The 71458-nt window shown below is 36.8% G+C and overlaps 1 long non-coding RNA gene across 1 annotated transcript; it reads left to right on the forward strand.

Moving 5' to 3' along the window:
- Positions 1–16713: 16713 nt before the first annotated feature.
- On the forward strand, positions 16714–17616 carry LOC108287934. Its single transcript, XR_001818514.1, has 2 exons — positions 16714–16881; positions 17226–17616. It is a non-coding gene; the product is annotated as an uncharacterized LOC108287934 (long non-coding RNA).
- Positions 17617–71458: the final 53842 nt, after the last annotated feature.

Raw genomic sequence — 71458 nt, forward strand, 5'->3', positions numbered from 1 at the left:
CTCCAGATCATAGAATTATTGATGTCATTAATTTTCCTTTTTAACTTCTCCATGAATTTTTAAAAATTGAGCTGTAATTCACATATCATAAAATTCACATTTTTAAAGTGTAAAATTCAGTGATTTTTGGTATATCCATAAAAGTATTCAACCATCACCTCTGTCTAATGCCAAAACACTATCATCATAACCAAAATAAACTATCATTTAGCAGTCACTCCCTATTCCTCCTTGTCCCCAGCCCCTGGCAACTACTAAGTTACCTTCTGTCTCTGTGGAGTTTCCTGGTCTAGATATTTCCTGTAAATGGATACAATATGTAGTATTTTGGGTCTGTTTTATTTCACTTAGCATAATGTTTCCAAGGTTTCTCTATGTTGTATCATGTATCAGTATTTCATTACTGTTTATGGCTGAATAGTGTTCCATTTGAATATAACATAATTTGTTTATCCACTCATCAGTTGATGAATATTTGGGTTGTTTTTACTTATTGGCTATTATGAGTAATGCTGCTATGAGCGTGCATGCATAAGTTTTTGTATGAGCATAAGCTTTCAATTCTCTTGGGTATATGTTTAGGAGTAGAAATGCTGGATCTTATTATAACTCTATGCTTCGTTTTTGAGGACCTGCCAAGTTGTTTTCCATAGTATTTATGCCATTTTTATATTCCCACCAGTAATTTATGATGGTTCCAATTTTTTCATATCTTCCATAGCACTTGTATTTGTATATTTTTCTTGATTCTAGACCTCTTAGTGGGTGCGAAGTTGTATGATATTGTGGTTTGATTTGCATTTCCCCTAGGCATAATGATATTAAGCATCTTTTCATGTGCTCATTGGCCATCTGTATAACTTTTGTGGAGAAATGTCTATTCAGATCCTTTGCCCATTTTAAAACTGGATTATTTATCTTCTTGTTATTGAGTTATACGAGTTCTCTAATATTCTAAATATAAGTACCTCTTAGCTCTATGGTTTGCAAGTGTTTTCACTTTCTCAAAGGTGTCCTTTGAGCACAAAAATTTGTTTTGAAAAAATCTAATTTACCTATTTAAAAAAATTATTCCTTGTGCTTTTGGAGTAATAACTAAAAATCATTGTCTAATCTCAGGTCATAAAGACTTATGCCTATGGTTTATTTGAAGAGTTTTACAGCTTTGGCTTTTAAGTATAGAGCTTTGAATAGATCTTTTTATGATGTGAAGTAAGAGCCCAAATTCATTATTTTTATGTATGGATATCTAATTGTCTCAGCACAATTTGTTGAAACAAATTACTCTTTTCTAAATCAATTGTCTTGGCACCTCTTGTTAAAAAATTAGCAGTAAATGTAGCAGGTTTTTTTCTTTCTTTCTTTTTGATTCTCAATTCTATTCCATTGACCTATACGTCTATCCTGGACCAGTACCACACAGCCTCAATTGGAAATAGAGAATTATCCAATTTTTTTCTTCTTTTTCAAGGTTATTTTGGCTTTTCTGAGTCCCTTAAGTTTCTGAGTTTTAGGATCAGTTTGTCAATTTCTCAAAAAAAAGAAATCTGGGATTGTGAGAGTGATTGCATTAAATCTGTAGATCAACTTGGAGAGTATTGCCACTTTTACCATATTAAGTCTTCCAGATTATAAATATAGAATGCCTTTCCATTTATTTATGTCTTTTTAAAATTTCCTTCAATGATTTTTTTTTCAGTATAGAAGACAAAAACCTTTTTGTTAACTGTATTACTATTTTATTATTTTGATAGTATTATAGATGTAATAGCTTTCTTAATTTTTTCTCAGATTATTCATTGGTAGTGTGTGAAAAAACAATTGATTTTGTATACTGATCTTATATCCTGCCACCTTGCTGAACTAATTTATTAGTTCTAACAGTTTTTTTGTGGATTTTTTTTTAGAATTTTTCTATATGCAAGATCATATCATCTGGAAATATAGTTTTACTTCTTTCTTTCCAGTCTATATTCCTTTCATTACTTCTTCTTGCCTAATTACTCTGGCTAGAATGTTAAATTCAATGTTGAATAGACACGAGAGGGGATATACCTGTCCTGTTTCTGATCTTAAGGGGAAGGCTTTCATTCCTTCACCATTAAGTATAATGTTAATGGTGGGTTTTTAGAGATTCTGTTTATTAAGTTAAGAAAGTACTCTTAGAAGTATTCTTAGATTATTGTGTGGTTTTGTCATAAAAATAAAATACTCTTAGGTGTTTGTCAAATGTCTTTTCTGTGCCCATTGAGATGATCATGTGGATTTTGTTCTTTATTGTATTACTATGGTTATATAATGTATTACTATATCAAGAACTGAACTCAAGAGAGCTGAGCTGCCAGGGTCAAGGTGGTCAAAATAACAAGCCAAAGTGAAAGTAACAGTCAAACCTTTAATCACTTATGGTGATAATATAAGCAAGAGGCTAAACAAGAAAAAGTACTGGCTCTGTGTGTTCCATTTTCTCCCATGAAATAGTGTTGGGAGAACCAGATGTTTCATTGCAGACATGGGGATTATCTCACTGTTAAAGGATTTTCCCCAAAAAGGCTCCTGTTGTTTATTGACTCAAGGGATGGAGGGGAAGAGACAGAAGCTCTAGGAGTGGGGAAGTACTTAACATTAAGTCAGAGTGAAGGAAAGTGTCTTCAAGGTCCCCCAGGTATGGTGGACTTAGTAGATGGACCTGAAAAGGCCTTGGCCAAGTGCCCCCAATAACAATGCCTTCAAAGGGAGGATCCTGAGCTAGGAATGCAAGAAGAGCCTGAGTCTTTGACTGCAGCTTTCATTGGAACCTGCAGTGCAGTAGCTGTACACCATGTCTTGTGTAGGGAAGGCCTGTCAGGAAAAGCCTTTGAAATTGCCTATAGTCAGACCTGAAAAATTGCACAGAATATTTTGAAAGACTACTCAGTATTACATTGATTTTGGTATGCTGAACTAATATTTTATTACTGAAATAAATCTCATTTAATGGTCATGATGTGTAATTCTTGACAAATGTTGCTAGATTTAGTTTGCTAGTTTTGTTTTCTAGGATTTTTATATTCATATTCTTAAGGGATATTAGTTTGCACTTTTTCTCTTCTGTCACATATACTATTGGCTAGTTTTGGTATCAGAATTATCTTAACCTCATAGAATGAGTTCTGAAGTGTTTTCTATTTTTTATGTAAGTTTTTGAAAATTTGATGTTAATTCTTTAAACATTTGATTGAATTCACCAATGAAGCCAATTGGTCCTGGAATTTTCTTTATGAGAAACTTTTTGATGATTAATTCAATCCCTTTTCTTGCTGTATGTCTATTCAGATATTTTATTTCTTCTTGAGTCAGTTTTGATAGTTTATGTCTTTCTAAGAATGTGTTCATTTTGTTTAAATTATTTAATTTGGTACTATACATTTGTTCATAGTAGTATTCCTTTTGGGGCCCAACAAGCAACAAATTGTCTGGTTCTTTATATGGGGAATGTCTTAATTTCTCTTTCATTTTTAAGAAATGGTTTTACTTAGTAGACAGTTTTTTTTTCTTTTGTCACTCTGAATAAGTGATTGGCACCATGGTTTCTAAGTAAAAAAATAAACTTTTAGAGGATCCCTTGTATGTATGCGATGAGTTGCTTTTCTCTTGTGGCTTTCAAGATTTTTTCATCTTTTTCAACAGTTTTATTATGAGTTTTGGTGTGAATCTTTTTGTTTGTCTACTTGAATTCATTCAGCTTCTTGGATGTTTAATGAATTTTAAACTATTTTTGAAAAATTTTGGGCATGATTTTTTCAAATATTCCTTTTTTTTCTTCTGCTTTCTTTTTCTTTTGGAACTCTTATTACATTTATGTTGGACTTAGTATCTTGCAGCTTTCTGAGACTGTATTTTTTTTTTCCATTCTTTTTTCTTTCTACTCTTCAGAATGGGTACATTTGATTAATCTGTCTTCAAGTTTGCTCAGTCTCTTTTGCCAGTTCAAATCTGCTGCTGAATGTCTCTACTAAAGTTTTCATTTAAGTTATTATACTTTTCAATGTCAGACTTTCTGTTTGACTCTTTTTTATAATTTATATCTATTGATAATCTCTGTTTGATGAGATGTTGTATTTACACTTTCCTTTAGTTCTTCAGATACTAGTTATTTGAACATATTTAAAATAACTGATTTAAAGTCTTTGCCTATAAATTCAACATTTAGGGCTTCCTCAAAGGCAGTTTTCAGTGATTGCTTTCATCCTTGCATGTGGATCATATGTTCTTATTTGTTTGTATGTCACAATTTTTTGTTGAAAGCTGGACAGTTTGAAACATATATTTCAACCCTAGAAATAATCTTCCCTCTCTCTGTAAGAGAAGTCATGGTAATTTAAATCTCTATGAATATGCTTACTTGGATATTGGCATGATCCTTTTGGAAAGTTGCAAAAGAAAGTAGAGAAGTGAAGTCTTCTATTGATCATATATGACCTTCACAAAACCCTTTTTAGTTTGTATTGCATTCTTGAAAACTTGTTAGCATATTAGACAACTTTACATGCAGACAGAAAAGCAAGAATAAATCAAATGCAAATTTAGTAGAAGGAAAGAAACGAATATTAGAGTAGAAATGAATAAAATTGAGACTAAAAATAATACAGAAGATCAACAAAATGACAAGTTGGCTTTTTGAAAAGAAAAACAAAATTGACAATTTTTCAGTTAGACTAAGAAAATGAGAAAGACTCAAATATATAAAATCAGAAACAAAAAAAAAAGACATACCAACGAAGACCACAGAAGTACAATGAATCATTAGAAAATATGATGAACAACTATATGTCAACAAATTGGAAAACCTAGAAGAAATGGATAAATTCCTGGACACACATAACCTACCAAGATTGAACCATGAAAACAGAAAACCTCAGCATACCAATGGGTAATAAGATGGAAGCTCCACCAAACATTTAAAGAAAAACTAACACAATTTCTACACAAAGCCTTCCAGAAAATTGAAGAGGATGGAATACTTCCAAACTTATTCTATGAGACCAGCATTCCCCTGTTACCAAAATCATAGAAGCACACAACAACAAAAACAAAAACAAAAACAAAAAACTACAAGACAATGTCACTGTTCAATATATATGCCAAAAAACCTGAACAAAATACTAGCAATTTGAATTCTACAATACATTAAAGAGATCATTTACTATAATCAAATGAGATTTATCCCAGGGATGCAAGAATGGTTTAATACATGCAAATCAGTGAAAATAATACATCACATTAACAGAACCAAGAACAAAAATTATATGATCATTCCAGTAGATGCTGAAAAGCACTTAATAAATTTCAACATTCCTTTATGGTACAAACGCGCAACAAATAGAGTATAGAAAAAACATACATCAAAATAATGAAGACCATGTATAACAAACCTATAGCTAACATCATACTGAGTAGGAGAAACATTGAAAGCTTTTCCTCTAAGATCTAGAACAAGACAAGGATGCCTGCTTACACCACTTTTATTCAATATAATCCTGAAATTTCTTGTCACAGAAATTGGGCAAGAGAAAGAAGTAAAGGTCATACAAATTGGAAAGGAACAAGTCAAATTAGCCTTGTTTCCAGATGACACAGTCTCACACTTAGAAAAGTCTGAAAACTCCACCAAAAAATTGTTATAATAGGTAAACAAATTCAGTAAAGTTGCAGGTACAAAATTTACATACAGATATCAGTAGCATTTATATATGTCTACTATTGGAACAATCTGAAAAAGAAATCAAGAAAGCAATCTCATTTATAGTCTTTACAAATAATATAAAATACTTAGGAATTCATCCCACGAAAGTGAAAATTCTATCCAAAGAAAACAATAAAAAACTGATGAAAGAAATTGAAGAGGACACCAAAAAAAAAAAAAAAGAAATATATTCTATGCTCATAGATTGAAATAATTAACATTGTTAAAATGACAATTCTACCTAAAACAATTTACAGATTCAATGCAATCCCTATCAAACTACAAATGGCATTCTTCACAAAACTAGAAAGAAGTTCTAAAATTTATATGGAATTACACAACCCTGAACAGCCAAAGCTGGAGGCATCATACTACCTGACTTCAAAATATACTACAAAGCTGTAATAACCAAACCAGAATGGTACTGGAATAAAGCAGACACATAGAACAATGGAACAGAATAGAAAACCCAGATATAAATTTGCACATCTAAAGCCAAACTCATTTTTGAAAAGGTACCAAGAACATAAAATAGGGAAAGGAGTCTCTGGGAAATGGTGCTGGGAAAACAAGATGACAATATGCAGAAGAATAAAATTAGAATTCTGTCTCTCACCAGATAAAAAAATCAACTCAAAATAGATTAAAGAGTTAAACTAAGACCTGAAACTATAGAACTACTGGAAGAAAACATTGGGGAAATGTCCAGGACCTTGATCTGGGCAAAGATTTTTCTTGTGTAAGACTTGTGTAAAAGCACAGACAATCAAAACAAAAATGAGAAATGGGACCACATTAAGCTCTAAAGCTTCTGCACAGCAAAGGAGACTATCAATAAAGTGAAGAGACAACCTGTAGAATGGTAGAAAATATTCACAAACTCTCTATCTGACAACAAATTTATAACTGAAATATATAAGGAACTTAAGCAACTCTGTAACTAAAAAAATCCAATTAAAAATTGGGCAAAAGATCTGAAAAGATATTTCTCAAATTAAGACATACAAATGGCCAATGTGTATATGAAAGATAGTTTGGCATCACTAATTGTCAGAGAAATGCAAATCAAAACTATAGTGAAATATCTCACTCCAGTTAAAATGGCAGTTATCAAAAAACAGAATAATGAATGCTGGTGAGGATATGGAGAAAGGGGAATTCTCTTACACTGTTGGTGGGGATGTAAATTAGCACTACTATGGAAAGCTATATTGAGGCTTATCAAAATACTAAAACTAGAAGAACCATGTGCTCCAGCAGTTCCACCACTGGGTATATATATCCAGAAGAAATCAATATGCTGAAGAGATATCTGCACTCTCACATTTATTGCAAGACTATTTACAGTAGACAAAATATGAAATCAGACTAAGTACCTATCAATGAATGAATGGATAAAGGAAATGTAGCATATATACACAATGGAATATTATTCATTCATAAAAAAGAATAAAATCCTGTAGTTATGGCAACATGGAAGGAACTTGAGGACATTACATTAAATAAAGTAAGCCAGAAAGACATATATCACATATTCTCACTCATATGTGGGAGCTAAACAAAATGGATCTCGTGAAGATAGGGAGGAGATTTGTGGTTAGCAGAGGCCAAGAAAGGTAGAGGGGAGTGGGGAAAATAAAAAATACATAAATGTAAAAAAAAAAAAAATAATAATAATAATAATAAAGCTCAGACAAAGGTATACTATTTAAATCAATTCTATCCTGAATCCTGTTGCAAAGTGATAAATCATACCTATAATGATTTTACATAAATTCAAAAATTTCACACAGTGGTTCTGATTAAATAGAATAACATCTTCACCTCTTTCTGAAATCAAGTTTAAAAGGTCAAGTGTGCTTTTGGGTAAAGTATTATGGAGGTTTTATTTACAGGGCTGCTGTAAACCATTATTTACTTTTCAAAGTAAACTTAAACCAGACTTAAAATTGTTCCAGAGAAGTGAGCTGCCTGTTGTCTATCACCTTCATTTCCATGGGAGTTGCAAAGTACTCACCTAAGTCCATTTTTGCAGGGCAGTATTTACAGGGATCAGAAGCAACTCTAATTCTAGTGACCCAGGTACTTTATAACCTTCATGCAGGGACCTCAGATCCAGACACTTGCTTGTCCCCAGTTGAGTTCTCCCTCTCTCATAGGCATTTCTCAGTGAATAGAGAATGTATTAGATAGGCAGCACATGAAACTTTGTCAATGACTGCACTTTTTGGGATGACCAAGCATTTACTGCATGCTTCCTTAATGCCAACTACTTTTCATGTATTATTCCTTTTCATCCCACAAGCCTATAAAATAGGAACCACTATTATCATCATCTGTTAAATGAGGAAAATTAGGCTTGAGGAAGTTAAATAATTTGTCCAAGGTCACTTGGGAACTGGTGCAAACAGAAGTCAAATCATTATTCCTCCTACTATGATATTCTTCTGTTAAAAATTTAGCATCCAGGGTAGAGAAAGCCACAAGCCAAGAAGAGGCTTGACTATGACCTGGATTTTGGAGATGAGGAAATTGTGACAGAACTGATTGCAGCTCTATAGTGCTTCTATGTTACAGTAATGGCTCCACATTTCTTCTTGGACATTAGGTACCATGTGGCACTTCCTGGCTAGTGTTTTTAATTGCTGGTAGAAGACCTCCAGCAACATTGTCTTCTCTGGTAACGTTATCAGCAATTTTGAAAATATATGTTGAAATGGAAGTAAAACAATATCAAAAAGCCTATCCTGGACAATCACCTGGACTAGCAGTATACACTGTGAGAGGCAGAAATAAGATTTCATTAAGCTAAGACTGTGGTTTTTGGAGTTATTTAATAGTACATCACGGTCATTCTTATCCAGCCTAATATGAGGAAGGTAACTGCTCCTTTTGCATACTGTTTCTTAATTTTGCAACATAAAGCTTACAGAGCAAGCTTGTGGTAACATACAGAAGAATGTGAAAATTAGGGCCCACACCCATTGAAATTTAATGAAAACACAGTTTTCATCTCCATTTTGATGCTTAGGTGTGTGCAAATGTATCTAGAATAGAACTGGGATTTCTTCTTTTCTAGATCAATAAAACCCAAATTAGTTGACTTTTCTGGTCTACTTCAAAACATTGTTTTTGTGTCATATCATTTGTTTATTTTTTATTTTCATTTGCTTTTCATTTGCCCAAATATTGTAGCAGAGGAAGCTTGCCATATGTTTTATGAATTAACTGATAAACTCATTCATCAGAATTATTATTTGTTCATTATAGACAATCCTCATGGACCCATTAGGACAAGACCAAGAGAAAAATAAGCACAAATCCCAATTATTCTGCCTTGGTCCAACTGCCTTCTGTGTTCAGATAGTTTAGTGTCAACAGGTTATTGTTTGTGTGTGTGTGTATGTATATGTTTTCTTTTTAATAAGTCCCTTTCTTTGAAATGGCTGACTGTTTTCATGATCAAGTTGGGAAGTTTTATTTTCTGTGAAAAGAAACTGAAACTTCTCTACCAGTTATTCAAATGGATTATTTATGCCTCATTAGCACCACTTATCTCTAGAAGGAAGTATGATCGGACTTTAAATGGGTTACTGAACTGCAGCTAACGGCTGGAAACAAACTATACTTCAAGCAAACAAATGAAATAGCAAAGAGACTTTAACCTGGGAGTTTACAGAAGGAGACTGATGAAGGGAGGTTGAATAGGCAAAGTGTGGAGCAATGGAGGCAGTTTTGGTTCTCAGCAGAGTCTAACATGTACACTTGATAGAAATGCTTGGCATCTGGTAACGAGTTTTGTCCATTAAGGCTGATAAGAAATGCTAACACATTTTATAGAAGGCGCAGCCAAGAATACCGCATGAAAGGGAAAAGTCAGTATCTTTTTGTTTTAGACTATTTTCTGTTGTTGTAACAGAATACCACAGACTGAGTATTTTATAAAGAAAAGATATTTACTTGGCTAATTGTTCTGGAGACTGGAAAGTCCATGATAATGGTGCTGGACATCTGGCAAGACTTTTTCCATGGTGGAAAGTGAAAGGAAGAATAAGCCAGCTTGTGAGACTCAGGGAGAATAGGGGCTGAACCCTTATGATAGCAAACCCACTCCTGTGATTAATCCATTCATGAGGGCAAAGTCTTTATGACTGTATCACCTTTTAAAGGTCCCACCTATTAATACTGTCACAATGGCAATTAAATTTCAGCGTAAGTTTTGGAGGGCACACTCAAATCATAGCCCTTATAAAATGACTTGTTTCTGAACTAGGACCATGAAGAGCCAGATAAAGAATTTGCTTTCTCCAGAGAAAGTTAATTTTTTCTATAAATATCTCATTTACTCATTTACTTCACAAGCATTTATTGACTATCTACTATGTGCCAGGAGCTCTGCTGAATGCTCGGGATAAACAAGACACATTTTTACCCTGGAAAGTCATTACTGTCTGTTGGTTATATCTATAACCTTTATGGTCTGCAGGGGTGATATAGAGTGGTAAGATATTTATCAATTGATAGCAATTTGTGATCAGGGATATAGTCACAGGTAGAGGGTACATCACAGAGAAACTAGTAATGAGGCATGAGTAAAGTGGAACACAGATCAATGCCACCTCCTCCACCAAGCTTTCTGCTCTTAGCCTAACTCCTTGGTCCATTTGTGCAGACTGAACAGGAGATTCTAGGGAGAGAGCAAAATGACCTGAGATTTTCACATACTATTTTGGATAGTAAAAATAGTATGATATTTTTAACAATGTTCAGGAATACTGGAGGAGGAGCAGATGATGGATTAGTAACAGACATGTTGAGTTGGAGGTTCCTGTGGGATACCTAGGAGATATTTGGTAGGCGGTGTGTTTTTAAAAAACTTGAACAGTGATTTTTTTTTTGAGGCAGGGTTTTTCACTGTCACCCAGATTGGAGTGCAATGGTACAATCTCAGTTCATTCCAACCTCTACCTCCTAGGCTCAAGACATCCTCCCACCTCAGCCTCCCAAGTAGCTTGGACTACAGATGTGCACCACCACACCCAGCTAATTTTTTAATGTTTTTTATAGAGGTGGGTTTCACCATGTTGCCCAGGCTGGTCTCTAGCTCCTGGACTCAAGTGATTCACCTTCCCAAAATGCTAAGATTACGGGTGTGAGCTACCATGTTGAACCCACGGTTTTTTTTTTTTTTTCCCCTCAAGTGCTTGACACTGCCAGTTGCTAGAGATATAGGGACAAATAAGCACATAGGGGAAAGATGTGTGTTGTAACTTCACAAAGTACTCTGATGTACATTCTGTCAATTGGGTGTCAAACAGGAAGCAGTTAGCATGTTCACATCAAGTAGAGTTCAAGAAAGAAACTATTTACAGGGGAGTCACCACAGTGAAGCAAAATCAAGATAATATAATATCCCAGAGCTAGTAATAGTAGGACGTCACTACCAAGAGGAGGGTGTGGTTACCCATCCCCAGACAGTAGATACAGTGAGTTGGGCATCCCGTGGAGAGAGTCATTTGACAGGAGCCATGGAGCTTCCCAGGGAGGGGGCACATCTCCTGCTAGTGCCTCCGTTTGCCCAAACAGAAGCCCAAGGATGAAGGAGCTTTGTTGGAGGCCCTCCAGCTGAGCTTCATGGGGTCGGAGTTAGGGAAGAAGGTTGGGGGAGAGTGGATATAGAGGGACAAACAGAGGCTGTCCAGGACATGGACATTAGCTCATGGGTATTTACAATGGCCCCATAATAATGATTGTAATAACTGACATGAATTGACAGCTTCCTATGTGCCTGGCAGTGTGTCAGGCTTTTACATCTCATCAAATCTGCACAGCCACCCTATGAAGTGGGCCTCATTATTCACACTTTCATCAAGGAAGACTTCAGGGCTTGGAGACATTAATTTGCCCTTTCACCTAGCTAAAAGTAGCAGAGCTTTGCTATGACCCAAGGAGTCCATTGCTAGAGCCAGGATGCCTGGCTGCCAGCCCATTTTTCACTTAGAGAAACAGAAGCTTATACAGTTTAAAGGACTGATTCAAGTTAACATGATTGTGAAATGATGATCCTGTGATAGATTCAGTTTTTCCTCTAAGATGTCCCATGACATCTTGTAGTAATGACGGATGTGGGTGAGATGGGATCATAAGAACACAAAGGCAGTTTGAGCTGAACAGAGGGCAGACTTGAATTTGCACTGTCTGTTTTCTTTAGGCTATGAGAGTAGCGTGAGTGAAATCAGGAAGGTGAAAAGTGTGGTTCCATCAGGCTATAGTCAGAAGAGAGTGATAGAAAGGCTGCTAGGCACAGCCTTTAAGAAATCAAGGGAATAAAAGACGCCACAGAAGCCAGCTGCCTAAAAGGGGAAGAATTCAATGAAAGGAGAACCAAGAGAAGCTTAGAGGGATTAAATTATATACCCAAGAAAGTAACAAGAGGAGCAGCAACAATGTTTATCTCACTTCAAAGTATTGTTCTTTTTAGGAAAGCACACAGCCTTTCTTTATATAAGCCCCTATTCCACATCAGAAGTGCTGGAGTTTTCTAAAATTCCACACCCTTCACTGACTCTTTGCAAGAAACCCAAAGAGGCTAGGTTCTGAGTTGACCAATTGAAATGCTCCATTTTCCAGCGATTCCCCTAACTCCCTTCTCCCTAACTCCTCTCCCATCCTATCCCTCCTCCCTAATTGTATTTGAAATAACTTAATTTCCTATGGGTGGGTATCTATTGCTCCAGCTGATAGTTGAGATCCGCCATGCTAGGCATTGTTTCTAGGTGCTGAAATACAGCAGTGAACAAAACAGATATCAATTGATAGCAATTTGTGACCAGGGATATAGTCACAGGTAATATCTCTACCTCAGGAAAGCTTAACTTCTTCCAGGAAGAGGAAAAGTAAAATGTATAGTCTTTTAGCTAGTGATAAGTACAATGGATAAGAAAGCAAAAGAGGATTTTGATAGAGGTTACAATTCTGAATAGACAGGTGAAAAGATGACATTCAGAAAAGGCTTAGTGGATGGGAAAGGGAGCCATGAGAATATCTGGGGAAAGAACATTTCCAGCAAATGATTCCAGGAGAATCAAAGGCCTGAGGACTCTGGCTTTTTCTCTAAGTGAATAGCGAGACATTGAGGTCTTTCCCCAGAGAAAATACATGACTGGGATTAAGCTGTAAAAGGCTCATGGTAGCTGTTGTGATAATGGGCAGTAGGTGGGCAAGGCCAGAAACAGAGACCAGCTAGGATGCTATTGCAATAATGAAGGGGAGAGATTATGAAAGCCATGTTGGATGTGGTGAAAAGGTCAGATTCTGGTTGTATTTTGGAGGCAGATATGACAAGATTTGCCATCAGATAGGGTGTGGGACAGAGAAAAAGAGGAGTCAAAGATGAGGCCACAACTCTTGACCAGGAAACTGAAAGGATAGAGTAGCTGTTTTCTGAGTTGGTGAACACAGAGGCAAGGGCAGTTCACACTTGAGCATGTTAGGTTTGAGATGCCTGTTAAACATTCAAGGAGAGATGCTGAGTAGGCAGAAGCTAGATAGGGAAGTCTCCAGTTCAGGGGAAGGGCACAGCAGCATGTAGATGTCACTTAAAGTCATGAGGCTTCCTGAAGGGTTGCACTTGGCTAAGTGCTGATTTAAAAGCACTCCTGCCTTCAGAAGCAATGTAAATGAATGCAACAAGTCGTGGAAAGAGGCAATGGGGAGAGGATTGAATAGTTGTAAATCAGAGTTCACAGATCTTACCCAAAGGTGGCAGCTACGTGTCAGATTCAGCTGATTTCTGCTATGCCAAATGCACAAGCTGGCCCAGTGGCATCAGAACTCCCCAACAAAAGACACTTTTCAGCCCACTAATTGGTAACCTCTGCCCTACGGGCCAGAATGTTGTGGGCTTGGGTTCTGCTTTCATTCATAAATCTGGGCTTCACTTTCCAGAGGACCAGTGGTGTGTTGAAACTGGCTACTATGGCTCATGTGAGCCAATCTTAGATTTTCAGGAATTTTGTAAAGATGGATGATAAACACAACCATTTAAAAAATTATATAAACTTACAGTTACATAAATTGTATTAAAAACAAGGTAAGAATGCTCAAAGCTTATCACTTACTAATTATTTTACTATATTTTGTTATTGTATATACTCCTGGAGTTTTTTCCTTCAATTGGATCTGTGTTCTGGAAATACTACATAATGGTGTATTTCTTCCCAACTTTGCTTCCAAGAACTTCATGTTGATAGCCTGAAATAAGCCATGTGGGAGTATTTACACCAAGGAAATTGTCAAACAATACAAATGAGTCCTATTTTTCCTGGAGAGCCAGTTTTAAATCTTTACCAGCATACCACTGTACAAATGTCATCTTTGGGACTGCACCACAGCTGGCTGATAAAAACTAGATGACAGTGGTAGACAGACACAGAGAGATTAAGTTCAGACACACAATTCCTAATTCCTGACAGAATATTTACCTGATAATTAAACAAAAATAGGACTAAGAAATTGTTACATACATCTCCAGAGACTGGCTTTGAAGCAGCCACATCTACAGTCTGTACCTCCTGCTTTTCCAGTAGCGATGACAGAGATTAATGGGATAAACAACAGAAGGTCAACAGAGCCATGCCCCAGGGAATTCCCTGGAGAAGAGCTTGACATTTTGAGTCAGTGTTTTCTGACTTCCACCCAATGATGTACGCTAATATAAAAATGCAATGGAAGAGCACGTTGTTTTTCCTCAGCATTCAAGGAACACATAGAGATAAGGTATAAGCAGGACAGTGGAGAAATCATTCTTTAGGAAACAAAACATATATATTGCCTGTAAAAAAACTCTTCCTTTGTAATTAATTTGTCTCCAACCATCTTTGAAGGCTTCAGGTTGGGCATAAGACAGCTCTCATGTAGGTAAAACCAAATGAGGCTCACTTTCTCCTTCCAGATTTCCTGAAGCGAACCTTTTTCCTTCCTTTTTACATGCCCTCTCCACAAATAGAGTTGGTAAAAAGTATCTGTTACAATGACCCGGACTTTACCATCCATGGCAAATCTCTCTAAATTATAGGCTTTTCCTCATAGAGACCATTTACGGTGGGCATAATACAAGGCTGTGTTCAACCATGCCACTCTTTGAACTAGCTGTACCGTGTTATTACCACACTAAACTGGAGTGGCCAGTTTTTCTATAAATAAATATTCTTGCTGGGTAGATGAAAATCCTTAGTAGCAGTTCCTACATTATTGATTTGCTGGTTTCTAGCCTCTCTGCTGGGAATGCCTTTTGAGTTGTTTTGAAAAGAGAAGTCTTGTAAACACTTGACTGTTGCTGGACTCAAGAAAAATCCGATTAGCGGGGAATCAACAACATTATTACTCAGCTGGGTTCCCTGTAATTCTTCCATCTTTGGGCCAGGTGGGTGGATGGGGGTGAGGAGGTTTCAAAGAGATTGTGTGCTCTTCCTGGATTCCACTTGTTTCTTTGCAACAGTCCTTTAATTTCTGTGGTGTTGGAAATGGAGCTAATAATGACAATTTGAACACAATTCACTTCTTCTCTGTGAAGGAGAACAAAGCAGAGATTATTGGCTTTGACAAGACAAAAGTGGTTAGAAGATTAATCAGTCACTCTTTGAGACTCCCCATCACCCACAGAAAATAAAGTCCAGGAACTCACTAGGAATTGGATAGCTCTTCACACAGCCTCCTAAGACCATCCATACATCGTGTCTTCAGGGCAGTGATTTTGTTATTGCTGTTTGTCTTGCTTTCTTTCCTTATAAAACACTATAAAGAGATATGTGTATTTGAGGTATTAAAAGGTAGGATGGCTTGCTGAAGCCTCAGATGCCATCTGAATTCCTTCACTGCCATCTCTGGGGTTTCTGCAGCTGTATCTTCTGACCCTGGAAACTGCTTCCTGGCCAGGAGACCCTGGTCACAAACTTGTGTCACCAGAGTCAAATCAGCCCTGTGGATCTCAGCTGAGTTCTAATCTTTTGCACCCATTCTGATGTTGGTGTCTTATAAACTGGCTCTCATATACACCTCTATGCTATTACCTGAATTCTCAACCTGTTACTTTTGCTTTAGGGCTTGGCTGAATTATGCTGCCCTAAGCCAGACTTCTCATGGTAGAGTCCTGCTACCTCATAGCAGCCTCTATTCCTGGTAGGGTCTACCTGCCTGATGGAGAGGAAACGTGGCCACTGATGGCTACATCTGCTGCCATGTGCCCAACTGTTTGGTCTTTTACCCATTATAGCCTGATTCTCAGTCCTGCTACACATGACTCACAAGAGAGCTTTTAAGGAATACTTATGCTGGGGCCCCATGCCTAAGAATTCAGAGTCAGTTGGTCTCATGTGATATTGATATTTTTAAATTCAAGGTTCTTGTTATGATCTGAGCTGTTTAGGGTGTTACCGCATAACATCCCTAAAATTCATATATTGAAGTCCTAAACCCCAGTGCCTCAGAATGTGACTGTATTTGGAGATTGCATATTTAAAGAGATAATAAATTAGAATTAGAGGTTATTAGGGTAGGCCTTAATTTGACTGATGTCCTTATAAGAAGAAGAAATGAGAACACAGAGACAGATACACAGAAGAAAGATCATGTGAAAACTGTGAGAAGACGGCTATCTAAAAACCAAGAAGAGAGGCCTCAGTAGAAACCCACCCTGTGAACACTTTGATCTCAGACTCCTATTCTCCAGAACCATGAAAAAATAATTTTCATTTAAGCTTCCCAGTTTGTGGTATTTGTCATGGCAGCCCTAGCAAACTAATATAGTCCTTAAGTAGATTCAAAAGCAGCCAGGAGTGGGGACCGCTAATCTAGTGGTTCTCAATCATCAAGTTACTTGGAGGGTTTGTTAAAGCACACATTATTGGATCCCACCCTCGAGGGGTCTGGCTCAGTATATATTCTGGCCTGACAATTTGCATTTCTATCAAGTTCCCAGTGATGCTGACATAGCTGGTACTAGGACCATATTTGCAAACCACTGCACTAACTTATTATGTGTTTTGGTTGGTTTTTGAGTCTCCAGCTTCCCCTCTCAACTCCCAGCCACTTTACGGAACACCCTCAGTGCCCAGGGGTCTCTTGTCCTTAGCCCTGGTTCTCCCTGGGCTGACTAGGTAAGCTACTCTTGATTCATACACATATTTCCTTAGAAACATGGAAAATTTTTAATGAAAAAAACATGTCTGGGAAGAGTTACGATCTCAATACTCCTGTATATGTGTTTGTGAATTTATGTATCTTTCTACAAAGAGTTTCAGGCAACTACTAAAACTTGGATGAACTGGGTCACTGCACATCTGAAGACGTGAATAAATGTTTCAATTTTAATACATTAATATTAAATGCATTTTATAGTTTCTGTGGGATTAATACTAAGTATTAAAATATTTTTATCAGTTTATTAACATTTGCTTTGAAGAGCCAAAAGAATAATAATATTGCTGTTTCATATTTGCAGAGACTTTGCAATGTGCCAGTAAGAGGATATATATGAGATCCTTACTCATGTGCTTGTCTCTTGTGAAGCTAATCACACTGGACTTTTAAGCCCATTCTTCCTGACATCCAGTCATTGACTCTGAATTAGCTGAGGCATGAGAACTTCACTGCAGGAAGATCCTGCCCCTTGCTTGCTCCTAAACGTGCCTTTAAAGTTCAATTTGACCAACCCACCATTGCAAGCGCTCTAGAGGAGAAGACAGCCTTGCTGTGTCCAATCCACTTTAGTTTATACATTTCTTGTCAGTCACATTTATGCTCCCACTGAATAGGACAGTGTGAACCATGGATTAAGTATGCAATAAATGGTTGTTGAATAAATCAGATAATTAAATGCATTCTGCACAGAATATGCTATTTCTGACCTTTGTGCCTTTGTGTATGCTCTTACTTCTCCTAGGCTGCTTGACCCTATTCTTTACCTAACTTGGATTTCAAGGTTTTGTTGAAAAATTTACTCTGGGCCCTAGCATTGTCCATAACTGTGCTCCTTCTCGCCTTTGCTTTGAAATTCAGTGGCTGTTGATTTAGTAATGCTGTCAATAAGACAGGATCCTATCAATAAGATCAATCTTTAGGAGCCCTGTGTAAAGTGCAGTCACATGGGTAATCTCATTTTATCTTCACAAGAGTTACCTTGTTGGTGGGGAAACTTTTAAAGGCTACACTTTTCTGCCTCACCTAAAACCAGGTAAATGAGAACATCCAGAGATGAATGCTGCAAATTATCATCTTACAAATGTCTTTGTGATTTTAATGTGCAACCAAGATTCAGAGTCAAATGGTCCACATCTATGGCACTGAACATCAAACATAAGTCTTCTTTGGATGAAATGAGCTCTTACAGTCTGAAAGAGACTTAAAAATAGTTTGGAAAGTTCTCCTCCAATTTTGTTCTCTCTGCTCCGTTTTCATTTTTGTTTCGTTTCCACTCCTCCAGGTTTCAGCTCTTCTCCACAGCTTGGAATCCAGTTCCTCCACCTGTTTCCTAGACTAAAACAATTTTGGTCTCCTCTCACTTCCCCCTATTTGCTTCCCCAATTGCCACGAGCTCAGCAAAACAGAAATAAAAACCATTCTCCAACCAGCTCTTGAGGTATCTCAGTCCATCCCAGCACTAGTATTTTAACTACCTTTTCAAAGAGAATAAGTCACTTGAGAGAAAGTCTCAGCATGTCTTTTTAATCTTTGGTTACAGTCATTCAACGAATGCAAGCCCATTATTTTTCCAGCAATAAGTCCCAAGGCATAGATGATGCAGGGATTTGTAAATTGGGTTAAATATTTTGTAGTTTCCTTATTGGGGGCCATTGAAATGTTCTATACTGGGGAGTTACAGGTTGAGAAAAGTATTTGCAAAAGATAACAAGGACTGCAAATAAATTCAAGGGAACTAAGAGTTAAGAGACAATTAGAGACAAAGATTGGAGTTGTGAAGAAACAAATGGGAAAATATTTCAGAGATAGCATTTATAAGGCAGCTTAAAATGATACAATACCCCATTCTTTGTGTTGTTGCATTTCCTCATGAGGGAATTAGATGTCACTGTGCAGGGGATTTCCACAATTTATGTTATGAAATAAGAGTATTTTTATATCTTCTTAGTACAATTTATCACTTCTCAGCCTTGCTTTCCTTTTAAAATTAAACATAAACTTGGCTCTTAAACAAAGAATGGGAGTAGGGAGCCAAGGGTAATTAAATATAAACTTCTGGATTTCTCTTCTTGATCAACATTGGTTTCTGATGTATGCATTCTGCAAACAGAAAAATGTTTTATATCCAACAAACAGAAGTTTTAAGTCAGCTGCAAGCAAAGCCAAAAAAATATAACATGTCTCATCTCTTTCTTTAATCTGTTGCTTTGTGCACATCTCTGCATATGTTCACTATAATTTCAGATCTTAAAAGTCATTAAATCAATTGACACCTGAAAGTTACAATGTAGTGGAACATCTAGAGGCTGTACCCACATTTCATGCATAGATTACTGCTCAGGGTCCACTAAACTTCCTGGCATTCAATGCCTTTTCCAGGACATCTTACAGGAGTTCACAGAGAGCCCCGTGTAGCCATTGTTAGGGTGACCATGTTACAATATGCCTAGCACAGTCCTAATTTATACCCCTGACCATGGCCTAGTTTTAACCTTGTTCCTGTCATTTTCAAAAGTGTCCTGATGTAGACTATGAATCATTCGATCATCCTAGCTATGAAGGTTAGAACAAATGTTTGTGCTGTGAATGGGACAAGGTTCTCTAAAATAAGACAGTTCACATTTCCTTTCCTTCATCACTCTCTGAGTAACTGAGATTTGAGAGGTAGGATCATGGACTTCAGGGAGTTGGAATTGGGGATGACCAAAGGAAAGGAAGCTGAGGTAGTAAGGGAAGATTAGAGTTCAAAAACTAGATTTCTCAAAAGCTCATCATACATGATAGGAGATATAAAAGAGCTAATGAAGTTTACTATTAATAACATACATAGATGGTAAATTGGATAAAAAGCCAAAACCCATCGGTGTGCTGTATCTGGGAAACCCATTACAAATCCAAGGATACACAAAGGCTCAACATAAAGGGATGGAGGAGGATTTACCAAGCAAATGGAGAGCAAAAAAAAAGCAGGAGTTGCAATTCTCGTCTCTGATAAAATGGACTTTAAACCAAAAAAGATCGAAAGAGACAAAGAAGGACATTACATAATGGTAAAAGGATCAATGCAACAAGAGGAGCTAATGATCCTAAATATATATTCACCCAATACAGGAGCACCCAGATACATAAGGCAAGTTCTTAATGACTTACAAAGAGACTTAGACTCCCACACAATAATAGTGGGAGACTTTAACACTCCATTGTCAATATTAGACAGATCAACCAGACAGAAAATTAACAAAGATATCCGGGACTTGAACTCAGACCTGGAACAAGCAAACCTAATAGACATTTACAGAATTCTCCACCCCAAATCCACAGAATATACATTCTTCTCAGCACCACATTGTACCTACCCTAAAACTGACCACATAATCGGAAGTAAATCACTCCTCAGCAAATGCAAAAGAATGGAAATCAAAGATCGGATGGTTGTAGATGTGTTGTGTTGCCTCCGAGGCCTCTGTTCTGTTCCATTGGTCTATATCTCTGTTTTGGTACCAGTTCCATGCTGTTTTGATTACTGTAGCCTTGTAGTATAGTTTGAAGTCCAGTAGTGTGATGCCTCCTGCTTTGTTCTTTTTGCTTAGAATTGACTTGGCTATGCGGGCTCTCTTTTGGTTCCATATGAAGGTTAAGGTGGTTTTTTCCAGTTCTGTGAAGAAGGTCAATGGTAGCTTGCTAGGAATAGCATTGAATCTGTAAATTACTTTGGGCAGTATGGCCATTTTCACGATATTGATTCTTCCTAACCATGAACATGGAATGTTTCTCCAACTGTTTGTGTCCTCTCTTATTTTGTTGAGCAGTGGCTTTAACAAAGCAGAAAAAAAACATAAGCAATGGGGAAAAATTCGCTGTTTAATAAATGGTGTTGGGAAAACTGGCTAGCCATGTGCAGAAAGCAGAAACTGGACCCCTTCCTGATGCCTTACACTAAAATTAACTCCAGATGGATTAAAGACTTAAACATAAGACCTAACACCATAAAAATCCTAGAAGAAAATCTAGGCAAAACCATTCAGGACATAGGCATAGGCAAGGACTTCATGACCAAAACACTAAAAGCATTGGCAGCAAAAGCCAAAATAGACAAATGGGACCTAATCAAATTCCACAGCTTCTGCATGGCAAAAGAAACAGTCATTAGAGTGAATCAGCAACCAACAGAACGGGAAAAAATTTTTGCAGTCTACCCATCTGACAAAGGGCTGATATCCAGAATTTACAATGAACTAAAACAGATCTACAAGAAAAAAAAACAAACAAGCCCATTCAAAAGTGGGTGAAGGATATGAACAGACACTTTACAAAAGAAGACATTTTTGAGGCCAACAAACATATGAAAAAATGCTCATCATCACTGGTCATTAGAGAAATGCAAATCAAAACTACATTGAGATACCATTTCACACCAGTTAGAATGGCACTCATTAAAAAATCTGGAGACAACATATGCTAGAGAGGATGTGGAGAAATAGGAACACTTTTACACTGTTGGTGGGAGTGTAAATTAGTTCCACCATTGTGGAAGACAGTGTGGCGATTCCTTAAGGACCTAGAAATAGAAATTCCATTTGACCCAGCAATCCCATTACTGGGTATATATCCAAAGGATTATAAATCGTTCTACTGTGAGGACACATGCACACAAATGTTCATTGCAGCCATGTTTACAATAGCAAAGACCTGGAACCAACCCAAATGCCCATCAATGATAGGCTGGACAGGGAAAATGTGGTACATATACACCATGGAATATTATGCAGCCATCAAAAACGATGAGTTTGTGTCCTTTGTAGGGACATGGATGAACCTGAAAACCATCATTCTCAGCAAACTTACACAAGAGCAGAAAATCAAACAACGCATGTTCTCACTCATAGGCGGGTGTTGAACAATGAGAACCCATGGACACAGGGAGGGGAGCACTACACACTGGGGTCTTTTGGGGGGAAATGGGGGAGGGATAGTAGGGGGTGGGGAGCTGGGGAGAGATAGCATGGGGAGAAAGGCAGCAAATCACACTGCCATGTGTTTACCTATGCAACGATCCTGCATGTTCTTCACATGTACCCTAAAACCTAAAATGCAATTAAAAAAAAAAAAAAAAACGGAAATCATAACAAACAGTCTCTCAGACCACAGTGCAATCAAGTTAGAACTCAGAATTCAGAAACTAACTCAGAACCACACAGCTTCATGGAAACTGAACAACTGGCTCTTGAATGTTGACTGGATAAACAATGAAATGAAGGCAGAAATAAAGATGTTCTTTGAAACCAACAGGAACGAAGACACAACATACCAGAATCTAGGGGACACATTTAAAGCAGTGTCTAGAGGAAAATATATAGTAATAAATGCCCACTTGAGAAGCAAGGAGATATATAAAATCGACACCCTATCATCAAAATTGAAAGAGCTAGAGGAACAAGATAAAAAAAACTCAAAACCTAGCAGAAGAGAAGAAATAGCTAAGATTAGAGCAGAACTGAAGGAGATAGAGACACACACAAAAAAACCTTCAAAAAATTAATAAATCCAGGAGCTGGTTTTTCAAAAAGATCAACAAAATAGACCACTAACCAGATTAATAAAAAAGAAAAGACAGAATAATCAAATAGATGCAATAAAAGGGGATATCAGCACACAAGAAAGGGGATATCATCACAGATTCCACAGAAATACAAATCATCATCAGAGATTATTACAAATAACTCTATGCACATAAACTAGTAAACCTGGAAGAAATGGATAAATTCCTGGACACTTGCATCCTCCCAAGCCTAAACCAGGAAGAAGTCGAAACGCTGAATAGACCAATAACAAGATCTGAAGTTGAGGCAGCAATTAAGAGTCTACCACCCCACAAAAAGCACAAGTCCAGATGGGATCACAGCCGAATTCTACCAGACATACAAAGTACCATTCCTTCTGAAACTATTCCAAACAATCCAAAAAGAGGGAATCCTTCCCAAATCATGTTATGAGACCAACATCATCCTGATACCAAAACCTGGCAGAGACTCAGCAAGAAAAGAAAACTTCAGGCCAATATCCATGATGAACATAGATGCAAAAATCTTCAATAAAATACTGGCAAGCCGATTGCAACAGCACATCAAAAAGCTTATCCACAACGATCAAGTAGGCTTCATCCCGGGGATGCAAGGTTGGTTCAACATACAGTAGTCTATAAACATAATTCACCACATAAACAGAACCAAAGACAAAAACCACACCTTTGAAATCTGGCGCTAGACAAGGATGTCCTCTTTCAGCACTCCTATTCAACATAGTATTGGAAGTTCTAGCCAGAGCAATCAGGCAAGAAAAAGAAATAAAGGGTATTCAAATAGGAGAGGAGGAAGTCAAATTGTCTGTGTTTGCAGACGACATGATTGTATATATAGAAGACTCCATTGTCTCAGTCCAGACTCTCCTGAAACTGATTAGCAACTTCAGCAAAGTCTCAGTATGCAAAATCAATGTGTAAAAATCACAAGCATTCCTATACACCAATAACAGACTTAAAGAGAGCCAAATCAAGAACAAACTGCCATTCACAATTGCTACAAAGACAATAAAATACCTAGAATACAACTAACAAAGTATGTAAAGGACCTCTTCAAGGAGAACTACAAACCACTGCTCAACAAACTAAGAGAGGACACAAACAGATGGAGAAACATTCCACGCTCAAGGTTAGGAAGAATCAATATCGTGAAAATGGCTATACTGCCCAAAGTAATTTACAGATTCAATGCTATCCCCATCAAGCTAACAATGACCTTCTTCACAGAACTGGAAAAAACCACCTTAACCTTCGTATGGAACCAAAAGAGAGCCCGCATAGCCAAGTCAATTCTAAGCAAAAAGAACAAAGTGGGAGGCATCACACTACCGGACTTCAAACTATACTACAAGGCTACAGTAATCAAAACAGCATGGTACTGGTATCAAAACAGAGATATAGACCAATAGAACAGAACAGAGGCCTCAGAGGCAACACAACACACCTACAACCATCTGATCTTTGACAAACCTGACAAAAACAAGCAATGGGGAAAGGATTCCCTGTTTAATAAATGGTGTTGGGAAAACTGGCTAGCCATGTGCAGAAAAGGGAAACTGGACCCCTTCCTGAAACCTTACACTAAAATTACCTCCAGATGGACTGAAAACTTAAACATAAGGCCTAACAACATAAAAACCCTTGAAGAAAATCCAGGCAAAACCATTCAGGACATAGGCGTAGGGAAGGACTTCATGAACAAAACACCAAAAGCATTGGCAACAAAGGCCAAAATGGGCCATGGGACCTAATCAAACTCCACAGCTTCTGTACAGCAAAAGAAACAGTCATTAGAGTGAATCAGCAACCAACAGAATGGGAAAAATTTTTTTAGTCTACCCATCTGACAAAGGGCTGAAATCCAGAATCTACAAAGAACTAAAACAGATTTACAAGAAAAAAAACAAGCCCATTCAGAAGTGGGCGAAGGATATGAACAGACACTTTACAAAAGAAGACATTTTTGAGGCCAACAAACATATGAAAAAATGCTCGTCATCACTGGTCATTAGAGAAATGCAAATCAAAACTACATTGAGATACCATGTCATGCCAGTTAGATGGCAATCTTTAAAAAATCTGGAGACAACAGATGCTGGAGAGGATGTGGAGAAATAGGAACACTTTTACACTGTTGGTGGGAGTATAAATTAGTTCCACCATTGTGGAAGACAGTTTGGCGATTCCTCAAGGACCTAGAAATAGAAATTCCATTTGACCCAGCAATCCCATTACTGGGTATATATCCAAAGGATTATAAATCGTTCTACTATGAGGACACATGCACACGAATGTTCATTGCAGTCCTGTTTACAATAGTAAAGACCTGGAACCAACCCAAACGCCCACTGATGATAGACTAGACAGGGAAAATGTGGCACATATACACCATAGAATACTATGCAGCCATCAAAAATGATGAGTTCGTGTCCTTTGTAGGGACATGGAGGAACCTGGAAACTATCATTCTCAGCAAACTGAGACAAGAACAGAAAATCAAACACCGTATGTTCTTACTCATAGGCAGGTGTTGAACAATGAGAACACATAGACACAGGGAGGGGAGCATCACACACTTGGGTCTGGTGAGGGAAATAGAGGAGGGACAGCAGGGGGTGTGGAGTTGGGGAGAAATAGCATGGGGAGAAATGCCAGACATAGGTGATGGGAGGAAGGCAGCAAATCACACTGCCACATGTGTACCTATGCAACAATCTTGCATGTTCTTCACATGTACCCCAAAACGCAAAATGCAATAAAAATAATAACATACCAGTAGATCTGGGCAAAAATATTGAAATAGGACATTCCTCATGCTGAGAACTAATCTTAACATCTCACTGGCAAACTGAGTTAGAAACCGCCTAAAATTCCAGTATATCAATGATAAAAATCAGGTCAAGTATCATGGCTCATGCATGTAATGCCAACACTTTGGAAAACTGAGGCAGGAGGATCATTTGAGCCCAGGAGTTGGAGAGCAGTCTGGGCAACATAGCCAGATTCTATCTCTAAACGAAAATTAGCCAAGTGTGGTGGTATGCACTATGTCTCAGCTACTCAAGAAGCTGAGGTTGGAGGATCACTTGAGCCCAGGAGTTCTAAGGGGTCAATGACATGTCTGAAGGTGAGAAGTCCTGTGGACATGAAAGCCAAGTTGGGTGGAACCTAAGCAGGCAGGCAATGTGGGGAGAGGAAGGAACTGGTCTCAGAGTCAGTGAGCTGGGTTTTATTCTCATGCCTCATCTGCTGGAGCTTATGACTGCAACAATCTTGAACAAGTGGATTAACCTCTCTGTGCCTTGATTTTCTGATCGGGGAAAGGAAAAGAATCAATCTTTATTTCACTATATCACTGACAAAAATACTGTTTTACTATATAAATGGCAATCTTATTTCAGTATTTTTTTTTTCCTAGCCAGAAGCTTCTGAAAGAGAAGGAGCAAATCTGTGTCCCTCAATAATTTATGGAGCATTTTCTTAGACTAGTTTACCCCTGGGTAGGCTGAAACTTATTACTGCTTGTCAAAAAGAAATTTCAAAATTATGTTGGATGTATTTTTGCCTTAAAATCCATTTGGATTCAGATGACATATGTACACACCTATACAAATAATGAAATTGATTTTATTTTTATTTTATTTTTAGAGATAGGATCTCACTGTATTGCCCAGGTTGGAGTGTAGTGTTGCAATCTTAGCTTACTGCAGCTTTGAACTCCAGGGCTCATCTGATCCTCCTACCTCAGCTTCTTGAGTAGATTCAACAACAGGTACATAGCACCATCTCCAGCTAATTTTTTTTTTTTTTTTTTTTTTTTTTTTTTTTTTTTTTNAGTCCAAAAAACTTATAGTTTGGATTATTTAGCATTTCAAAAATTAAAATCACCTACAGTCATTTACTTTTTTTTTTTTTTCTGAGACAGGGTCTCTGTTGCCCAGGCTGCTCTCCAACTCCTAGCCTCAAGTGATTCTCCCACCTCAGCCTCCCGACATGCTGGGATTACGGGCATGAACCAATATGCCCGAGTTGATTTTATTTTTGTGGGTTCACAGATTCATCCATATGAGAAAAAAAAATCCTATCGACCACTTGAAAGTAGAAATCTAGATTCATATTTTGTTACATAAACAGACTTAACATTTGAGGAACTAACTAGTCTCAAATGCCAGAAGTCAGCAAAACAAGAAAAAATGTTGTTTATATTAAAAAGGAAAGCATAGCGGGTTTCTGAAATTAATCTGATGAAAGATGTTAATACTGATAGTCCAAAATTGGAGAATTTTTAGAAATGGAAAATAAGAAAATATTTTTTTAACCCCATTTTCTAAGGTACTAGATCTTTTTACTCCTCTTCCTACTCATACTCCACAATATAGTGTCTTATGAACAAGAGCCTTGCTTCTCAAATGGAGTTTTGAAATTGTCCAGCAGCGTGGACATTAACTGTGAGCTTGTTAGAAACACAGACTCTTAGAACTCACTCCAGAGCTCCTGGATCAGAATCTGCATTTTAACAAATTCTCCAATGATTTTCATGCACAGTCAAGTTTGAGGAGCACTGCATTGGAGAACATTTGGCTAGAAATAGAAGCCATCATAAAAATAACCTTGTCAAAGAGAGAAGTAAGTAAAATTAAACTGCCTTGTGCTTGCCACTAAAAGGAGAAATTACATTAATTCTCTTAGGGCCTGTTTCTTTTTCTCCTGTGTATGTACTCCTAAGCATTTCCATCTTTCCTTACCACTTGCTTATAATATATTTCTCTTTTATATTATATATGATGCTAGCATGTAATTATGCTTAAACTGTGTAACTGCTATCACTTTGCAAAACGTCAAACTTCCTCTAATTTACTTCACTCTCAAGCCTACGATATGCTTTGTTTACACAGCCTCTATCTGTTTCCTTTTCTCTAAGACTCCGTCCCCCATTAAAGCAGACATAATACGAAATAGAAGAATGGTTTGGCTTGGGAATATACTGATTCTGGGAGTGCAGCCATGGAGCAGTGCCAGCCAGAATTGGATGAATGATACAAGGGGTACAGTGAGACCTGGGATCTTCATTATGAAAAGGAGGGGCACGTTTTAGTCATGGGTAATACAAAATTTTGCTGTGGCATAAACCATAGCTGCTGAGAATGTTTGTTTTAATCTCCTTTGAGCAAGGCTGAAACATGGCACTCTCTTGGTTGTTAGTGCTTTCCAGAAGAACCATCAATGGAAGGAGAGGCTTAGAAATTTCTTTTTCTTTTCTACTACATTTCTAGTTGTACATTATAAAGTTTCTTCCCTAGTAAAATTCAAATAAGACAAAAGAGATGAAATAGTATGGTGACAGATTGGAAAGAACAAAAGCTTTAGAATCAGATAGACTTACTGGAGTCTGCATCCCACGTCTGTCACTTCACAAACTGGAAACTGGGCCAAATTCTTGACCTCTTTGAACTACAGATTTCTCATCTGTGAAACTTATTTTGAAGAATGGTTTGAGAGAATGAAATGAGATATGTATTTACAGACTCTAGCACAGAACCTGATATTTAATCACTCAATTAATATTCATTATCTCCCTTTCTTCCTATTCTGAATCAGTGGGCAGGATTATTTTAATATGACTGGCTAAATAACCATTGAGAAATAGTCATTGCTGTGATTGGAAGCCAAACTGGTAAATGTGATCTGCACATAGAAGTGTTTTGAACAGATGCATGGGTATCGTTTGTGTGGGTTACACTGCTGTGCTGAGGGAACAGGACTGATTGATTTGAATAAACATTAAGATTGCTATGGTTCTACAATTTTTTTTCTGCAGTCTCCAAAAGGAGGGAAAGAACCATAGAAATACTCAAGTGTTTTCTAATATTAAGGCGGGATCCTTCCTTTCTACTGTTTCCCTTTTGGAGGCTATGCAGAAAGTATTTCTAAAAGGAAAATGTTACTGAAATACATACATGAATATCACTTTTCTATAAGTGTCATTACTGTCTCATATATTGAGGTATTAATTTAACATTTAACTACTTATTGTGCCAGAGTGCTGAGTTAGATGTTAAGGGTTCGTGAGTCAACAAAAAAGCCAATTAATAAATAAATATAATTACAAATGTTGGTAAGGGTACCCAAAGAAGAAAAAGAATGTTATCACAATGTAATTCCTTCCTATAACCTTAGTCTTTCTATCTGGAATAAAGCAGTCCTTTTTCATCTCCTTTTTCTCTTTACACAAGTTTAGTTTATGTCCATGTATCTCTCACACTTTGTAAAATCACAGCTTTTAAGGCATATTTTTCTTGGTATTTGAGATAAAATTTCATTCAGCTTCCTTAACTCTACTAAATCTCTTTTTAATTTTTCTTCTACAATTTGATTCTAATCACAAATTTGCATTATATGCGAATTTTCTATGAGAAAAGAGAAACAGACTAAATTCTAGCTACTTTATCCTTGTCTACAATAGTTCTACTAAATTGTTCATATTTAGAAAAGGTGAGAGCAGGACCATAATCCAGGGACAAAGAAGATTTTGTTTTTCTGTTTATAGCTAGCCCCATTCACAGGCAGTTTGTTTAACCAAGGTAAATAGGATGTCAGCTGGATCCTGAAGTAAGCATATGTAGATGGCAGAAAACATTGTGGTAGATGATGACTCAAATTGTCAATGCCTCTCTAGATCCATACCCTTTGACTTCCCAGACTCCCATTAAGAGGTGGGAGTTACTTTCCCATCTTTGAATCTGAGCTGTATTTGTGACTTATGTTAGCCAACAATTAGGAAGAAATGAGTTTTATGCCACTTCTAAAGTTTTATGCCTTCTTCAGGAGGCCTTGTGCTAATCTTGCCCATAGCTATGAAAATGAGCTGTGGTATCCGGTTGGTGGGTGGATACATGTGGCTCATCTACCTCCATCACTTCAGAGAACAATCAGACTGTTGCCAAAGGTATGAGCAAAGCCATCCTAGACCAGCTAGTTGATTGTGAATGCATGAGTAAACCCAGTCAAACCTGGGTCAGATGAGCAGGACTATATAGCTGAATCATAAATTGAGAGCAATAAAAAATATTCTCAATTTTAAGCTTCTGATTTCGAGGTGGTTTGTTTTGCAGAAATAACTGATTATAAATATTTGCTACTTGAAAAATTATATGGTTTTCTAAGGTGATATCTATTTTTCCTTTTCACCATCTCATTTTTGTATGAATTCCATCCTTAGCAAAATTATTTTATCCTATGGTTGGTGAGAAAATCCGAAGGCAGAAGTGTGCAATGAATGTTTTATAATAAAGCTTTTAGGAAAAAAGCATGTGTATGTGTACATATATGTATATGTATGTATGCATATATATATGTTTATTATAAATTGTATAGATAACATATTTATAAATTTATATAGAAAGTTTATAATGTAATATAAAGTATAGTAACATAATTTTATAAATAATAAAATATATACTACGTTTTATAAATTTCACATATCTAATTAATTCTTACAGTATACTTTTGTTATTTTTTGAACTCTTGTATGCATAACCAACTTATGGTTGCAATGCTACCATGATTTCACAAATGATTATATCCCAGTAAATTTGTTGCCATTAAATCTTATACATGATTTACTGTCGAACTACTGCTAACTCTTGTGCCAAGTTACGTTCATTAAATTGAAATATCTTTTGGCTTTAATATTAGGCACAACACACTGTTAAGTTTGGCATTATTAACATTTTTCCATCATTTTCTTAAACAATCTACAGAATGCTAAACCAAGTCTTGATTTGTAGTGTTGGCTCCTTTCTTTTGTGAAGCATTGCCATCATGACCAATTTCAAGCTACTAGGATGATGTCATTGAACACAGAGTTGGGAAGAGAAGCACAGTAGTACACCATCACATAGTATTTCTGCCATGCTGATATAGTAGAGTTAAATAGCCTCAAGACCATAAGTAATATGAAAATATAGTAAAATAATGAAAAAGTGATGAGTTTGGGGTGCTTATAACTCTTATTTTTAATATAATTTATTGAATCATAAGTTCACATAATTTTTAGTGATTGGCATGTTTAACAATTGGCTTGTTAAATTTCTAAAAGTATTAAAATGACATTCTGGGATGGATGATTAAAAAATAATAAAAATATTAACAAATGAGCTGGCCTTAGCATACCCCTGCTCAAAGATGTTGGAAACACTCAATGGTTCTAGTTATAATAATAACTCCCATGCATTGAATGCTCACTAAATCTCAGATATTGTTCTAAGTACTTTAGTGAGGTGATCTGGAGGAATCGACAGGGAATATGGAAATCTACATGATGTGAGCTTACATACAAAAGCGATATTCAGTGTTGATGGTGGAACAATGGTATGGGAAAACCTTGGTAATCGGAAGATTTTAATGTTGAGAAACTGAATGTGAAACAGAATCTGTAACCTCCTCCAGAGAGTTCCCAAAAGAAATAATATCAACGGCAACAAATTTGCCCTTTCATTGGAAGCAGTTCCAAAATTCTACACAGATGGGTTCAATGGTAACGGTATGGCTGGGAGATAAATTATGGACTCATCTGGAAGCTCACTTTGCATTACAAGTAATGTTTTTACTTCATATATGTTTAGGGTCAATATAAATAGTGATTTTCTAATGTAGTTTATATTCCTACTGCTTGAGTTTGAGAAAGGATCAACTTTCTAGAGATTATTATACTATTACATTGGTGTAGCTATAGGATCACTGATAGAAATTCCAGAGGCCAATCACCCATCTCCATCAACTACTTGGTGTCACTGGAACCAGAGTATGACTGCCTTCCCCATTTTAGGTATGTAATAAAACTAAGAAAACAGTATCCATGACATAAACTGATGGACACATTAGGTGTCTCCTTTCCCTTTTCATAGTCTTGGTTCCTGTGACTGAATCTTCACAGAAGACCCTGAAAAGCCAAAAGTTTCTCCAGATAGTGCAATGGGCATGCTAAACTTGATCTTAGCCAAAAGGCTGAGAAGCAAGGCAATGGGCATGCTTTAGCATCCAAAATATTGGCCTCGTGAATTGTTTTCAGGTACATTGCATGTCTCATCTTCTTTTAGTCTCATGTTGTTTCTCAATAATACTTTTGGTTGGTGTTGGGAAGAAAAAAAGGTGACAAAGATGCTCAGAAAACTCCAGAGCACCTGACACTATGATTCAGTCCCTAGTTTTAAATTGTTTTTTTGAGAGGCCTCAGGGAGCATGATTAGCCACAAGTGAGAGATACCAGTTAGTGTTGTCTGATGTGGGGAAATGTGTTAGCACATTACATTTAAAAACTCTTCAGCCAGGCGCGGTGGCTGACGCCTGTAATCCCAGCACTTTGGGAGGCCGAGGCGGGCGAATCACAAGATCAAGAGATCGAGACCATCCTGGCCAACATGGTGAAACCCCGTCTCTTATATTAAAAAAAAAAGAAAGAAAAAAAAAACTATTCAAATTAATTTATGTGTCGCTGTTGCACATGACTAAAATAGGACTCAGCAGTGAGATGTAGGAAATTTGGAAAATCAATCTACATAAAATTTTTGAGCTCCTACCACCAGAAGGATATCTGGGTAAGTGTTGTGATGAATAAAAAGCTATGTAACATCATTATGCCTGCTTTTAGAAATGTTGCTGATTAATTGGGGAGAAAAGATGTGATCATGTGAAAAACAAAAAATAATAAAAATTAAAAATAAATAAGTAGCACAGGATAATTATTTTTGAGAATTGAAGAGATGGCTATGGATTAGAACTTGGGAATATCATTGAGGTGAGCTGAGAAGTGCTTTGAAGAATGAATTGGAATTTCATAAGATTAGATAAAGATGCAGGGTATGGGTTGTGTGTACGTAAAGTACACAAAGAGAATCTGGCACCAGGGTGAATATAAGAAAGTTTGAACTTTATCCTGTAAGCAGTGGACAGCCATTGAAAAGTTAATGTCTAGAAATATGGAAGCCATAGCTGTGTAGATAAGGTCAGCAGTAGAGTGACTGACGGTGTTGACGTGAAGATAGTCTTGCAGGATATTCTGAATTTGATGTTTGGCTCTGCCATTTATTAGTTGAATGACTTTTGTCAGGTTACTCACATTTCTAAACCTGTTTCTCACTCTCACAAAAAATAGATGACATTTTTCTTATCATAGCTTTGTGACAATTTAGTGAAATATAAAGGCAAAACACTGAGCACAGTGCCTGGGCCTGAGAGTTATAATAAAAATAACAATCATCATAATTGGCAGTAAATGTTTGGACAATGTGATGGGAATGGTAATAAAAAACTGAATGGGAGGAAAAATGAACAGGCAAGATGAGTCCAGATGTGGGAAGCCAAAGAAAAGGCATTATAAAAGTGGACTCTGCATTTAGAGCCTGAGAAAGCATATGGTACCACTAAGGTTCATGGAAAATATGTAAAGCAAGAGAAAAGCAAGTGATTTTTCCAGTGTGTTCATTGTCTCTGGGAAGGGCATTGTGTTATCCCCTAGATCAGGTCAGACATAGGCAAGGTCACATACAAATCTTGAAGACTACATTGGGGTGAGGCAAGTGGTGAGGTGAGTACTCAGCAGTGGCAATACGGCAGAGAGCTGGGGTCAGGGAGATCCCCTCATAGGCATCCTGGTCAGTCCTGGAAGGTGAGTGGTGTGGTGCCAGCACGAAGCCAACAGAATGATTTAGGCTGCAAACAAAGTGTTACTGATGTCAGGCAGCAGCCAAGCTTTCACAGACAGGTAGAAATAAAGTTTTAATGAAAGATGCTTTTCTAGAGGAACTAGAAAATTGGAACTCAAGAGAATAAGATAAAAGAAAATTGTGCATTGGAAGATGTGATGGAATGATGAGTAAGGAGTGAGAAAGAGAAATAATAGAAAAACAGATACTAGAATTAAGCATTATAATAGGAACCAACTCACAAGCAGAAAAGCATAATAGGAACTGACTCACAAGGAGGAAAGCATGAACCTTACAAACAGAAGAACTGGAACTGGAATAGAACACAGAGGAGAACCAGCCATTGTAAAGCAAAGGCTTCTCTTTTCCTTTTTAAAATTGTATTATTTTTATTAAATGTTACATATATCTGAAAATATTTACAAAATGTGTATAAGGTATAAGAACAGCACCCAGGTATAATAAAACTATCCAGATTTTATGAAGTTTAAAGTTTACTTAATTGACAAGACCTTCTTTAAAGAAAAGGAGACAAAATCACAAATACAAAATGACTTATAAGAGTGGACATTTCTTTAGAGTTGGAAAATAAATTACAAACCATAAAAAAACAGAAAAAGTTACTAGAAGCTTTACAAAATCCAGAAAAGATAAAATTTTAATTAATTTATTTTTGCTTTATTTTTAGTTGCATAATAGGGGGAAGATGCAGAGTCTCATACCCTTTTGATGGTTAGACGTTGTAACTAAAGAGTTTGCTCTAGCCTTGAATATGATTTTTTGAGATACAGTTGTGGAGAGAAAAATGAATGAGGAGAAAATGGCAGAAAGCGGAGCAGCCCCCAGAATGCTTCACATAATACCTTATATCTGTGCCAATTAAACAGAATAATGTGGGGTTCTGAGATTTAGCCTGGTCAGTGCATTGTTTATGCCTGGAAATCCACTCTGCATTGTACATGGTTACTCATGTCATGCATTTGTACTTGCCAGTTGTTCTAGAGTGTGATGATACACACTCTAGGTAGGAAGCACGGGCAGGGGAGTACAGGAAGGAGGGGAAAATTGAGTCATAAGCTGGAGTCTTTGATGATAGTCTTACTTCATGTATGTTCTAGATAGATGGTAGTAAAATTTGAAGCATATTTTGTAATAAGAATGTATTTATGCATATTTATGCAATTTAAAATAATATAAAAACATAAAAACACGTCCTCATAAAAATATTTCTTAATAGTTGTTATACCACAGGACCACAGAAATGAGATTCATATTGAGGAATAAGAAAGTTTTTACTTAATCTAACTCTTTTTGTTTTTTACTTTGTACAAAGAATATTTATTTTAGTGATATAAAATTTAAAGACATGAACCAGAAATATAGCAGTGAGTGAAACTGATTGAGCTACAAAAACTCAAGATTTTCTGAACAATATTCAGTTAACCGTAGTCTGTGTCTTAGTCTATTCAGGCTGCTGTAACATAATACCATAGACTGAGTGGTTTATCAACAACAGGAATTTATTTCTCACAGTTTTAGTGGCTGCGAAGCCTGAGATTAATAGATCAGTGTCTATTGAAGGTTGTTTGCTAGATGTCTTTTTTTTTTTTTTTTTTTTGCTGTAAGCTCATATAGCCAAAGGGGCAAGGTAACTCTTAGGATAAGGACATTAATCGCATTCAAGAGGGCCCTGTCCTCATAACCTAATCACCCCAAAATGCTAAGCTCCTAACACCATCACACTGGGGATTAGACTTCAACATATGGCTTTTGTGGGGACACAAACATTCAGACCAAAGTAGTCTGTAATTTTGTTAGTCACTTTTAGTCAGCCATGAAAATTGACGTGTGCAAGTGGATTTACAGTTTCAAATGACAAGAATGTCAAGTGTTGCATGGTACTAACAATTTTATTGGGGGGTACACAAAACTCTCCATGAATTATTAGAAAAAGAAAATAGACTATTGTAAATACAAAAGATTTTTTTTTTTTTTTTTTTTTTTTTTTTTTTTTATGTTTTTTTTTTTTTTTTTTTTTTTTTTTTTTTTTGAGATGGAGTTTTTATTACCCAGGCTGGAGTGCAATGGCCTGATCTTGGCTCACCGCACCCTCTGCCTCCCGGGTTCAAGCAATTCTCCTGCCTCAGCCTCCTGAGTAGCTGGGATTACAGGCGCGCGCCACCATGTCCAGCTAATTTTTTGTATTTTTAGTAGAGAGGGGGTTTCACCATGTTGACCAGGATGGTCTCGATCTCTTGACCTTGTGATCCACCCGCCTCAGCCTCCCAAAGTGCTGGGATTATAGGCGTGAGACACTGCACCCGGCCACAAAAGATTTTTAAATAAAAAGTACTATAAAAAAAGATAGCTTTGTTACTGTTGCTTTAATAATTACTCTTCTCTATAAGTAAATGTTGTCTTCTATTTAAAGTATTGAAAAATTCTAATTTTATAGAAGCATATATAACCTTTTTCTTCTGTAAAATTTTTGCTAAATATATTTTCCATTTAGTTTTCTCTAATAGCTCTGTGCTTAGAAATCATATGGCATTACAAGACAACAGAATTCATGTCCTTAGCTAAAGCATACGTTAAACAAAATGTTATGGCCTATCCTTTACTGACAATTCCAGTGTTAGTTGAAGAAAACATATATACGTATTGCTATCGTTTGGATGTGGTTTGTGTGGCCCTTTCAAGTTTCATGTTGAAATCTGATCCCCAGAGGTGGAGACAGAGACTGGTCGGAGGTGTTTGGATCATGGGTTGAAGTCCAGTGGATTTCTCATGAATGGCTTGGTGTTATTCTTTGTAAAGAGAGTGAGTTTTTCTTCTTAGTTCCCGAGAGAACTGGTCATTGGAAAGAACCTGACATTTTCTCCTTTTGCTCTTCTCTCTCTTACCGTGTGATCTGCATCCACCGGCACCCCTTTGCCTTCCAGCAGGGGTGGAAGCAGCCTGAGTCCCTAGCTAGAAGCAGATGCCAGTGCTATGTTTCTTGTACAGCCTGCAAAACTATAAGCCAAATAGATATTGATTTTTTATAAATTGCCCACTGTCTCATATTCCTTTAGAGCAACACAATGGACTAAGACACACTAATATAGATAGATGTAAATATTTAAGAAAGAGCTTATTTATTAATTTTACTATGAAACAATATAAGCATATAATAGGTAACTTGGAAAATATAAGTGTAAATAAGAAAATATTTGAAATATTTCTAAAATTCGTCAATTATATAAGCTCTTAATAGTTCAGTATATCTCTTTTTAGTCTTTAAATTTTTTTCTTACACATGCACACACACACATCACACTTTCTTTTCAAAACTGAAGTCATATTCTTGCTATTATATAGCCTTTTTTCCTCATTCTGAGCATTTTCTCATAATGTTAAGTATTTGTAAAAATTATGTTTAATGATTATATAATATCTCATTATATGGCTGTATTAAGATGTAATTATTTCCTTACTATATTAGTCAGGGTCCTATTAAAAAACGGGTGACCCATCCAACTGGGACAACTGACAGGACTTTATAAAAGGATGATTTACAGGTGAATGGGCCTGGTGAGGGATACCAATAAGCGGTGGTAAAGTACCGGGAGCCATTATCATCCAAGTTTGAGAGGGAGTGGGATAGAGTGTTTACCAGAATCTGCAGAGGTATAGCTGTCAGAGAGGATCTCTGGTAAAAGCCTGGCAGGGAGGGAACAAGGGAAATAAACACCCAAACTTCTCTCTCCTTCCGCCTTGCAATCTCCTCATGCTGCTTCTCCTTGGTCAAATTCAGTAAGAGTGCAAAGAAATCTTTGACATAGAGCCCACAGAGGTCAGCCATCCTTGGAAAAGAGTTGAATGACGAATGGTGTAGAGTATATCTGGACTGAGAAACAGCACACATTTTTTTTTCAGTATTTCCCCCTTTACATTTTATCTAATGAGAATTAGATAGTAAGTTCAATTACATTATTAGGTAAGTATCTTAAATAAATGAACAATTAGCCTGCCCTGTTGATCATGAGATATAATGGAAAAATTAACCTGCTTAGAGCATCCCAAGAATGATTAAAATCATGTCATCTAATCAAGAATCAATAGTCCTTGTTTTGTTCCATTGCTGACATTAATAAGGCCCATAAGGTAGGAATTTTGATTTCCTATGTAGGCATGCATTCCATACAGCCACACCAAAATGGCAGTTAGCAAAATGAGCCAAAGTCACAGATTACTGACCTCAAGCTATTTCTGTGGTCCAAAGAAAATCAGAGTTAAAAAAACAAGACAAGCCTCCTAGGAGGACAAAAGGAAGAACCCACGTTTTTAGGTTCATACTTCATTCTGCTATTTTTCTCAAAAGAAACTCAGCATGAAAGGAAACTCCCTTGTAGAACCATTTCATCTTTATAGCCTAGGTCTTTAAGACATGGTTCGATTTGGCCCTGCCAATAACTTATAAACAGTAACTCAACACACTCTAAGAAAGGAGCAAGATAAAATTATGCCTCTACCATTCACTTGTCATAGAATGTTGACTATTTAACAAATCTTGTGCTGTTATCTGAGGTGGTACTTACATGAATTTATATGATCTCTGCTGAAAAGTTTTCTGAGAGAGATATATAAAATTCTTTATGGGAGAATAAAATTATTTTTTAAGTGTAAATAAGAGAATGTTCTTGTTTCTACTTTTAACCCATCAAAATAGCAGGGTATGATAGAGAATTTCCTAACTAAGAATGGGAGAAGATGGCAACATGAAACTTTTACATTCATCCCAATACGGGCCTAGGGTTTGGGAAGCATTGGGAAACTTATTTTTTACTTCTTTGGCTCACTCCAAAGAAACTCTAACATAGGCTGGGGTGGATCTTTGGTTGTGTGTGTGTGTGTGTGCGCACGTGTGTGTGTGCACGTGCGTGTGTGTGTCTGCTATTAAGTTGTAGGAGTTCCTTATTGGATAATAGACATTTTTTAGATATATGGATTGTAAATATTTTCTCTCATCCTATAGGTTGCCTTTTCATCTTGTTGATTGTTTCCTTTGCTGTGCAGAAGCTTTTTAGTTCAATATAATTCCACTTATCTATTTTTGCTTTTGTTTCATGTATTCTTGGTGTCATATATATATATATATATATATATATATATATATAATTATTGCCAAAGCCTATATCAAGAAGCTTTTCTCCCGTTTCCTTCTATAAGTTTTATGGGTTGGGGTCTTCTGTTTGAGTCTTTAATAAATGTTGTGTTGATTTTGTAGATGGTATAAGAGTTCAATCCCATTCTTTTGCCTGTGGCTCTCTAGTTTTCACAACACCATTTATTGAAGAGACTATCTTTTTCCTATTGCATATTCTTAGCACACTTATCAAAGATAAGTTGAATAGCAGCATTAAGTATAGCACAGAAAACTTTTTGGAAAAATAAATCTCAGTTGACTAAATATGTGTAAATTTATTTCTTGAATTTTTATTCTGTGTCACTAGTTTATATGTCTGTTTTTATGCCAGTAACATATTACTGCAGCTTTGTAATATAATTGGAAATCAGGATGTGTGATGCAACCAGCTTTGTTCTTCTTGCTTAAAATTGCTTTGACGATTCAGGATCTTTTGTGGTTCTATGTGCATTTTTAGGATTGTTATTCCTTTCTGTAAAAAATGCCATTGGAATTTGGCAGGGATTAGATTGAATCTGTAGGTCACTTTAAGTAGTATGGACATGTTAACAATATTAATTCTACAACTCAGTAGCAAAAAATCCACAAATAATTCTGAATAGACAATTCTCCAAAGAACACATACAATGGCCAAAAAGTGTGTAAAAATGTGCTTTGCAACACTAATCACTAGGGAAATGCAAATTAAAACCACAATGAGGTATCACTTCCAATGTATTAGGATGGCTGTTATCCAAAAAACAAAAGGCCACAAGTGTTGGTGGGGATGTGTAGAAAAGGGAACCCTTATACACAGTTGGTGGGAATGTTAATTGTGCAGCAAGGAGTTCCTCAAAAAATTAAAAATAGAACTTCCATATGACTAAGCAATCCAACTTTTCGATATATATCCAAAGGATATGAAATTATGACATCACTATGTCAGAGATATCTGTACTTCCATGTTCACTGCAGTATTATTCACAATAGCCCAGTTATGAAATCAACCTGAGTCCTTACATGGATGAATTGATAAAGAAAGTATAATATGCATATACAATGAAACATTATTCATCCTTTTAATAAAAGGAAATCCTGCCATTAGTGATGTAGATGAACCTGGAAGACATGAGGCTGAGTGAAACAAAAGAGGAAGTGAAAGGCAAATACCAAACAATCTCACTTACATGTGCAATCTATCAAACTTACAGAAACAGAGAGTAAAATGTTGCTGAGGATGGGGACAGGGGGAAATGTGAAAATGTTGGTTAAAGGCAACAAAATTTAAGTTATGCAAGCTGAATAAGTCTTAGATATGTGCTATATAGCATGGTGACTGCAACAATAACTGTATTGGTAAATTAAAATTATGCTAGGAATGCTGACCTTATTTTAAATGTTCTTATTGCATGTAAGACTAATAAAGAGAGCAGGAAGTAACTGTTGGAGGTGATGGATATTAAATATGTACAGCTTTCTGTATTCAATAAAGTATTTTTTAAAAATAGGCTATATAGAAAGGAATATTTTCAATGGGGTCATTTTGTATTTTGTGCCTCAAAAAAAAAAAACCAACAATACAATCGTAGCACAGTGTAGAAATCTGGTTTCTCTTCTTTTGACATTAGGCATTGCCATGACAAGGAACACCCACAGCAGTATTCATCACCAACATTCAATTTACATAACAAATCTTTCATAATTCTACAGTTAAAGAGTCAGTGATGGACTTTATATGGAAAATATCACTTTTTTTCCTTCTATACTAAAAGTGAATCTTAGCTTTAGTTTAATTCAATAAATATTATTGAGAACTTTATAATGTGTTAAATGTTTTGTGTATTTTTAATATTTTTACCTACTTTAGGGCAGTTAAGGACTACATTCAACAAACGGGAAGTGGTGTAGGAAGTACTTTAGACCCTTTCACTCTTCTCCAACGAGGGGGGATTTATTAATTTGAGTTAAATGAAATTAACTGAACAAATGTTGTTGACTATAAACTATGCTGGAATAGTATTTTTTACATTCAATATAAATGGCAAATATTCAGATATACTAAGATACAAATTACATAGTTCTTGTCTTCATTAACCTTAAAATCTAATAGAGTAATAAGATAAAAGCTGAATTTTATAAGTGTCTTGCAAGAGGAATGAGATGCTTAAAATGAAAGAGAGAGAGAGACAGAGAAAGAGAAAGAGAGACAGTGATATCAGATGAAAGTTGGAATGGGAAAATGGGCCAAGTCATGAGAAAAGCTTCAAGTAAGTGAGACCATTTGATAAAAATTTGGAAGGTACTGTCATATTTTTTTTTCATCTCTTACTGCAAGCATTCTTTCTTTTTGCTTTTTTTTTTATTGTACTTTAGGTTCTGGGGTACATGTTCAGATCATGCAGGATCGTTGCATAGGTATATACATGGCAAGGTGGTTTGCTGCCTCCATCCCCCCATCACCTATACCTGGCATTTCTCCCCATGTTATCCCTCCCCTTCTCCCCTCCAGTATAGTCATATTTTTAAAAAATTTATTTTAAAATAATTCTATACTCATAAGAAGTTGCAAAAATAGTACAGAGTTCTCATATACCCTTCACCCAGCTTCCCCAATGGTAGCATCTTACAAAATCACAGTGCATTTTAATCAAACTCAGGAAATCAACATTGGTACAATACTGTTAACTGAGCTGCAGACCTCATTAGGATTTTACCAGTTTTTATGTTCACTCACTTGTGTGTATGTGTGTGTGTGTGTGTAGTTCTATGAAATTTTATCACATGCATAGATGCATGTAAATGTCAGCACAATCAGCACATAGAACTGTTGCATTACCACGAAGAAACTCAGTTGTATTACCCCTTAACAGTAACACTTTTCTACCCAATTCTAACCCCTTGGAAACCCCTGATCTCTGCTCCACCTTTACACTTTTGTCATTTCAAGAATGTTATATAAATAGAATCAAATAATATGCAACCTTTTGTGATTGGCTTTTTCATTTAGGATAACACCATGATGTCCCATTAAGTTGTTGTACCTACTAACAATTCATTGTTTTAAACTGCTGAATGGTATTTCATTGTATGGGTGTGTTACAGTTTGTTCATGTATTCACCTGTTGAAAGGAATTTGGCAGGTTTCTAGTACTTGGCAATTACAAAAAAAAAGCTGCTATGAATGTATACAGTTTATTGTGTATAAATGTGTTTTTATTTCTCTAGGACAAATGCAGTCAGGGGTGTAATTCCTGGGACATAGGGAAAGTGCATGATTAGAGGTGATATTTTAATAAATGTGCAGTCCTTAACCAATATAAATATTCTTGTATATGTATTATATGTGAATTTTCACAATTTTTTTTACAATAAGAATTAGAGTTGTTATGCAAAGGTGATAGGCATATTTTAAATGCCTTAATACATACTGTGTTCTCAAGAAGTCATGCTAATGTCTACTCCTTCCCACCACAATTATACGAGTAAGTCTTTTCTCTAATTGCTCAACAGTGATTAATACTTTTCTAATTGTTGCTAATCTGAAAATCCAAAATTGGTGTCTTGTTTTAACTTGTATTTTGATTACTTATAAGTAGAGCATTTCTATGTAGTATTTGCATTTCTTCATAAATTTTCTGTGTATGCCTTTTGCCCACATTTGTACGCAGATTTAAATTTTTTCTTACTGATTTATGTGTGTGTCCTTGTGTGTGTGTGTGTAAAGGAAAGTAATATAGTATCATTTAAAGTTTGTGCTTTGCCTTTTAACCTTTTTTTTTTTTTTTTTTTTTAGAGGGATTTTCACTCTTGTTACCCAGGCTGGAGTGGAATGGCGCGATCTTGGCTCACCGCAACCTCTGCCTCCTGGGTTCAAGCAATTCTCCTGCCTCAGCCTCCTGAGTAGCTGGGACTACAGGTGCGCTCCACCATGCCCAGCTAATTTTTGTATTTTTAATAGAGACAGGGTTTCACCTTGTTGACCAGGATGGTCTTGATCTCTTGATCTCGTGATCTACCTGCCTCGGCCTCCCAAAGTGCTAGGACTATAGGCATGAGCCATCACGCCCGGCCAGCCTTTTAACCTTTTTAAAAAATGCTTTTTGCCATAAATATATTTCAGTTGTCCTACAGGCAAATCTAACATCTTTTCCCCCCTAAATACATGTAAGTACTAATGACATATAATTTGTCCTACTTATATGTAAACCAGCTATGAAGCATTCCTTCATTCTCTATTCTCTGAAATAATTTAAGTATTATTAGAGTTACTTATTCAGGAAATATTTGGGGGAAAAAATCTACTCATACATCCAACTGGGTAGGGTACCTAAGGCAAGGAGAGAGTACTTCTTTGGTATCTCTCTTCATTTCTCATAGTATGATTGTTTCTTAGAACTTTCAATCTCTTCTTTAGCCCATTTTGCTATTTTAAATTTCTACACATTTCCTTAGAAAATAATCCATTTTCCTTAAGATTGTCAAAGTTATTACCATAGAACTGCATGAAACGCTATTTATGATTTAGTGATTTACATTATTAATGAAAACAATAAAACCACTAATTTTTTTCTTATTTGAGTGTTATTCAAATAAAAAAACGAAAACACTGTTTCCTTTAATTTAGTGAAAATTTTCTTTTCTCCCCCGTTTCCACATTTTCCTCCAAAGAGGGAACATTTAACTCACTTCCATTTCCACATACTTTTTTTTTCTCTTAATAATAATTTCTTTCACATCCTCTTTACTCTACTTTCCTTTAACCTGAATTAAGTTTAGTCGTTTTTTCTTCTCTCCCTCTTCAAAAAAACAATTGTGACTTGGAAAGGATTCAGTTTAACATATTCTCAGATGCTTCAGTTAATGTACTCCTCCCAGCCTGAGTAGAATCATAATTCCCGTGAAGAGAGTATGTGGTTTCCAAGAACTCTACAGTCTGGCTCAGTAAGAACTTTTCAGACTGCCACATGTGTCAGGAGTAGCCTTTCTTACCAAACAGAAGCCAAGTGAGGTAAGATTACTCATGAGAAGTATCTTTCTGTGGATGCAATTCTGTCTTCTAACTTCAATTACACTTAGCTAAAGAAATATGGACAGAAACAACTTGAAGTAAAAGATGAAAATATGGTTCCATGCAAATGTACAAAAACTGTACTCATGAAGAGGACCTCACACTCCAGGAAAGTACTTGGTTATTTCTTATGATAAATTATCATAAATCTTGACACTCAACTACTTTTCAAGTTGCAGAATTTAGGGTATCAGGAAAGTACATTTAACTCAAGTCATTAAGAAAACTGCTGAGAATGGTGGCTTATTGCCTGTAATCCCAGCATTTTGGGAGGCCGAGGTGAGCAGATCATGAGGTCAGGAGTTCGAGAGCAGCCTGACCAACATGGTAAACCCCTGTCTCTACTAAAAATATAAAAATTAGCTGGGCGTGGTGGTGCACGGCTGTAATACCAGCTACTCAGGAGGCTGAGGCAGGAGAATTCACTTGAACCTGGGACGCGGAGGTTGCAGTGAGCCAAGATCTCGCCACTGCACTCCAGCCTGGGCAACAGAGTGAGACTCTGTCCCCCACCCAAAAAAAAAAGAGAAAAGAAAACATGTTTATTGAAGGAGGTAGCTGGTAGCAGAACTAGAAAACCAGCAGGGTCTGAAGTTGGAGGATAAATTTTTGCATACATTGTTTTCACATGCTCCAAAGAATGTCACATGTTAGTAGGCCACCCAATTTTCTCCAACATCACCTCTGCTGCTCCCCAGCCCAAGCAATGCATGATGTGATTGATCCCTAACAACAGGAAGCTTGCAGTCAAACTACTTAACCTCTAAAATAGGGATGGCCTCATGATTGCTCTCTGCAACCCCACAGTAATGGGGTCATTAATTTCAACATTGTTTAGGGGAAGGATGCTTTATATCTGGTGACTAAGCTTAGGTAGGGACAAGCAAAGTAAAATTAGAAATTGTAATTTAAAAAAACACAAAATGCCTACTTTATTTCATCAATGTTATACTTTATTCTTTTTAAATCTTAGTACCTGACAAATAGTTCTTTTTCATCCCTCCCTCAGCTTTCAGTGCCAATTAAAGAAAACATCCCAGGATGTGTATTATTGTGCTCTAATTATAGTTGAGGCTACAGTGGCATGTGATTGTAGTATAATAACTAAAGCCCTGGAGTGTCTTTTATTCCATTAAAAATGACCTTAGCCTTGGATCACAGAGCTTTGCATTGATTTGTCTTTTTTGTGGTTTCCTCTCCACAGGTCTGCTTCCTCAACCAGGATGAGGCATTGAATTGTGACACATGGGGTCAGTGAAATTAACTATCTTTCCCATGAGAAATAATTTATCCTTCAGCATTTGTTATTAATGTGCCTCTGCTGCAAGTGAATGAAGCCATATAAAATGTATGGAAACTGTGCAGCAGATGAACACTGCATAAATATCCTTTAACGTTTATGATGGGCACAATAATTTTCTCATCTGCAAATGGGAGGGATTTGGGCTGCAGAAAAAGAGATGTTGATAAGTTTTGTTGCTATAAAAAATGGCTGCAATATCTTCAATAGACGCAATACCTCTTTGGGTCTAATACAAATTTTGTTTTCTGCCTGTTTCAATTAGGTCTTTTAAAACTTATAATTATATTGGATCCGATTGTGTCTGCAGAAAGACTTCCCAGCCTTCTCTAGAACTGTGGAAGTACCTCAGTTCTCAGCCTATACAATATTAACACATTATCTCTGGACGGTATTTCTATTTGAGAAACAAGAACTAGAAGGGACAATGTAAGCTTTAATTATTCAAATTCATCTAAAAAATCTTCTGAAGACTTATTGAAAGCCAGATATTGTGCTGGACACTGTGAGAGGGACACAAAATCAATGAGAAAGCCAGTGATTCTTACTTATCCATCTTAGAAAGTGTACTTGAACCCAAGAGGGCATGTACCAAAGTGTTCACTGATGTGTTGAAAATAACAGCGAAAAATCAGAAATGACCTACATGCCCGTCATTAAGAGACTGGCAAAACCAATTCTGAGGTATTCATACAATGGAAAACCATCCATCATTTGTGAAGAGGGAGGTAGATCCATAAGTGGAAAAGTCTCCAAGACATGATGTTAGAGAAAAATTACCTATATAAAGTGATGCATCCAGTATGATACTCTATGTAAATGTACAACACACCCCCACACACACACACACACACTCTCTCTCTCTCTCTCCCCCCCCCTTCTGTCTCTCTCTCTCTCTCCTATTTATTTTCTCCATAATCACTGTGATGAATAGCAATCACACTGCACAGTGGCAAAAAGTGTTATTCACATGAGTGATAGGTTTTTGGTGACAGTCTGGCAGCCACAGTTGATAACTTCACGCCAGTATGATGACACTTGTTGCTTTTGGGTCGTGAAGGGGACCAGGATTGAAGATAGTTGTCAAAGGGAGTTGTAACTATTGGCTACAATGATATAATTCTCAAGCGATATTATATTAATGAATTAAATGTGTATCAGATATTAATTTTAAAATGAGTAATATGTAATTCCTGCATTCTGTGTGCTAACAGTCCAGAGGAGAAACAGGTATATACTCAAATAATTTTGATGCAAAACAGAGTGCAGCCAGTACTAGCCTTGATAACTATGTATGATGGCAATATGAAGGAGAGAGAGGTCTGCATTTCTACTTCTTGGAGGAGGTGAGATTTATTGTAAATCTCCTTAGTGAAAGGAAGACTTTCTATTGTACAGGATTCTGGCCTACACATTAAGCAAGGCTAGGCAGCTGTGATATTAACACTAGCTGTCATCTAGCAATTCAGCCGTCTTAGAAGATGTAATCAAGTAGAGGAGAGGAAGGCCCTAGAGGGAGAGCCAGAGGGAAGGTTCTAACCTGTATTCCCTAGGAATCATTTGTTTGTAACTAAATAAATTCATTCTGGCTATCTAAAGCTAAGGGAAACGAATTGGTGGGAGATGCATCAAAAGGAAGCTGGAGGGTTGCATTTGGAAAATATAGGTTATATACCAAAGCACCTTGAGGCCATGGCAATGGTGGTGGTGGAGGACAACCCCACATCTCTTGTGTAGAAGAGATAGCCTTGCTGTGAATATAGTAACTCCATCATCTTTGCACCATAATTACCCTGATTGGCCTAGAATAGATCACTGTGAAGTCATTTTTCATAGTGGATGGCAGAGCATCACTTAATATAGCAATGTGCGAGTCCCCCAAAATGGGAATAGAGTGGCCAGGGTGGACGACCGAGAACTAAAAGAAGTAGTGGTTTTATCAACTGAGTACTTACCTACCAATGACTGTACTAAGCACTTTATAGGAACATTATTTCATTTAACATTCCCAATAACTCTATGAATGAGGCACTATTACCAGTATTATGATTCCCATTTGCAGATGGAGTTAAGTAACTTTCTCAGAATTGCACATACCAATTTAGTAGTTTGGTTCTGAGCCTGTAATTTTAATGACTGGCTACTGTAGATGTCCACTCTGTATTCCCTGTTGCCTTTCTTCTCCCCATTTTCTATAGGAATATGGAACTAAACACTGTATAGAAAATGTGTAAGATACACTATCCTTAAAGCAACTCAAAAGGCTTTTACAGCATAATGTCAGTTCTTGTCATACTTCCAAATATAAGGTGAAGAAATAGTTTGATTCTTATTTTTCTGATAATAAAAGGAGGCAATTATGAATTATATGACTTGCCAAATGATCTCTCAGTTGAAAGCTAAATGGAGACAAAGAATCAGGACTGTTGAATTAATGAAGTAGGTAATTCATCCCTCTCTTCAGAAAATTGTGACTGTCGCCACGAATGAGGTTTCTGGCGCCAGTCCTTATTTTTAAAAAGACACTATAAACCACAAATCAGAATAAGCCACCCAACCCGCATTATTTAAAACACAATGGCTCCCATCACATTTAGAATAAAACCTGAAATATTCGCCACAGCTGTGAGGCTTACAGGGGTCCACCTCCCCTCTTGAGACTCTTCTACTCTCTCTCTCCCACATTTATTGTCTTCCTTTTGTACTCAGATACTCCAAACCAGTTTCTACCTTGGGCTTGAACCACTGGTCCCTCTGCTTGGAATGCTCTTCCCTTGAGTCTTCATGTAGCTGGCTTCTTCTTGCCCTTCAGTTCTCAACTTATATAACATCTGGAAGAGAACTTTCCTGACCACCTAAACTAAAGTAACCCAATCTTTCATATCCCTTCACCATGTGTTATTTCCCTCATAGCACTTTTCACTACCTGAAATATTTTTGTGTATTTGTTAGTCTATATTGATTTATGGATTCTCTTCTCTAGAAGGCAAACTCCAGGAGGGAAAATTCTTGTCTGTCTTGTTTCAATCTGTATCCCCAACTAGGACCCACAACTGTTTGTGGCCCACAAATCTTCACTGAATGAATTGTTTTCAGTCTACTGAACCATTTAGATTTTTCATTTATTCCTCAAAGGCCAAGTAATTGTAGGATAGGAAGTCTGAATAAGCCTTTGAAAGATTCCCTTAGTTTTATAGTTCCAAAAAGTGGGACAAAGAGATGCGTAACTGCCCAAGATCACAGCAAGTTAATAGCAAATAGCAGATTTTAATCTGTGTCTTATCACTTACAGAATAGAGCTCTTTCTGTACATTGTCCTGTCCATACTTTGAATGTGGTGCTGAGGTGACCTTTGATTTATGACTTCTGTGGTCATCATGCATTAGAGATAACAGAATCACATACAGGTGTTTTTTTTCCTGAAGATGAACATATTTATTACTGGGCTAGTTGGGCACCTGAGCTGATTATAATGACAGATACATATTGAGCACGTTCCATATGTGACACATTATTTTAAGAGCTTAACATGCATTAATCCATATAATCCTCATGACATCTCTACTAAGTAGGTACTATTGTCGTCATCTCCACTTATAGATGTGGAATTTGAAGCACAGATGTTAGGAAACTTGTACAAGGTCACGTAACTAGTAAGTTGTGGAGTCAGGCTCCAAACCCAGACAGTCTACCTAAAAGCCACTTGCTTTTAATCATTAATGCTGTTCTGCCTGCCCTGACCATGAGACACAGTTTATCCTTCAAAACCCTATCAGAAAATTTCCATTGACAGGAAATAGGGAAAAATCCTGGGTGACTCACAAGGCAAATGAGAATCAATAGTGCAGTTTCCACCAATGCAATATTGGCAGAACTATCTTTCTTTTTTAAGCTTTAATTTTCCTTGTACAATGGTTCTCCATAAACAGCAATGAAAAAAACAGAACAAACACCATTGAGTCACCAACTGCCAAGGCCCTGAGTGGTGCTTTATTGATGGTAGGTGTATGGAGCTTCCTGGAATATGTTGTTCACAAATAAAGAGGTCTTTCTGGCATTAAGAGAGTTTGCAGATCCTGCTGGTTTGGGAGCATGACATTAAATAATTGATTAAAAAGGAATGGCTTCGCTGCTTCTCCATGTAGGCAGGAGTGTTTTACTAATGCTGCTTTCTGAAATTGGAGATGGCAGTTGGGTTCTGGGTTAGGCACTGGGCTGGGGAGAGGCTCAAGCAACAGAGAACAACAACATTTCTCCCTCCTGACTGGGAGAAAGCATCTTCCTTTAGATTAAGTGCTATTTTCTCAATGAATTTAGGGAAAAATTTCTTTTTCTAGAACCTTTCTCAATTCTGATAAGTTTGAGTTATTAACTTTCCATTCTGATTACTATTAAGATTTCTTTTAAAATAAATCAGAGGTTGAGTGCAGTAGAATATAGAATCTCAGATATAAAAAGAAACAAACCATCTTCAGGAAGATCAGATTGCCAAGCGAGTATATAAATATTTTATTTATTAACGTGTTAATGATGTATCTTCTTCAGCCAAAATTTTTAAACCTATGTGGAAATATTTACTTCACAGTTTGAATAAGTATCACAATTAATTAATTGAACTCCTGCTATGTAGAAGGAAAAGCATATTAAGTCACATTGTCATGAAATATTTTCAAACTAATTAGTAATTATATAAAATTCAAACCTATTTCCTCCTACTCCGCACTCCATACTCCCACACAAAAATCACCAACAATGGCAATATTCATTGCAAGAACATTTGAGAGACCATAAGAAATTGTCCTTCTTACTGGACTAAAAATGCTCTAATAGCATAGACATTTAAAAATGGCTCAACGCAAATAGTACAAATAACATGAACTAGGTATTAGGAAACCTGGAACTTCCTCTAATTAGCTGTTTGCCCTTTGTGAGTCACTTAGACCTTCCGACTGACCTCCACTCCTCTCTGCTCTAAACTGGGATTAATGGTGTATGCTTTCTACAAACCTCTTAAGGTTGCTGCCAGTTTCAAAGCAATATTTGTAAACTAAAATATACTCTACAAATTCAGCATATTATGAGCCTTAAATAGCTAAGCTCTGTGTCAAAGTTTTGTCCTTAGGGCATCATATTTCTCTGAGTAGAAGTGTGTGAGCTACAATGCTGTGCTGCTTCTATCAAACAGGCAATTTTGTCTTTCAGTGGTTTTAAACATTAGCCTCAGATTTAAGAAAATAAAAATTGACAGACCTGTTGAGTTTTTATTTCCAGATTCAACTTGAGGATCACATTTTCTGGGACTGAGCAAATACTATTCATGCTTGTCTAGGAGTAGAGTCAATTCAAATGGCACTATGTCAACTTTGTTAACGTCATCAGCAACAGACTTTTTCTTATGCTGCCAATAATATAATTTATTGCTGTTTTTAAAAAAGTTATAGGACAACCATTTTCTTTTCCTGCTACAGTTTTCTCTTGTCATCCTGATTCTTTGAGGTAAAATGAAGAACTGGGGAGAACCTATTCTGAGAAGACATATAAAGAAGCAATGTTGGTCATCTTTAGATAAATGATAGGACCTGTCTCATACAGTAAAATGGGAACAAATATTTGAAGGTTTTTAAAAAATCTATTTGAAATTGACATGAGAATTTTGAATAAGTCAAAATAATAATAGCCACTGGGCAAGAAAAAATATTAGAAAGCACATATACAAAAAATTATACAAGGATATGTGTCTGAGTAAAGAAAGCAAAAATCATCTTGAATAAAGTAAACACAGTAAAAACAGAAAGGAAATTGCATTGACACAATGGCTCTGATATGTAATTTGAAAATATTATCAATTTTCTAAATATGAAACTGAAACTAAAGCACTGAAATATAAAGTAGCAGTGAATATTTTAATAATGTCTGCCTCAGAAAATGTAAAAATATACAATTTTAGGCATCAGACCAATAGCTAAAGACTACATGCAAAATGAGACTAATTATTTTAGAAAAGCCAAGTAAAAAGTAAATCAATTTTGCTGTCTATATAACTCATCTTCCCCAGAAAGTATAAATGTCAAAATTTCAATAAATCCTATTAAACCAATTCTTCAAGTTGCCATTTTGCTACACAGAGAGTCATAGACATTCCAAGCTTCTATATACATAAACTCTATCGTATGACCCATTGTCCTGTCATGTATTACAGAGTTGCCCATGTGAGCAGTCAGACAGACAGATTATAAAGTGTCCTGCAGAGAAGGGGACTCTTGTCTAATAGTCATCTCTTTATGATAGCTAGGAACACCTTAACAGAAATCCCTTCTGTCAGAAGGCTACTCAAGTTGGTGGGTTCAAGGAGGTGTTCATCATTATTCCCTGAAATGGTTCCTTTCAGTGGAAAGATAAATTGATTTGGATTCGGAACCTGAGTATGAGCTCCAACACTGACACCTCAAGTGGAGTGACCTAAGGCAACTCACCGAATTTCTCAAGGCTGAGCTTTGTTCATCTGTGAGATGTGAATAATAATAGCCTAACTCATAAGGTTAATGAGAGAGTTAGATAAAACAAACTGTATTTGTGAATGTGCTTGGTAAACCATGAAATGCTAATAAATACATGGCATATATAGTTTCTGACAGAGTAGTTCAAACACAGTACTTGCTTTGATTTCACGGAATTACTTAGATGAAAAACTCAGTGAAGTGTGATTACTTCTGCTCTCTCTTTTTGTACAATGAATTTCATGTTAATTAGTTCTAACCAACTCCATGTTTGGGAGAAATACATTTAACTTTCGAACCTGCGCCATATGATATTACAAATATTAAGTGCCTCCACAGTGTTTTCACTGCTGGGATTATTGCCCTGTACAATACGCAGTAGAAGTGGCATAATGCCATTATGCATATCTAGATGGTGTCAAGACAGTGGCCACCCTTTCACACCACTTTTTACCAGATTTCTATACATTCTGCCCCTGCCCTAGCCAAGACTATTTGCTTTCCACCTTTCTCATACTACTTGATTGTTTCCACTTCTATGTTTTTAGAAGGTGTTTTACTTTACATTATCCTCATTTTTCTTTATCAATGTATTTATTACTCTTACCACCTTAAAGATCTACCTTTCAGGTAACCTTCCATGATTGATCCCATTCTGCTTTGTTAATTCTCATTTCAATGCCACTTAATAGAGAGTTAGACGAGACCCCATATTTCTGTAGATGTTAATGGAGTTTTAGGATAGTGTATGCTACTAAGCCTGGTTGTGCATAATGAAGGTGGATCAATTCAGTCAGTTCATTGCAGCTTTAAAAAGAAAACAACAGAAATACAAAACTAGTCCATCCATTTTCTATTTATGAAGAGAAACTGCCATGAGCCAGATTATAAGTAATGTTGGTTTCAGTTTCTTTCACACTCCAACTTAACGTGTGTATGCCTGAGTGTATGTGTGTATGTTTGCGTGTTTGTGACATTCTCAGCAACTTAACTCCTCAGTTGTTTAATCAGTATGGCATAGAGAAAATTCATTTGATAGGAAATTGTAGTCTGTGCTGCTGTTAATTTTCCATGGGTCTTAAACAACCTTCCAAAGCTCAATCTCTCCTATAAACTGAGTATCTCACACTAGCTGATCCAGAAGGTCCCTCCAAGCATATATGCCTTATAGACAGGGAGAAATCTGTAATATATCTATGCCAGGTCATACCAGAAAAATACCTTGACATTCTCTGCCATGCCATTCACAGTAAGTGTAGAGTTAAAGTTGCAATACTTTATATAAATGTTACTGTATGAGACACAATAGAAAATGAACTAAAGGGAAGAAAAATGAAAAATGTGCTTCTTTCTTCAAGGCTTTTTCAGTGGGAGTATATTGTGGACTGGCATACTAAGTCCAAATGTTACACTTGTTCCTGAGTCTGGTGCCACTAGAAGCCTTGCAGAGGAGTGGAGTTTATTCCATGATTAAGTTCCAGATGCCTAACAGCTTACTGCCCTGCACCAGTCTGAGTCCGAAAGTGTCCAGATCCAACATCTGCATTAATAAAACAGGCTCTTTTATTCTGCAGTGTTTGTTTGGCTCATTTGGACTGTGCTAGAGCTTTGGAATGGTGTAGAAAGCTGTACAGGTTGCTCCTTGTGGCAGTCCTAATGTGGAGTTGGGTCTATTGGCTGCTGCTGCTGCCACTGCCCTGGGTAACCTGACCCAGGGTTCCGGATCATCAGGTGCAAAGAACAGCATACTGAGTCGGAGTCAAATCACGCCTTTTGATTAAAATACTCCAACATATCTGTAGGCAGTTGATAGATTACCTAGAAACTTGAAATTTTGTCGACTTTCTAAGGCATGGAGGAGAACCAATAATGCTATCTGTCATACTGAATAAATGCTTAGTAAATGTTTATTGAATTACTAAACCAGACTAAATAACATTTTAAAGAAAGTTTTCCACAGCTGTAATGATAAGTCAAAATCAGGAAGATAAAATTATATGAAAATAAGCATCAAGTTTTAATCTTTGGTAGACAGTAATTTAAAAAAGATTTTAAGTTTGCATAATTACAGATTGCAAATCATTTATACATAATGCCACATTTCTATATTAGGATATTCTTATGATGTTCTTATAAATTTTTTTTAATAAAGTGTGACACAGTATAAATAACTTTCCTGAAGTCACATATCTAGTAAATTGCTGATTGAAATTAAGGTCAGTCTTCTGATTTTAAGTCCCAGGCTCTTACTACAGTATGTTAAGCTGCTGCATGCAGCTAAGGGACTATTTGTGTTTAGTCCCTACTATCTCTTAACCCACTATCAGCGCCAATCATTTGTGTTTAGATAGAGGGAGCCCTGGCTTCATTAAAATACCTTTGGAGAGCAGCAATCTTTTTTACCTTCATGAAAATACCTAGAACAAATACCATCACCTAGAACAAGACAAACTGTTTTACTCAACTGTGTATTGGCCAGGCCATATCTGGAGTATATATTCCCTTTTGAGTATTACATTGAAAAATTTGAGATTTATGAAGAGTCAGAAAGTGAAGAGCTAAGGGAATTTATTCTAGTGGTTAAAGTTTTTTAAACTATGTCTTACAAAAAGCAACTGAAGAAATTTTGGTGTTCAGCCTAGAAAAAGGAATATGGGGGTTGAAGTAGGGTGATATGGGCAGAGAAAATATATTTGTTGTCTTGTCTGAAGGCTATTAGATCAGAGGGATTAGACCTGTAGCTCCAGAGGCCAAAATAGCACTGGTGAAGAGAAATTATAAAAAGGCAATTTTAAAATTCAATATAAAGGAAAATTTCAAAAAATAAAAATCACTAAAAAATTTAATACATTTTCCTGTGAGGTATAACTTGTAAATTATCAAGCAAAGATGAGTAGACCATTTTCTGTGGATGATATAGTCATGGTTTTAGCACTAGGTAGGAGGTTGAAATAAAAACTTTTAAAGACCTTTTCTAAGGGCCTCTAAGATTCTATGGTTTAATCTTTCTATAAAATAATTAAGCTTAAAACAGAGGGCAAAAAACATATATGTTCTCATAACTCACATTTCCTGTAGTACCTAGGTTTCACTATCAGTGCCAATCATTATCTCCAAATTTAGCAGATTAAATCCTGTATTTTGTGTGTAAAGATTATGGAGAGACATAATTCCCCGACCCCTATAGCAACTGTGGAGTCTTCCCAGTTAAGACTCCACAGTTGCTATAGGGTTGGGGGAGAATTTGATGACTGAAGGCTGCAATTTTCCAGAGCTGCGTTGTCCAGTAGAGAAAGAAATAATCACACATGGCTATTGAATGCTTGAAATGTGTCTAGTGAATTTAGTTGTGCTCTAAATTCGAAACACACACACACACACATTCACTATTTCAAAAACTTCTTATGGAAAGTAAAAGAATTTAAGCTATCTTGTTAATAATTCGTATATTGATGATATGTTGAAATAATACTCTTTTAGATATAATGGGTAAAGTAAAATACATTAACAGAATTATTTCATTCATTTCTATTTAATTTTTAAAATGTGGCTAATAGAAAATTTAAAATTTCATATATGATTAATATATTTTTATTGAACATGGATGTTCTCATGGTATTCTTCATTGATGTATATTGTGGTTGATGCTGGCTATGGACTGGCATTTCAGCTGGTTATATGGTTTGGCTGTGTCCACACCCAAATCTCAATCTTGAATTGTAGTTCCCATAATCCCCATGTGTCGTGGGAGGGACCAGATAAAGATAATTGAATAATGGGCACAGTTTTCCCATCCTATTCTCATGATACTGAGTTAGTTCTTTTGAGATCTGATGGTTTTATAAAGGGCTTCTCTTTTCACTGGGCAGTGATTCTTTTCTCTCCTGCTGCCATGTGAAGAAGGACATGTTTACTTCCCCTTCCACCATGATTGTAAGTTTCCTAAGGCCTCCCTAGCAATGCTGAACTGTGAGTTCAGCATTGAGCTCACAGTTCACTTAAAACCTCTTTTCTCTATAAATTACCCAGTCTTGAATGTGTCTTTATTATCAGTCTAAGAACAGACTAATACAGCTGGGTAATTAATGGTAACACCAACATGTGGTCTTTTCATGTGGCTTAAGCTTCCTCTTAGTACAGTGGTCTCAGGATTTTTAAATGTTTATATGACAGCAGAAAGCTCCAAAAACAAGCTTTCCAGTGAGCAAGGTGAAAGCTGCATTGGCTTTTTTGACTTAGGCTTGGAAGTCATGAAGTCATGTTGTATCAATTTGCTGCATTCCATCAGTTATCAGCAAACCATAACCCTGCACAGATTCAAGAGTAAGAAACACATTGTTGTACAGCATGTGGAATACAAGCTGTTCTTGCAGACATGTTGGAAAATATAATCTTCCACAACTTATTACCAAGATAGAGCCACCAACAGAGTTATGAAATCTCCTTCTTTAGATTAAAAGAGACATTCCTAAAGTCTAAGCAAGTCCTGGATTGTGAGATTGGAGTTCTTCTAAAGAGACCCTCAAGTCTTACAATTAAGCAACACTGTACTTTAGGAATTTCATTGATAGTCATTTTTAAGTGGGGATGCAATTGAAAGTGCAAACTGTCCTCTAAGTGTTTTAAAAGCTGCCAGCATGCTAAGAAAACAATCATGAATCCAGTTTCCTGGTCACAGAGTTGAATCACACAATATAGAATATTCCCAATTTTTTTTTCTTTTTTCTTTTGGTTTATTTATAGTTAACCAATAAGAAGCATATTCCTAATTTCTGAGAGGTACATTTTCAATACTGACAGGCAGGAATCTTTCCTTTTCCCAAATGTTTTAATGTTTTTCTGTCCATTTAAGCCCTTTGAACATCAGTTAACAATTTATATACAATATGGATGAGAAGATGTATGATGTATGTCCACTTGGGGATAATTGATTATTTGTCACAAGTATAAATTCTTTTATGAGGTTATTTATTTAGTATAATCAGCCTGTATTTGCTTTTTTAGAACGGGTTATGAAGGGAGGGGTGTGTGAAGCTGCCCCTAGAGCATAAAATATCTTGAAGGTTAAATCAACATTTGACTTTAATCAAACAAATGTAATTGGCCCAGAGGGTCTAGTAAAGATGGAATTCTGGAAACGAGTGACTGTTGGTGTTTGTGTGTTTTCTTCCTTAAATATTAATAAGGAATTGTCTATATAGAGTTAGTTAAGAAAATCAGTTTGCGTTTTTGTCCTTAAGCCTCCTCTTTAGAGTTTCGATTTCTCAGATGATTTGCACTTTGATATTAATTTAGTAATAATAATTATTAATTTATTTGTAATTAGTTATTAGTGATTGAATAACCATAATTTAATTCTAACTTGCATTTAATATTAAATAATCCTCAGTGTCATTCCATGAGTCCATTACGTTCCCCCAGGTTATAAGAGAAAAGTGCTGTCCTGCAGGACCTTCAATATCCCTCATCAATAGATGATTTGATGAGCAGATAATTAAACTGAGCAATAGAAGTGGAGAGATTACAAAAGAACTAAAACAACATACAAAACCAAAAGTAGAAACAAACAAGCCTGCATTATTTGCAAATGTTAACAGAATTCTGCGCTGCTTTATAATTTTATGTGGCATTTTATTCTTTTTCATACAGCAACTATTGCATGGTTTCCATATTCCTCCAGAATGGTGGCTAGATTCACATGCTTGAAAAGCACACAGATGTGGACTGGATTTTATGGAGCATACAGAGGAAGTTCAGCTCTTGGGCTAACATTGCTTTCTAAATATTGAAAGAAATGATAAAACAAAGTAAGTTCTAATGCCTTTTACCAAGGATTTTCACTTAGAAGAGAGGCTCTTTAGCCTGTGGGACTTTTTGGTTTTATTCTTTGTTTTTATGTAAACAAGACCAATAGGTAGCATAGAATACTAATATTCTCAATGTAATCTTACACAGAGATGGGTACTACTCAGAGAATTGACAAGAGTGCTAAATGAAATAACCCAAAAATAAAACTAAAGTCCTTCGGTTGTCTGTTTATTTAAATTAATAAATCTGGTACATGTAATATTATTAATGTGAAAGTTAATAATGTAAACTGGCTTATACATACATAGGCCATATAAGTTTGCTCATCTGTAAAGTGAGTATAAAAATATCAAAAAGGATTTTTGGAAAGATGACATAGGATAACTTTAATCAATGGCTTAACAGAGCACATAGTGAGTCCTCATTGTTATCATCACTATAAGATAGTAAAATAGAGCAAAGAGCTCTGAACTGGCAGATAGGAAGCCCAACTTTTCATAATGATTTTCTTATGAATTAACTGGATGACTTTAGTACTTTAGTCATGTCTCCTAATTTCTGTCAGTAAAATCAGGGGCTTCACTACTTGGTACCTATATTGTTTACCTTTAAAATCATATGATTATAAATGAATAAGACAATTGCCAAGTGTTGTGTGTGTGTGTGTGTATGTGTGTGTGTGTGTGTGCGTGCTATGCTGTATATAACTAAACTAAGGTTGGCTGGTTACCAAGACTTTAAAATTGAATAAAATAATCCTGGGATAATGATTTCATTTTGTTGATTAGTCAATATCTAGAAACTAAGGACTAGGCAGGTGGGGAAGAGGCTGAGTGTGTGCTCAGGATTATGTGTGCTCTGGATCCAGAATATGTGACCTTGAATCTAAACCTACTATTTATTGTTTTGTGATCTTGGGTAAGTTCATTTCCTTGCCTGTATAATTAAAACAATGAGTATCTTACATCAGAGTACTGTCAGAGGGAATGGAGTCACATGTGAAAAACTCTTAGAACAGTGGCTGACAAGAATAAGAACTCAATAAACATTGGCAATAATTCATCTGCTTTAATTATTTAATTTTCTTTCTGATAATTTACCATTTAGAAATGAGATAACTTACCATTTATGTATTATTTACTAATGAGATAACAGGTCTTTTTTTATTCTTTAAGTTCTGGGGTAAATGTGCAGAATGTGCAGATTTGTTACATATGTATACACGTGCCATAGTGGTGTGCTGAACCCATCAACCCATAATCTACATTAGGTATTTTTCTAATGCTATCCCTTCCCTAGGCCCCCACACCCTGACAAGCTCTGGTGTGTGATGCTTCCCTCCTTGTGTCCATGTGTTCTCACTGGAGATAACAAGTCTTTAAAAGTAATAATACATTTAAAAATACTACATGAATATGTTATCATTACAATCTTTTAAAAATATACATGGCAAAAAGAAAAAAGCAAACAGTGGCTTGCTTATTTCTTTAGGTAGAATTAACCTAATTGACTTCTCTGAATTATCTTCCCACTGCCTCAGCTGTTATCTGAAGAACTGTGGTGAAATTTAAGGCATGAAGTGTGGCATCAGTTTCACTATCCAAAGCATTCTTGTTAGAAATCTCCAAGGTCAGTTGGGCCTTGGCTCCAAGTCTCATCAAAATCTGGTATAGAGTCTATTGATATATCAAATTGAATTTTACTTACTTTTTAATCTCTAATTGGAAGGCTTTTTCTTCATAATTAAAGGGGTTTCTAGTATCCTCTGAACAAGTGGGGTAGAAGTGGCTTCTAGTTGTTGAGTGTTTACTACTTATCAGGATCTTATTCTCCATTTCGCAAATGTTCCCTCACATAATCCTCACAACCTGTGAAGTGAATATCATTCCCAACAAGCAAGAAAGACCCTAGCAAGTAAGAAATTGTGAAGCCAGGATTTTTAACCCAAATTTCAAATCTTGTACTCTACCCACAACAAATAATGTGAATAGAGGAGAAGGAGGAAGCGAAGGAGAAAGGATAAAAGAAAGGATGGAGATAAGTAACTTCCAGGAAGCTCTGAATCATGTCCCCTTTATTATCCTTACATTCCTATAAGTCCCCCAAACCCCTAGCATTCATTATCCTCTATAGTCTCCATATCTGCTTTCAGTCTAGTCCTTAGAGGATCAGGCTCCATCCTAAAGGGAAGAATAGAAGATGTGGTTTTGGGTAGGCTGGTAGACTTTTTATCCTGTACATTGAGGCATAAAGCACATTTTCACAGAATATCTAGGAATTCTCAAAGTTCTCGCTACATCTGAAGTCCTGGAAAATCTATTTTAAATAATCTCCTAAATTGTTCTGTTTGGGAGCAATGAATACTGGTGTTTGCAAATAGAAAACAAAACAAACATCAAAACTCTCTGAGAAACACTTTAGGATCCTGTGGTCTGATATCTTTTAATATCACTTAAAAGCAAGAAGGTAAGTGGTAATGAATTATATGTGAGCTTAAAAGGAAAAATCTGAAAAGCCAGTCCTGAAGTTAAAACTGTCCTTTAAATAGGGAAGTATGATTGGCCTCTGGTGATAGAAATGGAGATCACATTGTCTTTTTCCTTACCATATTGCTGTGGTGTATAATTTTTTGCTATTCCAGGAACTTAAAGCTATTCTCTCTGATCTACAGGCAGGCCAAGTTATCTCTGTTCTTCCAGAATCTAAGCCAACCAGCCTGAGCCCACTGAAGGGAGTGGAAAGGGGATGCCAGAAAGCCTGGGCATGCAGGGAAAGCTGTGCTTACAGATTGCCTCTGGGTCTGTCTAGTCTAAATGCCCTCACAAATGCCAACTTCTTTTTTTTTTTTGAGATGGAGTCTCACTCTGTCGCCCAGGCTGGAGTACAGAGGTGCAATCTGGGCTCATTGCAACCTCCACCTTCTGGGTTCAGCCTCCTGAGTACCTGGGATTATAGGTGCATGCCACCACACCCAGATAATTTGTGTATTTTTAGCAGAGACAGGGTTTCACCATGTTGGTCAGGCTAGTCTCGAATTCCTGACCTCATGATCTGCCCGCCTTGGCCTCCTAAAATGCTAGGATTACAGGTGTCAGCCACGGTGCCTAGCCTTCTTTTGACACATTCTACACAGTTTCTGGAGGACAGGTTGATATAATTGGCCTATTTATTCGCTTCAAATCTCATAGTGAAATGTGATCAGTGTTGGAGTTAGGGCCTGGTGTCAGATATTTCAGTCATGGGGGTGGATACACAGCTTCTGGATGACAGGTTGATATAGTTTGAGTATTTATTCCCTTTGAATTTCATAGTGAAATGTGATCATTGTTGGAGTTGGGGCCTGGTGGCAGGTGTTTCAGTAATGGGGGTGGATTCCTCATGAATGGCTCGGTGTTCTCCTTCCTTAATAAGTGTGTCTAAGTCTGTTAGTTCATGGGAAGTTTGGTTGTTAAAAAGTGTCTGGGACCTCCCTCGCCCATGCTCTCTTGCCCCTCTTCTTGCTGTGTGACATCCCTGCACCCCTTCACCTTCCTCTGTGATCGAAAGCTTCCTGAGGCCCTCACCAGACATAGATGCTGGGATCGTGCTTCTTACACAGTCTGCAGAACCATGAGCCAAATAAACCTCCTTTGTAAATTACTCAGTCTCATCTTGATGTGATTTGGCTGTGTCCCCACCCAAATCTCAACTTGTAGCTCCCATAATTTTCATGTGTTACGGGAGGGACCCAGTGGGAGATGATTGAATTATGGGGGCGGGTCTTTCCTGTACTCTTTTGGCAGTAGAGAACAAGACTCGTGAGATCTGATGGTTTGATAAGGAGTAAAACATTTCCCTTGGCACTCTTTCTCTTCCTTGCCTTCTACCATGATTGTAAGGCTTCCCAAGCCATATGGAACTGTAAGTTCAATTAAACCTCTTTCTTTTGTAAATTGCCCAATCTTGGGTATGTCTTTATCAACAGCATGAAAACAGACTAATACACAGATATACCTTTACAGAAACACAAAATGTAGTAACAGACACACGCACACACACACATACACACACACACACACACACATACAAGTCAAAACCAAAATATCACTCTGGCAGATTTATTGATTTATTTATCTATTTATTTTGATATGGAGTCTCACTCTGTTGCCCAGGCTGGAGTGCAGTGGTGTGGCTCATGGCAACCTCCACCTCTGGTGTTCAAGTGTTTCTCCTGCCTCAACGTCCCAAGTAGCTGGGATTACAGGTGCTCACCGCCATGCCAGTACTGTTTCCTCCCTTTTTATGTCTTTTCTTATGTGATCTCTTCCATTTCCATGTATCTGAAGGCGTATCTACCTACCATTCTTCTGCCTCCACCATTACTACTTTAGTCTAGACCAGTGCCTTATTGCAGAGTAACAACTTCACTTCACAGTATCATCCAGTACTTTTATATGCATGCCTATATGAACAAAAATGTTATGAAATAATGTGATGGCCTCTGATGTTTTCTTTTTTCTTTTCTCTTTCTTTTTTTTTTTTTTTTTTTGAGACAGAGTATTGCTTTGTTGCCCAGGCAGGAGTGCAGTCGTGCAATCTCAGTTCATTGCAACCTCTGCCTCCTGGTTTCAAGCGATTCTTATGCCTCAGCCTCTCAAGTAGCTGAGATTAGAGGTGCACGTCACCACACCCAGCTAAATTTTATATTTTTAGTAGAGATGGTGTTTTGCCATGTTAATTGGGCTGGTCTTGAGCTCCTGGCCTCAAGTGATCCACCATCCTCGGTCTTCCAAATTGCTGGGATTATAAGAGTGAGCCACCATGCCCAGCCTGGCAGTTTTAATGTATTCATATAGTCATGCTCAGTGGCCTAGGCTGAGATGATATGTTTCACATTTGAAGGATGCTGCAGCTCAGAAAAGCCTTGATAATTAGATACTCGGCTCTAGCCTCTTTTTCCTGATGTGACAAGGGAACCAGATTTCTCTGAAGGAGTTGGCCTCTGACTACAGCATGTAATCCCAAGTCCTGGTTGACTCCTCATCCTGCCCACAACCTGGCCTTGGAGTCACCTGGTTACTGCAATGAAAAAGTCCCCCAGTATGGAGCCCCTCACTGTGGGCCCTGGTGGGAGGTTCATCTCCAGGAACAAGGTGAACCAGTTCAAGATGGAAGCCTAAAAGACTGCTCATTTCTGACTTTTCAAAAAACAAGCTTCTCTTACGAGATAATTTCTTCAAAGCCCTCAGTTCAACATTGATCATTGTAGACTGCTTCTTTTACTAAAAGTGTCTTTCTTCCAAGCAAGGCTACCTGTCCCTCAGTCTCAGCTCAAGATTACCCTCTTCAGAGTATAGAAGTCCTCCCTTATTCTTGACTTATCTTACCTACAGTCAACCTTGGTCTGCAAGTATTACATAATTACTCTTGCATTTAGGGGCCACTATTAAGTAAAATAAGAATGACTTGAACACAAGCACTGTGACACTGACAGCTCATCTGATAACATGGAAGGGTACTAATGGCAATGCAGCACAATGTTTGGAGATTTGATCACGCTACTCGGGATAATACCCAATTGAAAGCTTATGAATTATTTCTGGAATTTTTCACTTATTCACCTCACTTCATCTCATCACATAGGCATTTTATTGTCTCACATCATCACACGAATAAGGGTGGTACAGTACAATAAGATATTTTGAGAGAGAGACCACATTCTCATAACTTTTATTATAGGGTAGTTTTATAACTGTTCTATTTTATTTTTAGTTATTTGTTGTTACTCTCTTACTATGTCTAATTAAACATTATCATAGGTATGTACATATAGGAAAAATGATAGTACATATAGGATTTGGTACTATCTGTGGTTTCAGGCATCCAGTGGGGGTCTTGGAACGTAGCCCCCTTGGATCAGGGGCTACTCCAGTCTCTGCTTGGGTCAGGTAAAATTTGGAAGGCTGCCTCTGGCTGATCAATTCCTAAAATCTATAAAAATCTTCAAAATATTTTTAAAGGCACTTGAGAGAGTAGAGGTTACAGATCAGACAAGCTTGCTTTGTAGCTGGCCCTTCCACATCTCAGCACAGCATCCTTAGGCAAGTTACTAAAACTTTGTGTGCCCATTTCCTCATCTTCAAAGTGCGGAGGGATAGAAGCACTTACTTCATGAGGTTGCTATGAAAGGATTCTAAGTGAACTCATGTAAAATCTATACAACAGTGCCTGGCCTAAGTCAGCATTGGAACTGATAAATGTTACCTACTATTTTCATCTAGAAGTCTGAGAAGTTAGTTCAGTTCCTAGAGTGCTAGTTGACTTGACAGTCTACTTTTTAAAGTTCTATTGACTCTTTAGAATTATTGTGGTCCTGGAGGAGTAAGATGGGAAATAATATTGAGCAGTGAAATGAATCTTGCCTTTGGGTGACCTGGAAATGACTGAAGATTTGAGCCACAGGGAAGGCTCAAATGGAGGCTCCATGGAGTAGATTCTGACTTTCAGAAACTAAGGCAGGAATAGCAGCAGTGGGCTACAGATCTTTGGTATCCCAGGAGCAATGATACTGGTAAATTTAAAAGGTAAAGTCAATATAGGTGCACAAAGGGAGAGACAGCAAGCTATGTTTACTTGAACTATAGTTTCTCCTAGGGCCAACCTTGGCCAAATAGGATGAAATTAACTTTGAATTCCTCCCAGTGGGCTTCCAGTAAAGGAGTATTGAGTGGATTAGGGAAGGATGGACAAACAGCCCCAGGTCCAGGTTGAATTTATTTGCTCCATAAACCTGGCTTGGGTTAAATCCAATGATGGCTTTAGAGACTTCCAGGGATGCAGCAATGCCTATGTGTGTTCTTCTTCCCCTAGCCGATTCAAGGTCTACCATGAGAGAGAGAAAGTGAGAGAGAGCATGCTTTAAAAAAAGTTTAATATAGTACAGAGCAAGTCATAACTGTGTTTTTATCGTTCCATCAAGAATGTGCCACACTTTCCTTGGGGACAGCTATAGGGATTTTGTGTTTGTGTGTGTGTGTGTGTGTGTGTGTGTGTGTGTGTGTGTGTGTTTGAGTGGACATCCATGCAAACTTTCTTCAGCAGGTACTTTTTGTTTAAAAAAGTTTTATTTTTTTCCATCTGAAATGAGATGCTAGTCAATTAAAAATCTTAAAAAATTATTAACATCCTTGCTGAAATAGATAGAGAAGAGATGATTCTGAAGAAAAAGCTTTTCTAGATTGTGTTTATTGAAGCATGGTTTTAGATTATCTGAGATCTTTTTACACTGTACTGCATGTAATTTGGCACCCAAGAAAATGAACTGCCAAAGTGGAATGTTTTAGTAACAATTAGTAAATTGCAACAACATAAACCTGTGCTAAAAAAGTAGTGTCCTTTGAAAATGGAAATAACAATAAAAAATTTTAATAACACTGTCTGTGGCAGCAAATAAATATGAAGTTTAAAAAGGATACCACAAAATAGCATATTTAAATTACATCTAAATAAGAAAATTAGAGTTGGTGAAAATGTACGTACTCTCTTTTAAAAAATAATTATCAATTGGCTGTTTTGGCAGCATACTGCCTTAATATCAAAGATTAAGACAAAGATCAGCATTTTTTTTCTGTAAAAGGTGGGTAAATATTTTAGCCTTTATGTGCCAAGTGGCTAAACTGAGTATAAGTGGCTACTTATATAGCAAAAGAGAACACACATTTCCACAATTTTAATTGATGAAATTTAAAAAAAAAATGGAGTATAATTTTCTGTAATACAATTTTGCTAAGAAGAAGAATTGATTTTTTTAAATAACATTGTATTTAACAGCTGTTTAATATTAGGGTTCCATATCCTCTAATGGATTGTAAATATTTTTCTCTATAAACCTTTCCTAGCTCCTGGACTATACAAAAACAGGCTATTGGCTAGATTTTGCCTGTTGGCTATAGTTTGTTGATCTTGGGCTAGATGCCCAAGAGAAGATCAACAAAAGCATAGTCCACAAAAGAGCAAGCAATAGTTAATCAGTAACAGCTGCTGGCTACGGCTTCCTACATATGGGCTGTTGCTGGGATCCTGGGTTTTGATAGCAGCACAGTGCACTAGTTTTAAGTAACAGAGAGTCCATCACATAAATTTGAAATCATTGTTTTAGTAGGTATTGGAAGTAATGTGAAAATGATAGTAAGCATCCTCATATAAGAAAAAGAATCTAGCACAGAGCAGTGTGAGCTGAGAAGAGCCAACACAGAAGAAGGAAGAGACTTTTTGAATGGGCAAAAGAGGAGGAATTCCCTTCATGTCAGTGGCAAAAAGTGACATAGCCTGTTTCTCAATGAGGAGGAACTAGAAATTTAAATCAGATCTTACCTAGAATTGTGTATATTTGTGTTTATGTTAATTGTTAATAAAAGCAATTATCACTATCATTCAGAATGAATGGTGGCTTCAGTTGTTACTTACAAATCCCTTTGCTGTTTTATAAAGTCCTAAGTAAAGAAACTACCTAAGTGTGTACATAGTATATAGAGCCAGTTGTATGTTGGCACCTATTGGAGTCAAGATTCTGAGCTTCAAACTGAGCAAAAACATATTAGCAGCCATGAACTCACCTTCTCAGACTCTTCTCCAACCCAATGCTGTATTAACGTGACTCAAATCTGTTATACAACAATGTCTTAACTTGTCCACATTCAGGTTCTATTTCACATATGGGGATCCATTAACACATTTTTTTTTTTTTTGGCCAGGAGAGGTAATTTATTTATTCAAAAACCTTCAATTGTTTGTATAAGTATTTATTTCCCTTTTCATATTTTTAGTCTCCCAGGTAAAACATTCTTTTTAAGGAAAAAAATTCATTCTCCAGGGTCGGGCAGCTGGGTTTGAATACTGAAGCTACCCTATGTAACCTTGAGCACATTTCTTATTTTTCTCAGTATCAGTTGCTTCAGCTGTAAAATGAAGATGACAGTTTTTTTGTGAGTTTTAAATGTTTTTTTTTGTGGGGTTTTTTTTTTTTTGGTATTAAATGAGTTAATCTAGGTAAACTGTTTAGCATGTTGCCAGGTATATAGGTACTCCATAATTATGATCTATTTGTATTCAATATTATTGTTATTCAATTTACTATATTTATCACAATTCCAATATCATTTTTGACATCAAAGAAGTACTTAGTTTAACAAATTGATTTACAAATATTTATCTAACACTCTGTGCCAGGCAGTATTGTAGGCACTGGAGACACAGCATGAACAAAGTAGGTTAATATACATAGTCTTGTGGGCTTTTAGTCTTGGTGGGATGAGGAAAGAGCAGAGAATAAAAAATACAATAAAATAAAATGTAAAATATGTCAGATGACAATAAATGGTATAGGGACAATTGACCCAGAAGCAAGATAATAAATGTTTAGGGTGAAAAGATTACAAGTTAAAAAAAGAGTCTGGGTGAACAGGAAAGTTTTCCTGCATATGATGGCATTTTCCTCTAAAGGGCTGAGAGGCCTGGGCTACAGTCCCCAGAATTAGAATTAGCAAGTAAAATACAGGATGTCCAGTTAAATTTGATCAGTCATCCTATATTTTATCTGGCAACTATACTTGATAATGAGGAATGCATCAAGAGTCTTGAATTTTCCTCTGAGATAAATGGCACGTGTTTCAATGATACAATTTGATGGGAAGAGGGTGTCATAGGTTGTGTAATGAAGAACATCACAGAGCCCTGGGACTCCATTTGCACTGCTGCAGAGGGCTGGACAGGGCTATCTTATTCTGAGTCATTGAGGTTTGGGGACTTCTCTTAGATTCTTGACTGTGGGTGAGTGGAAAGTACACCATGTTGGACCTCTAGGATTCTCTTAACCCCTGATATTTCTTACTTAGGGTCAGAGAAAGTCAGATGAAAACTGATCTTAGAAGTCAGGTACAGGAAATGCCATTTTACCCCCTAAACCCAAATCTATTTATTTACTATTTATTTAATTTTAGTATTTTTTTCAGGCAATACCATTTTCAGGAACCAGACCCAGAAATGTCACACACTTTGTTCAATATCAAGAAGATAGTTCCTCTTCAAACCAGGATTATTGATTTAGATGCTCAAAAGGTCAGTGAGCTGTAAGAAAAAAATCCTCCATATATGATTTTCTATTCTTCTCTTTAATTTCTTTTTAAATTTTTTATTTTATCATTTTGTTTTACTTTAAGTTCCAAGATACACATGTAGGATGTGCAGGTTTCTCACATAGATAAGCATGTGCCATGGTGGTTTGCTACACCTGTTAACCCACTACCTAGGTATTAGCCCAGCATGCATTAGCTATTTTCTATGAATTTCTCACACATGGTTCAGTATAGTAAAATTTCCCCCAGAAGCATGATGTCAAGAATTGGTAATAGTAGTTTCTGCTGTAATTTTCCTTGTAATGATTCAATGTTGTTCTTGTATACAGTGAGGGAAGAGTTAGCTGCTTCTTGACTCTGGAAGTATGATGGTGGTGTTATTATTCCATGACATTTAAAAATGGAAATGGCTTATTTGAACATGAGGGCAGGAGTTTGTGTCCATTTTGTTCATTTTTGAAAGTTCAGTTTCTAGATGAGTACCTAGTAAATTACTAAGTACTCAGTCAATAAGTTCTTAGTAACAAATAAGTACTTCCAGTATTCCAAAATTTTTTAAAATGCAAAAACTAGTTTTTGTCAAGGCACTTTAAAACAATGCTTATTGTATGCTTTTGCCTAAAAAGAGAATTTTGGAGGTGTCTTCTTGCAAATGCTGTAAATATGTATGCTATAGTGGTTAAAATAGGCCCAGAAACTGACTGCTGGGTTAATCCTTGTCTCCTGTTTCCTAGCTGTGTGTCTTCCTTATCTTTGCACTTCTGTTCTCTCTTCCACAAAGTTGGAACAATAATAATAGTATCATATTAGTACCTCCTCTGTCACAAATTTTTGAATTAAGTTGATATATAAAGCACTCAGAGTAGTTCCTATCCTATACAAAGTACTCAAATATTAGTTACTAATATTTTAATCTTATACTACCCCTAATATACTTCCTAGCACATGGTTTATTTTCTATAATAATTGTTGAGTAATAATGTTTCTCTATTAGAAAAAAATGTAAACTACTTCAATATTTAGAGTCCTATTTTAAGATATTGAAAAAGAGTAAAAGAGTATAATGATTAAAAATATCACCACTTGACTAGTTTAGGCATTAATACCTTTGAGTGAGAGGGTGGGCTGAGTAAATCATGAAGATAAATATAACTTTTTCACTGACCTCTTTCAGAAGCTGGAGAGCAAACATATTTCTATGGGAAGGAGGCAGTGCCTTCCTCTTCTAATCATAGATCATGTCCACCTTGGCAGGTTCAGGGCCTTTCATGCGATTTTATTGTTGGGAATCCAACAAAAACATAGTTGAGATGAGGCCTTGGAAAGTGGCTTGTCAAGATGTATATCTGCACCATTTTTCTCTTACAACTATGCCTATGCACACAGTTTAACACAGAGGTAAGTGACTCCATTATTAATCTATCAAAATTTGCTCTTTTTCTCCCACACCAATAAACGTATTGTGGCTAAATATACTGATGTTCTTCTTAATAGTCAAACCCAATAATCCCTCGTCAGCCCTCCCTTTGATTCTTTGCAGTGTTTCCAGCATGGTGTCCTTTGTGAAACTATATCCTTGAAGTCTCAGACAATCTCCTTTCACCTCGTCTTCTCCTCTAGAAACTCTTTGTTTCTGATTTCCCTGTGGCATCTCCTCTTTCTTTGCTTCCCTGTTATGTGTTTATGGTTCTGGGGTTCTGTATTTAATCTTCTCTTCACATAATTTCATCTTCACCTATGTCTTACAGCATCGTGTACTAATTAGTATAGTAGACTGATTAAATGTCTCCCATTGATATCAGGTCCTAATCCTTGGAATCTATAGATGCTACCTTATTTGCTGGGTTGGACATCTTTGTAATTAAGCTAATGGTCTTTAGATGGAGGGATGAATCTGCATTATCCTGGGTTATCTAAGTAGGCCCTGAATGCCATGAGTCAGTGTTTTTATAAGAAGAAGGGTGAGGGAGATTTGCTATAGAGAGAAGAGAAGGCAATGTAACACGGAGGCAGCAATTGCAATAATGCTGTCACGATTCAAGAAATGCCATCAGAAACTGGAAGAGGCCAGAAATGGAGTCTCCCCTAGCAACTCCATTGGGAGGGTTCTTGTCACTACCATGATTTTGGCACTGTGATATTGATTTTGGGCTTTTGGCCTCCAGAACTGTAGGAAAATAATCTGTTATTTTCAGCCCAAGTTTGTGGTAACTTGTTACAGGCACCATAAGAAAGGAATAAAACTAGAAAATCTAAAACCTATGGCTTTAATTACTATCTTTTTCTGAGTGTCAGATACACATAACCAAACACCTGCTGGGCATCCCCCCCAGCTTTCCCCTTTAACATTAGAGCTAGCCATTACTGAGCACTTGCAATGAAGGCCTTTGGGTACTCTTCTAAAGCCGTTCAGAAACGTTACCTCATTTAATACTCACTAAAACCTTATTAGGTAGATATTTTATTAACCTTGCTTTATACTGAAGGAACCTAGTCACAGAGAATTTAAGCAGTTTGCTCAAGGTTGTAAATATGGTAATTGCTAGAGTCGGAACTGGGGGCCAGGCCTGATCTGGCTTCAGAGCCAACACTAACGACAATGCTCTGATGCCTCAAATTGCCTGATGTCTTAGGTTACTCACAGCCTGTTCCTTGCCCAGGCAGCCATGTACAGGGCCTCTGAGGACAGATCACTCGAGATGAATTCCGAAATCTTTTACAGAATCATTACTACCTGCCAGGTGCTTAGTGCCAGTCACTTGCAGCCAGTAGCAGGGGCAGCTTGCTGTTTTCTGTCTAAATATCAAACTATCATAATCTGAGTCAAGAACATTTCCCAAATCTCATGCAGCTTCAGCATTAGATCGTACATGAGGAGCAACACCTGAGCCAGACAGAATTCTTGCGGCCTCCTAAAAGCCTCATGTTTATTGGTAAACTCTGTTCGTAGAGTACTGTGGCTATCATGTTGCCATGGCCATTTTCACTGTGTTGCCACTGGGCTCTGGGAGGAAAGTAAAAAATTTGAAACTGAAATAGTTCCTTTTAGCATTTATGGAGTTTGATCTTCCATGCTGTGTTTGGTAATCTGGAGTCCTCGCTGTTCAATATTCCCTTTCTAGTCCCTCCTTTTTAGTTATTACTTGAAATATGGACAAGAATAAAAATAGCTACAATATCTTCATTATCTGCTAGGTGCCAAGTAATATACATACGCTATCCATTTAACCTTTTTCACAGTTATGCAAATAAAATATTACTATTGCCATTTTATGTATGCAAATATGAAGGCTGAGAGAGGCTAATTTGTCCCAGCTCACACAGCTAGTTAGTGACAGAGTACAGTTGGGATTCAGAGAATCAATTAAAATTATTTAATCTAGATAAGATTGAAGACAATTGCCTCTTCAGGTCACTTTGGGCTGGGCTGAGGGAGGGGGCAGGAAAGAACCAGGTTCTTCGTAGTTCAGGAAGAGGCCAGCACCAGTTTCTTCTCCATTTTCCAAAGAGCCAGATATTCTGATTTCTGCCTGACATTGCTTCACGCTTGGATGCAATGGACTATAGTTATTATGAAATATTCTTATCCCATCCGCCATTGTAACTAACTTATGGTAATGTATACTCCTTGCCCCTACCCCGACCCTACCACCACCACTGTAACTGATCTTACTCTGTAACTTTCCACTGCCCACCCAAAACCTATAAGCCAACTCCTATCCCACTGCCCTTTGCTAACGCCCTTTTCGGCCTTTGCCCACCTGCACCCAGGTGAATAAACAGTCATGTCGCTCACACAAAGCCTGTTTGGGAGGTCTCTTCATTCAAAGCATGCGTTTTTAATAATATCTATTACCTATAATTTTGTATTCTATTAAAGAGGACCCCCCCCATAATTACATAATCTTCAGATCCCACAGATCTTGTATCTGCCCCTGCCAATACAGCATTTAAAAATGCACTAACTAATTAGACTCTTCACTGAATGGTTGGGGACTGGGTGGAGGAGGAAGGATCTAGACAGGTGAGCTGGTAGGGGAGTGGCTTTGGAACTGGACTAGAACATGGACTCTTGTGCTCTGGTATAGACAGGAGATGTCCCACATATTGTCTTGGTTCCCATGCTTAACTCATATTATCATTTTTTTTTCCAACAAGGCCAGTCTAATGAACAGGTAGCTGTCAGCATTACGAAGGAGGGAAGACTCCCCCACTGGCTACCACATCTCTTCTCCACCTCCTGTGGTGACCTAAAATATTGAAATTAGAGGCACATTCCTTTGGTTCGGTAAAGTTTTTTA

The sequence above is a fragment of the Cebus imitator genome, unplaced genomic scaffold (assembly GCF_001604975.1).
Source record: "Cebus imitator isolate Cc_AM_T3 unplaced genomic scaffold, Cebus_imitator-1.0 Scaffold357, whole genome shotgun sequence".
In the NCBI taxonomy this organism is placed as follows: domain Eukaryota; kingdom Metazoa; phylum Chordata; class Mammalia; order Primates; family Cebidae; genus Cebus; species Cebus imitator.